Source organism: Dicentrarchus labrax, unplaced genomic scaffold, assembly GCF_905237075.1.
Source record: "Dicentrarchus labrax unplaced genomic scaffold, dlabrax2021, whole genome shotgun sequence".
Lineage (NCBI taxonomy): Eukaryota > Metazoa > Chordata > Actinopteri > Moronidae > Dicentrarchus > Dicentrarchus labrax.
In genome coordinates this window covers 7,976,475-8,040,179 of record NW_026136712.1, presented here as the reverse complement: position 1 = coordinate 8,040,179, position 63,705 = coordinate 7,976,475, and the positions used below count along the sequence as shown (strand labels likewise).

The following is a 63,705-nucleotide window of genomic DNA, read 5'->3' as shown; positions in this document are numbered from 1 at the left end:
TTTCTAATTTGATTTTGATGGTTTCTTCTGCACATCTACTGTCCATCTTTGGAGAGGGATCTAATTTTTCCCTGTTAAAAGGATTTTTTGGGTAGTGTTTTCCTACCCTGAAGGGTCTATGGACAGATGGTGTTGAATGTTGTGGGCTACAGATTGCAAAGCCCCCTGAGGCAAATGAGATTTTGGGTAAATGTAAATAAAATTTGACCTGACTTGAAAACTTTTCTGTAAAGTTACAACCACTCCTACAGCTGTTAGATAAATCTAGTGGAGTCAGAGGATGTTTGTCCTTCTGAAGTGTAGAGTAAAAATGTCTAACAAGTTTTGCAAACAGGAAATGCTTAAGTGCGGAGCCAATGGGTTTCAGTTTCCAAAAACTGCCCTCGGCTACGTACTGTAGCTGTTGAACTGATTCCTTTTTATTTTTGATTTATTTTCAAGAGTGGGCTGTCGGGGTCTGTTGGCCCTTGTTGAGCAATGAGCATGAATCTTTGGTCAGTTTCCAGGTTTCTCGGTCCAAATCAGACCAACTCTTTAAAAGAGCACATCACCGATTTAGACAGTTAAAAAAAAAAAATCAATTAAGCCAAATCCCAGATATCATCTTTTTCAATTCATTCTTCGTCCTTGTCAAAACCTGCAGCCTACATTACCCACAATGCAACAGTAACACAGACACTTTGGTGTGAGATTCTGGTGTTTTATGCTAAGCAGTGGCTAATGTAGCCTTTGACCTGCTAAACCTCAAGCAGAGATGAGGGCCAGGCTGCCGAGGGTTTGTAAGCTATATTAACTCCAGCGTCTTTATTTTTCATTTTCAGACTTGTAGTCTTCATCCTCAACCGACGCTGACTCACTCAGAGCAATTTATCCAATTTCATGCAGCTCCCTCTGGAGTCACAAACAGCTTTATACAACTTGCTTCACATTTGCAGTAGTACTCCTCAGCACCTGTAAACAGACGTTGACATGTGAAATCGGTGGAGTGCCCTTTAACTTGGACTCGACTCATCCGGTCCGGGCAGTCCCACAGTAGCAGCCTGGTTGTCTGAACCCGGAGCGAGTGTGCTCGACAAACGCCTCTTCTCCCCCACCTCCAGCAGGATCCTGGGTGGTCTGCTAGACTTGAAGACCGCCTTCATGTTTTATTTTGCTTCTTTTTATAGCCTAATCTCTCCAACTGTACTTAAAACAGCTAACCCCAAAACAACAAACAAGATCCTTTGCATCTTTGTTTTCTTTTTCTCTCCGTTAACTCTTTGGGGTGTGTGTGTCCACTCTGGCAGACGTTTAGTCAACAACGGGAAGTTTTGTAGATGCTATCTATAATGCTCTATAATGGCCATAAATTGTTTCCGTGTCTATGAAACAGGGGGATGTGTATTTTGAAGGGCTCTTAACGGGGCAATTGGAGGTCTCCCGTGAGGCGACAGAGGCCGGGAAAACAGCCTGAGGTCTGCCAGGCTCGCTGTGTGTGGCCCCGCTGGTGCAGGAGAGGCCTATAGGCGCTATATGGGTCGACGCAGAGACATTAAAGTAATTCCCTCTTTATTTCTGATAGGCTAATGAAGCAGCTAAAAGGTCAACGCTGTACTCAATTATAGGTACAGGCACAGTGGCTTCATAAAAAAGCTGTAGAGCATCCCGATGCTTGAAAAGATATCACTGGCCTCTGCGCAATTTATTTATTCCTTCTCTTTTAAAACAAAATTTTGGTTTTGACGTACAGGTAATATAAATCCCATGAGGGTGGGCGTAACCAAAGCTAAAGCTTCCACTGAGGACACTGATCAAAGGCTCTTTTAATTCTTTATTTTTATAATTTGTATTTTTAAACATATGTTGCGTTTCTTGTTGGGAACTTTACAGGTAATGTTACATACATCAAGGCTGCATAATACATTATATGCTTGTGCATATGTTTTAAATTTTTACACAATCCAAATAAAAAGATACAAAGAGACTTGGAGAAAGGAAGGGCCTGTTTGAGAGACTTTGAATTACAATTAAGAATTAAAGAAAGTAGTTTAGTTTAAAATGTCATTATGTCTTCACTTCTGTTGAGTTGTTTTTAGTTTTGTCACTTCATTTTCTGTCCTTTTAAAGAAATCTTTTATTCTTCTAATCTTTTGCTTGGTATCAGCTGAGATATCAACATGTCTCTGCATGTAGCAGACTTCCAATTATTACACTTTTCACACCATATTCAACAAAACCCTTATGTTCCAGTAATCATTTTCAGAAAATAATTGAATGTTCTCTTATAATATTTTCTACTCAACCAGTACTGCCAAGTATCCTTCCTTGCTACCAGAGGTGGAATTTAACTAAGTACATCTACCCTGGTACTGCTAAGATAAAATTTCATACAAAAAACTATGATTCTGCTTATTGAATATGAAGGGTTTTGTTTAAATCAACATCCTAATATAGTATAACATTCATAGTGGGCAGCACATTTTGCAAATGGTACTTATGTACATTTACTTAAGTAACATTATCAATGCAAGACCTTTACTTGTAATGGATATTTTTACTGTGTGGAATTCCTAGTTTTATATAACTTGAATGATCTGAATACTGAGTGCTATATAATCAGATTTATCTATTCCTTCTTTGCTTTATACACTCAACCACAAAGCAACATAACTGACTTCATTGAACAAGTAGCTCGCAAAGTGAGCTCATTCAGCTGTCGGATTGATTCATACAAAGCTGTAAATAGAACAGCAGGAGAGGCAGTGTAGAGGAGGAGAGGAGGAGGTCACTGTATCAGGTTGGTTTGAACTGAGATCTGATAAGCGCCTCATGGTTCACTCCCATGACGAGGCTTCCTCTGGCGTCCTGTCTGCGGCCGGCCGCAGTGATTACAGTCCTTAGTTCTCCTCTGGTCACTCTCTGTCCCTCTGATGGTTGTCTCAGACTCTGCTTCCTCCATTCATAGCCATGTCTGCCTGTGTGTGTGTGTGTGTGTGTGTGTGTGTGTGTGTGTACATGCATTTATGTAAACCAACCAAGTAGCTTTTCCGGGGGCTGTTCTGTGAGGAAAGGTTATCAAAACACAACAGTGCACTGGGAACTGTAAACATGCTTATGCACAGAGCTGGGGCTGAGAGCCATTTTCTTTTGCACTGTACTGTGCAGCCATCCTCAGTGCGGCCATTCACTGTCACATTACAGAGAGCTGCAGATAAGACCCCCAGAACAGGCCTGTGCCCACCAGGGTGTTCACTTTGGTCCAACCAGTCTGGCTCATGGGGGTCTTCTGGGTTTATCTCGATTGGAGCTAATAGCGCACTTAATGTTTTATTCATCCTATCAAGTTTTAGAAAACAAAGTTACACCTTCAGTAAAACTCCGACTGATCATTGTCAGATGGCAGGAATTCAGATTTTTAGGAGCTACAAGATCAGTTCCAACCTTTGTGAACATGATACAGCTACTGAAGTATATCTTGTTTTTCTTTGGCAAGCAATGATTTACAAAATCTAAAAAAGTGGATATTTTATTTAATAATATTATTTGCTGATTGACATTAAATGACTCTTTGAACACAACTTTTATAAGATTTTTTCTTGCTTTTACTACAGAGGTGTATGTCCTCTTACTGTGTTTTAATCTGTTGCTGGTTTTATTCTATTTCTATGTTTTTCCATTTTTAGTCTGCCCTTTTTCTGTACTATTGCATTACTGTATTACATTATGAATTATTGCCTATTCTTTTGTATTATTCCGTTATCGTGTATACGTGTACTTCTCTCAACTCCAGTTGTTTTTAAATGTGCTATATTAATAAACCAAAATTCTCCCTTTCACTTTCTTTCCAAGACTATTAGTGAGCTTTAAAAGTGGTTAGTGGTTTCCCCCATTTCAGTCTTTATGCTAAATTAGGCTAAACACGTCCTGCTTCCAGTCCCGAAATATCTGCAATATGTACTATATTTGTAAGGTTTTGTTTCATTTGTATTGTTTTTACAATTATTTATTTTTATTTATTGCCAGTTTTATGGAGCCTGTTATCAGGCGCATCACTTATGATCAGTCTTTTATTTATCAATGAATCAATTGTATTAAAATAATAGATTTTTTCCCCCAGTGGTTTGTCAGACTCTAGCTAATGTCCACTCATGCTCTGAATGTTGCTGTGGCAGTATGTCTTGTCTGTTGTGGTAGAAAGTAACTCAGCACATTTATTAAAGTACTAGGTGCTTTTACGTATTTACATTTTCTGCTACTTTATACTTTTTACTCTCATTCATAATAAAAAATGAATAGTTATAGATTAAACTATCTAACAGTAAATAAAAAGATTAAAGATGTGCTCCACCTCCACCTGCTGTAATGTAAAATGCTACTAATGTGTTAATATTCCAATCTGATATATATAATAATATAACTCTCTGAAAGGGGCTAGTCTGCCCAACAAGTACTTTTACTTTAATATTTTAATTTTCCTGTTAATACTTTTGTACTTCAAAACTAATCTCTTGAACTTTTACTAGTAACAAAGTATTTGTAAGGAGCGGTATTGCTACTTTTACTTGAGTAAAATATATAAATACTTTTTCCTCCACTGCTTGTTTGTCTCTTTTTTTAGTCACTTTCAATGCAACCAGTTCATATAAAGAGATATTTATTTGTTTATTCATTTAAATTTGCACAATGTACCATTTTGCTTTAATCCTGAGGGTGTTTACTTTATCAAAGGACCATGTGTGATTATTGGAAGCTTGAAATATCAATAAGTAGTAGAGGTTGAATAGAGGGAATTATTTCTAGTCCCCAGTTTAGGTTAAATAAGGTCACATTACTAACTGTAGTGTTCCTTTAAGGGGGTACTCCACTGATTTTAAATGGCAAAGTCAATCAACCAGGCACAGGAACAACTCTTGTAAGCTTGCAGTGGTGGTAATTTTCTGGAAAAGAAATGTCTTTTTTTTTTTGCTGTTATTGTGCACGTTCCACATTAAACAGCATCCACTTAGTATTTTCCTCTTTCCGGCTGGCTTCCTATCTTATGAAAAAAAATCTTGAAGAATCACTTAACTTTTACAACATTATGTCTATCTTCCCTGATGATTAAATATTAATAAAGTCTTAAATAATATTGAAACATGCATAATAAACAAATACACACAAAAGCAAAGAAAACATAGACTCACTATAATATTCTGCTTATTTTGTTTTATTGCACTTTTACCATGATGCAAAGAAATAAAAATAAAAAAATCCACAGAAACAATGAGTTGAATAAAAAAAAAAAAAAGAAGGATTTTCACTTTAAGAACACATCATCTAAAGGTTCTCCATGGATCCACCCATACGTCCATACACACTGTACTGACCTGACACAGGACTATGGAAACTTAAAGACTCTATAATAAAACCCTTATGGAACAGATGGAGTCAGCACACACATATATGTAGACCTCTGTATCATATCGATAGCTCGTACCTGGGAGGAGTTTAAACCTTTCCGCTATGAAACCAGACATTCAAGTATTTCTATCATTGCACAGGCACTAGATTTTCCTACTGTATATATTAACTTTCAGCCAGTGACTGAATCGTGGACACCAACAGTTAAGCTATCAGCTGTTGGTTACGAATGAAATATACATCCTGAAAAATAATCTCTCCACAACAGCAACATCTGGACATCAAATATATTACAAAGAAAACAATAATATAAAACTATTAGGATCACATTTGGCTTTTGGTACCATAAATCTAACCTCATATCTGTTGCACTGAAAGAAATAAAGACAGTAGTTAGATTAAATGTTGTAAACACAGGCGGAGACTTGCTCGTTTGAACCGTTTGAACCAATACTTTTGGCTGCTGTAAAACAATTTGAAAAGCGAGCTTGATTTTTGGAATAGGGAGAGATATGTAGAAGGTTAATTTTTACTGAGAGGCACGAACCTGGCAACTACTTTTGCACATGCTCAGTTTGCCCTCTTTTGGACAAATGAGGAAGTACACCACTGTGATGTAAATTCAATGGTTCATAACAGAAGAAATGACGTGTTACTGATTAGAATTTATTTCAAACAATAAATATGAATTTTAATAAATACTCTGTCAAGTACAAGTAACATTTATGGGCAAAATTAATGGACAAATCCAGGAGTAAACCTGCACTCCGATCAAATATCTCCATCTTGAATACAACTGATAGATGCTGAATCAGCTCAGCAGAAATCAAATTTTTAAAAAAAGACACTATGCAATAAAACACTTTTCAGCAAATCAATAAAACGTCATTTTGATCATTAAGACAACAGGAAGTCGACCTCCGCCTCCTCCTACTCCTCCACCGGGAACCCAAACACTTGCAATACCAACAATACGTATAAACACATAATTCAGTGAAGAGAGGGGAGGGGGCTGGGGGCTCAGGAGGTTCTTTACAAGTCCTCAGAATTCACTGAATTCAAAAAAAGGTCCTGAACAAGACAGAGAGAAGGCGTCTCTTGCAAGACTTTCATGGTTTGGTAGTGCTGCGGTGGGTCGGTGGGTGTTTGGGTCAGCTGTGGTGACACTATCCTACACTAGAGTCAGGGTTGGATATTTTTAAGGAGTCTGGGTGATGTTGGGAAAGGTTCAGTTTAGTCTGTGACCCAGCCCCAAATCCATCCAGAAGTCTTCGATATCACCTGCGTCTTGAGCGTCAGTACAGGGTCAAGTCATTGCACTGTTTGTCCAGTCCTATCCAGCAGGCTTCCACTTCCACACAGCTTATATTAACCTCAGGCAGGTGGGCTTCCCTGTGAGTTCAGCAAAACAAAAATCAAGCCCTCTGAGATATTCAGCACAGACGGAGCTCATCTGTGTTACAGGATGCCAGTTCAGTTTTAAGAGAAAGACTGGATCTCCCATCGCCAGGGATTCAGTCCTATCAAGCTGCCCCCCCCAGACAGCTACCTCCGTCGGGGGCCGGTGTGGGCGTGGTCTGTCCCTTGGTGCCCCTGGAGGTCATCCTCCACAACGTAACTGTAGCCCTCCTTTTCAATGCATTCTGATAGCACATTCAGGACCTGGTGACAATGAAACAGCACAAGAGAAAATAATTTATCGTTGAATGAATTAAAAAAAAGCTGTAGTTATTACGTTCCCCCCATTTCAGTGACTATAAACTGTTCCTTTAAAGATTTAAATAAATAAAAAGAGGGCACACTGTAGAAAAATGGGTATATAGCACTGACCTGGCGTAGTCGTCTGTCCATGGCGTCCAGGTGTGGCTGGATGAGGATGGGACTAAGGCGGTCCCTCACCAGGGATTCTGCCATGAGCATGGACAGCTTGTATTCTTCCTTAGCCAGCAGCTGCAGACGCAAGTGGGTTGACTTCCTTACCCTGCAGAAAGAGAGCAGCCAGGGGGGAGAAGAGTCAGTGTGACTTCATGCGGTTATACCCACATACTGTACGCATATAGTCAACAATACAAACACCCTTCTTATCAAGCTACGTAAAATCGAGAAGAAGAAGTCTTACCTGCAGCACTGGGTCAATGGCACCAGGATAGACATCTCATCATGGGAGTGCTTTCCAAAGCTAGGACCAAAGACAGAAGCATGGAAGGTTTTGAAGGTGATGAATCCTTTTCCTGTGCAATTTGCTGCTCGTCTGCTACTTTTATTGTTTCAAGTTTGGGATTAGTGTGATTACTATGCAGCAGTTTATATGGCAGTCTATTCCTCATCTGCATAATTGTATGCAGTTTCCTGCGCTTCATAAAAAATGTGCATATATTTGCAAATTTAATGAACTATTCCTGAAAAAGATGATTTTTCATGTATAGTACAAACTCAGATTTCAATGCTCAGAATTACACAGTGATTAACTGTACATGAACTCATCATGAGGACATATGAATTATATACTGTAATGTGCTAAAACCATGAAGAAGTCCCGAATTAACTATCTACAAACTGCTAACCCATTACAGTTAATGAGTTTTCCTATAATTATTAGTCATCCAAAATGTACACCAATAACCACTGGCATCATTCAGGAAATGCTTCTTTTTTAGTTTTACCATCTCTTTCTTTCACTCAATTTAAGCTTACTTTTTAAAATATCTTTTTTATATGACACCTGCTCATCATGTATTTGTTTTAGTAATTCTCTCACCCATTATTTGTTGTTTTCCGTATGGATGCACTAATGTACTACAGCTGAGTTTTTAATGACAAACAGTCTGACAATCTTGAAGTACAATGCAGAAGCCTACCCTCTGCCATTGTCCAGATGTATGATAAAGGTCTCATTTCCAAACTTTTCAAACGTCTCATAATGGTGGCGATCCATGTTTCCTGTGATGGAATACACAAGTACACAATGTGTATTAGTTAAGTACACAATTCATCCAAGAGTGAAATGGTGCTAAAATAATGTGTGTAATACACCTACTTAGCATATGTGAAATACTGTTACACGAAATGAATGTATGCATACAACAATGTTTTGTGCTTAGACCACGGTAGGATAGTGAAATCCTGGGTGATGACATTTGTTTGGGTGAATTAGCATTACCTTAGAAGCAGAAAACCTGTTTATGTTTGTGTTGTGTCAGACTCACCCATGAGGAAGTCAAAGACGGTCATGTCCATGATGTCCAGCAGTCGTGTCCCACTGTCATAAGGTGGAGTCTGTTTGACTTCCTCGCAGTAGTCCGGGTCCACCTCCCACCTGAGGAGTTCCAAATATCACACAAACAACATCTTTAATACATTTATGCATCTGCTCTTAAAAAATATCATAAAAATTTCTCCCCCCCCTTTATGTTTGTTCCAATTTATTCTTGAGATGACTTTTGGGACTATTTTAAAGTGTTTTCTTCCATGGCACGATTTATACAGTTAATTTTATTCTGTCTGGATGCCAGTCAGCTTTGACACATGGTTTACACACCACAGTCTGATATCTGAACCTACAGGACTCCACTGTGAGTGCAGCACTGTCTGAGAGCAGGATCAATCTCTTACTCTGCCTTCTTGCGTTTGTGGTAGGAGCGTCTCCACGGGTTCCTCCAGGTCTTGCGTTTGGCGAGGGCCAGGTCCGGGAGGAAGGCAGCCAGGGATCCTTCTATCTGGTCCGGTTTACCACACAGAGCATGCTCAGTGGAGCAGTAGTACGAACACTCTCCGTAGAAACACACGTTGTTGGCTGAGAAAAGGGAAAGAAGAACATTGTTGTGGACGCTTTATTAAGCCCCTTTTTTTTATTAACATATGAAAAGAGACTGTAAGGTGTATTCTATTTTGCTACTCCCTTTTGGATGGGAGTAGTAAACACCACATATATTTGACGATTAAAATGATCTGGGGACATTCAATGAGTTGCAATAATTGCTGAGACTGTCAGTAATTTTAATCCAGTAAAGATTTTCCATGTGTATAATATGTAAAATAAAGGTTGCATCGCTAATTAACTGCCATGCTTTGGCACAAGCTAAAGTCCCCTGATAATACTAATCCAATGCAAATGAATATCCCAGTGATTCAGGGCACAGAACTAGCTTTGCTCTACATTATGAGGAAGGAAAGAGTTTTTTGCGTCATGAAAAAACTGCCCTGATGGCAATTTTTTTTTTGCTTCATAAACTTAAATATTATTTGTATAACAGCGTGTCCCACAGTTTTGGGGCTCACACAACAGGTACTAAAAAGTAAATCTGTGCAGCATTTTTATTAATTCTGTGAATGTAGCAAAATCCATCTGATGGTATCTTGGTTAAAGTTTTTTCCTTCTAGATATGTCTCAAAAAAGCAATAACTCTGCACTTGTTCAGTGTGTACCTGGTGAAATGAAGAAGGTCCTCCAGAGCTTTTTGTCCCGCGTGACATCTCGGATCTCCTTCGTCATGTTGACAAGCCTGCCGGCCACAGGAGGGACACGACGAAAGTCCAGGATCCTACAGAACAGAGACACATAGGGGTTACATTATGCCTTCAGAATACACTTTTACGCCTCCTCAGGGGGGTGGGGGAGAACTGAAGGGGGGGGGGGGGGGGGCATGAATCAAAGGTACTGCATAAAGTTAAAACGTAAAGCCGTATGTGTTCTGACAACGGGAATGTAGTGATTGTAGCCAATGCGGTGAGCAGTTGCAGGAGTGGCTGTGACAAACTGCTCAAGGAAGCCACTAATGTACTTTAACTTTAATTGCCACAATTTGGGTCAAAAATCGCACTCCTTCTCAGAGTCATAATTCAGTCAAAGCTGAACACACAGACAGGACAAAGATTAGATTAGATCAGATGAGATTCAGCGTGATTTATATTTTCCTCTATCTCCAATGTCTGTCACAAATAAATGTCCATAAATCTACTCAATCCTTGTCCAGTATGCAAATTATACATGTGTGACTTAGAAACTTGAAGCCACCAGTGCACATACACTGAGAATGGACGAAGTACAAGAAATCTTGTCTCCAGCAGGAAAACTTCAGAAATAAACAAAATTTGCATATTCATAGATTCTGTAATTTTTAATAAGGTAGAAGGAGAAAAAGCCTTTTTAAGGATTTTAATGTTAGCTAATAGCTTTGGCATACTTCTAATGGTGCCAATTTACAAAAATGTAAATAAATATAGGATAAGAAAATAAGTACTGGAATATAGCAAGTTTGTTTCAAAATGAGACAAACCGTAGGTACACATTTCTAACAAAATCATGGTAGGTGTGAAACTAAATTACAGGAGCCATAAAAACAGAGTCATCTCTTGTTTTGAATTACTGGCTGACAATAACCCTGTAAATGTTGCTTCGCTTTTTTTGAGAGTGATGGAGAGTTTAATTTTTCTTCTAAATAACTGTATATGTACTGAACAACTGTCTGCAGAGAGCAGCACGAAGGATGAGGTGTTTGTAAATTAATGCGGAAAACAAACACCACCCCAGATGGGACTCGAACCCACAATCCCTGGCTTAGGAGGCCAGTGCCTTATCCATGAGGCCACTGGGGCAGACAACCATGTAAATTGTACTCATGTAATTTAACGTTACAGCCAGCTGGGGGCACTGTGGCATAAGTATTGACAATTATACCACATGGCGGTAAACCTCCCTGTGTGGTTTTTATGTGGCTATCATTCTACAGCAAACACATTTTTAACTTCCACACAGCCTACCGATGTAATATACTCCAAGATATATAACCTACATCTCTATTCCACCTCGTGATTTTGTGTCTTTGCATCATGTGCCAGGAAACCAGCGCCAGTGTCTGTGTGTATGTCTGTCAGATGAAGACAGAAAGGTTTAATAAAGCTGTCTTTCACTGAGAGATGGCGTGGCCGTCTCCCTATGTGCGTGTCACATGCCTATTTTATGCACGTGTAGCCCCTTGTTGTCAATACCAACAACATCAGCACAAGCTCTTTAAATATTGATACCCCTGACAACACCTAATGGCCGAGGCCTGGGGGCAGAGAGGCACAGGAAGAGAGAGTGATAGAGAGACATGGGTGGATTTGGTGGAGTAAGAGAGAGAGAGAGCTGTTAATCAAGAGCCTGTCTCACAAACGATGCCATCAAGGAGTGTGGTGGCGGGTGGAGTGAGACAGACGTACACAGTCATGTCTCTTTCCTCGGACACAGGATGAAGCACCGCGCAGCACCGTCTGGCCTGCTGGGCCCGGGCCTGCTGCCATGGTAAAAGGGAACAGCTACAGCGGACTTCAGATCTGTTCATCAATCACACGTTTGTCTCTCCATCCTCTTCCCTTTGATAAACCTCATTCCCACGGTGGCCATTTTAAACTTGTGTTGTATTCAGGGTGGGATTTAGGGACCCGCTGCGAGCTGTGCACAAACAGCAGGGTGGGAATCGTCATTTCACATATTCCCTGCAGAAAAATGTATAGGATACCAGCGGGTGTCATGAATTTAGAGCTATGTGGTTTAATATTTTAAGGTCATATCGCTCCTATGTCTTTTCATCTGCTCTCTCTTTCCCACCTTATGCAGAAATAGCAAGTGCACATCCCATTTAAATCTAATCACATAATTAATGATGCTTATAGCAGTGTAGCCTATATAAAAAAAGACATGTGGCTCTCTGTGTGTGTGTGTGTGTGTGTGTGTGTGCTGCTTTTAAAAAGAGCCTGTGTGTGTCTGTGGGCCCCCTGGGAGGCAGTGTAGCCTAAGTCTCTGCACCAGCAGCAGCAGCTCTGTAGCCAGGCTCTAATTTAGAACAGACAAAATAAGGGAAAAAAATAAAGTGCTGCTTTTGGCAAAGCCTGCCTGGCTTATATTTAGAATGGGCACAGGGCCTTTCATGCCTTTGGTTTCCTCCTCTTCCCCTTAACCAACACATATGCAGGGAGTGTGTGAGCGTATTTTCATGTGTGTGTGTGTCTGTACAGAGGACCAGATGTGTAGCAGACTGGTGAAGAAAGCTGCTGCTAATGCAATTGCTGCTGAACTGTGTCATTGTGCCTGAAGGAAAAGCAGATTCAACATCCCTCTTACCCACCACGGCCCCCCTCGTGTGTGCATTGTGTGTATGTGAATGGACGTGTGTGTGACCTCAGTATCATCTTGTATCACCAGCATTCGCACAACAACACAATCCCCCTGCTCATAATAACATACAGCCACAGTGACGTCAGCTGGACTTTAATAGCAGCAACGCCGCCGCTGAAACTCATCGCTGTCTCTCGTCCATCAGAGAGCCTCATGAGGTTTTTTCGTTTCATTAAAGTCTCTCCAGCAAGCCGGCCGTAAAGTGTTAACCTTGTAAAGGCGGTGAAGTCAGAGAGCGTGGTGGTTAGCTGAGCAAGGAGGCTGCAGTCATTGTTCAGTCAGATGCTAGCTGCGGGAGGGCGGCATTCATTCTCTATGACTCATGGCCTCTCGGAGCTCACAGGCTTTACTGTACGGGACCTGAATCGCACCGCTTGCTGTGTTTGAAAAAAAAAACAAAGGCGAGTTTCTGAAGGAATCAGAAAGTAAAAAGGAGAAGCAAATGTACCAATAAGTGTACGCCTGATATAGATATACATGGAGCTGTATTGCTGTATATGTGGGGGGACCTTGCAAACACGTCTCTTAAAAGCTTTACTGTAAAACAGAAGAGTCCAGATCTTTCCCTTCAGGTATGGTATTCTGCAGGATTTTGTTCCCTCCCAGGTGGTTAATGAGCTGACACGAGGAGAAGCAAATTAGCAATCAGGGAGGACCAAAACCTGCAGGACGTTGGCCCTCGAGGATGGAAAGAAGTACTTGGGCTTGAAGGACAGATTCAACAGCATCAGCTGTTTTTCCTTGTTTTAGTTGAAAATCTTCATAGCATAGGGGCCATTTTTGGACCAGACATCCACTGCTACCCCTGAGGGTACTGTAAGCACCTGGCTTCGACAAGGAGGAATAATGCGTGGAACAAATACTCGGTATCTCTGGTTTGTGTGTTTTGTGGCTCAGTCAGCGGTTTTACTTGCACACACTTAAAAAGATATTACTAGGCATCTGAAATTATTACAAAAATCTGTATATCTTCTTTGCTGCCCCTTCAACTACCCTGCCTGTGCTTAAAAATGCCCCTGTGTAGCGAGAAGTCTGCTTTACAGGGTGGAACCAAAATAACACATGCACCACACACACAAGCACACACCCCTGAGACTGGCTTATGTCGACCTACTTGTCCAGATGAAAGGCAGCGATCTCGGCGTTGTGTCTTTCAAAATCTGAGAAATAGAAGAAGTCTGGTGGGGTCTCCTGCTCCCGGGTCTGCCTGCAGAGACACAAGGAAAAATGATTAGAGGTCAGGTATAACTGACATGCAAAGCCAAGGTTTTGACAGTCAGCAATATGCAAAGGGCTCAGTGTTAACCTGAAAATGCAGCATATTAAAAAACTGGAGCTATTATTTTCTTGATTCATGGTTCTGTCTGAATGTCTGGAGCAAAAAAAAAAACACCTATCACAAGATCCCAGAGGTCCTGTAATAATTTGTTTGTTGGGAAAAAGCCAAAGATATTCAATTTGCTTTCATAAAAGACTAAGAAAACCAGAAAATGTTCACTTTAAGAAGTTGGAAAGAGTACATTTCTCTACTTTTGCTTGACCAATAATTTAAAATTATTTTCTTTTGCTTTCTGTCAGTTGATCTCCAATTGTTTCATCGTAAACTTGCATAAAAAATGTTGCTATGGAGTTTACAAAACAAGATGGCACACTAACAGAAGTTTAAAGTATTTGTTGAGTGTACTGCACATTGATATTGGTATCTGGGATTCAAGTCAATCTTCAACACAACTTGACATTTCCGAAGATGTCTCACTCCAGAGGTGCCCATTCAGTGATAAAAAACACTTCACTTCACACCTGTGTACCCAAGACTGCGAACAGCATTTGTGAGCAATAACCAAGGCACAATAAACTAGTGTCCTTGCCTCACAAGAAAGCCCTTGACAGAGCTACTGTGGGTGTTTTGTGGGGCAACAAGAAACGGGGGACAATTGAAGGTCAGAGACTTCCTCCTGAAGCATCCACTCCTGTTCTCGATCTGTACCTATTTCTGTCCAGCTTTGATCCTTCCCCAAAAAAGTGCTTTCCACACACATTTTGCCTTAAAGCTCTTACTGGAGGGAAAAGAGGCTCTTAAAGGCTTAAATCCCAGAGCTGATGGAACACGGGCCAGGATGGGGCAGGACAGACAGGACGGCCGGGGTAAAAAAAGGCGAAGTCAAAGGAAGTGGAGGTGAAAAGACTCCCAGAGAAGGTGCTGGGTATAAAAAATATGTTAATGTCTTTGAGGACAGCGGTGCGGTCCATCATCAAATTGGAATCTTTCTACAGAGGAGCTGCATATATGAGTTATTATTTCCTTTTATGCACGCTGCCTTCTCTTTGCTTCTTTATTGACAACAGTAAATACTTTCCAGGAAGGCAGCTGAGTGTAATGATTTGGACTGCAGCCTCTGCCATTTCTGCTTCAGCTAGCTGAGGGAGGATGAGAAGAATGGAAACTATCTTGGCAACTTCTCTTTCTCTCCTTCTCTCTCTATTCCCTCCGGATGCCTCTCTCTGTTTATTTCGCTCAAAATCCTCTATCTCACCTCCTCTGCTTCTCCGCTCTCCCTCGCGCAGAACAGTTTTCTCTGCTTTTTTCCCCTCCGCGTCCAACGGCTTAATACTTTATATCTGTCTGCCTCTCTCTCGCTCTCCGTTTCCATCCATCGCTCCCTTCCTCAGCTGGCTGGCTGATTGTAACTCCACAGCTGCGTGGCTGACATATGCACCAGTCATTAACTAACCCAACATGGAGCCCAGAAACACAGTCATCCACTAAAAATTCCTCTATTTCCTCCTCTCTTTATCGCTCTTGTTCTGTCTCGCTCTCATCTCTCTCCATCCTCTATCTTCCTGCAAGCGTTTGACAGGCTGCTACATGCAGATCGGTGGCTGAGTTTGACCAAAGTAAACAGAAAATCATTATGTGGTACGTTTTGTGTTAAAATAGCTCTGAACACTGTCATGAGCTTATCAGAAAAGTATTTAGCTCCCCTTTTCACAGCAGTCTGCTAAGATCAGCATCAGAATTTAACATATGCAGTCTGTCATGGTAGCCTATTCCTCCTCTACATTCCCAGTGTCCTCACTCTCTTCTCCTCTCTCCTGCTCATCTCTCACTTCTCTGCCACTAAAGGCAGAGTGCCGTCTGTTGATGGTATCGCTCTCTTCTTCTGGATAGCCTTGCTTCAGGGACACAGCTCTCGCTCTACATCAAGGAAAAATGATACTGACTTTGAAAGCAAGAGCGCAGTGTCTATTTACACCAGTGCTGCTCAGCCCCGCAACAGGACAATATCATTCAGTCCAGCATATGAGGCGGCTACAACTGTTTTATCGATGGGGACAGTTTTGCTAAGTCAGGCCCTGGATTTATTTCTCGCCAAATGTCAGGAAAATTAGTCCTGGGTGAATAAATCAGTGATGGTTTTCAAAGACTATAATAAATAAAGTTTGGGATAAACTTGTGATATGCAAGTGAAGTGAGTGTGAAGTGGAAGGCTTAAAACTGGTATCCACTGAAATCATTTGGTGGAACGGCATGAAAGGCTAAAAACAGCCTGTTTAAGAAGCTCTCCACTCTTGATTGAGAAATATTGATTTGTTTTTTTTTTGTCCAGTTGATTGGTCGATGGCAACTTTGAAGGAACTGGTCGACAGAGTGAGAGGAGTAGATTGATACCACTCTGATGCCTGTATGCATTTAGGAAGAAACCATCAGTAGGCGGTTAGCTTAGCTTAGGAAACAGCTAGCCTGACTGTCCAAAGGGAACAAATTTGCCTACCAGCGCATCTAAAGATCACTAATTAAATGTTTATGTCATGTATGTATGTCTATTAGTGAATTTTTATGTTTAATGTTATGTTCTATCTTGTTTGTTTATTTTACTATCCTAAAAAGCATGATAATTAATATATGATATATTTTTTTCAGTGAACATGTTAAGTGCATTACATTAAATGAACAAAAATAGACCACTTTAAAATGTAGTTTTGTTTGCCAGGCTAACCTTGTTTCCACTCTTTATGCTAAGCTAACTGCAGGCAGTAGCTTCAGCTTTAACAGACAGATACAAGAGTGGTATCGATCTTCTCAAGAATGCGAATAAATATATGTAATGAATGTATTTTATTTTTGAACAGATTCCCTGACACATTTTAGTCCCTGAAAATCAGAACTTTCATTGCATTTGCATTCTTATGTAAACCCTCCCTTGGCATCTGATCAAGATTTCCAGCACTGACTGACATGATATTGTATCGTAAAATAAAGATAATATATTCACAAGATAAAAACTTGCAGTTGCATACAAGTAGCACAGACAAAATGTCTGGTAGTGGAGTTCTAACTTGTTAGTATTTCATTACCGTGCTGACAGTATAGGAGTCGTGGTTATTTCCTGGAGTATAAGTATAAGCAAACAGTCTAGTGCAATGATTCATGGTCATTCAGCCTTAAAGAAATCCACAAGCATACTTCACACAGTCCTACTACATTTCTGTCTCTATAGGGGACGACACCACAATAAGCTGCTTTATTCATGCTTCTGCTCGTAAGCTCCAATGTGCACCAAAGAAAACCACAACTCGACGAGGTGCACATGTTTTGTGTCACTGCTTTGCAATGGGTTTGTGAATGCTAATATGAGTGAGCGGCATGTGAATACAAGCATGTGTTTGCATTTGAGACTAATTTCTCTGCCTGTGGCCCGGCTTGAGATGTGGCTGCACTGATGCTCTCCTCTCACTGAATGCCAGCCAGGAAGCAGGAAGGCTGGATAATTACCGTGATCCACATCCAATTCAAATGTCAATAAAGTTATTTAGAGCATGGCATGATGCCCCTTCCACCCCCATCCCCCACCCCCCGCTGACCGGGAGAGAGGAAGAAGTAAAGAAAGGAGAAGAGATAAACTGTGACAAAGGCAGTGGAGTTTAATGGGGAGAATAACCAGGGACAGAGTAGAGGACAAACTACAATAGATGTCTCTCAACTAACAAATATGCAGCTGTTACACGTTACGTAACATTATGTTTGAATCCTCTAACAGCAGCACCTGTGTTCGGGCAACTCTGAGCGTGTTCTGATCAAGCAAACCATTAGGGGCATGTTGTCTCGAGGAAGCTGTGCCGTCAACGTAAGGCAGAGGAAACATACATAAATGTATGACCACATAATAAAGTCTATAAATGTTTGAGTACACAGTATGCACTGTGCTCGGAGAAAACAGAGGGGAGGGCAGAGATGTTGGTTGCTTAAGAGCCATTCGTCCCTTTCACTGTACACTGCCTGGTTGAGCTTAACCTTTAAAATATTTACAAATCCACAGTGGATTTATGCTGAATGATAAGTAGATATCTTGCACCAAGCATTTCTTCAGAAAGGGATAGTTGAACTGCCAAATGCTGCTCTGTAAGGGCAGACAGAAAGAAAGTATTTTTTAAGTAGGATTTGGTGCCGCAACTACAGCTGCACAACAACGGCGCCATCAGATCCTTTATCACTTGCAGCAGGTGAGACGTACTGAGCTGAGCATGCCCAGTGTGACCCTGGCCTTGCTGTAAACACATAGTTTACACTGGGTGGCCAGACAGTTACTTGGCTCCGCTCCCCGCTCAGGAGGGGCCCTAGCAGCAAGTGGGGCAGCAGAGGTCTAGCAGCAAACACACAGCAGTGTGAGAATATAAAGGTAAACGAGAGCACTGCATCTGGAAAATCTACCTGTGCATACAGTTGACCTCTACAACACCAGCAGGAGAGACAGAGGAAGGAGGGGGGAAAAAAGGAGGAGGCATTTCCTTTTGCCCTGTTATTGACATCAAGTTGGAAAAAAGGTATTTTGCCTCGAGCTGCAAATAAAAATACACTCATCAGATTCACTAATAAATAAAATTCTGGTGTTGGTCCCTTTCTTGCCTTTGGCGATGAGTTTAAAGTGAAAGGCATACTCCTACACAGCAAAGCTGAACACTGGCTGTGTTGTCCCTTTGGTAAAAAACCATCACAGACCAACCAGCATGGTAAACCTGGAGCATGAATCTGCTGTGTTCAGGATTTCTGGGTATCAAAGTTCAGTTACGCCAGCAATTTAGTATTGCTTTTCCACAAAGCTGGGAGGTCTTAAAGAGACAAACAGATTAAATAAATAAATAAATGAAAAAGAAATGGTAAAAATTGAAGGTAGAGAGTCGTATCATCATGTTACATATACTTAACAACATGTACAAAATGTTACTTTAATTGAACACTACTTGTTTCCATTTCCAAGATACCCGTGTTGCATCTCGGTGACTACAAGTTATTCATTATGAATCCAAAAGTTGTGACAGCTCAGCATTATGCATGAAGCATTTCATTGTGAATTCCTTCCACACAACTGAACGCACAGTAGGCTCTCTTTTCTGTCTTTTCAAGTTTTTCAGGTCCAACCTGCTCTCTTTTGAACAATCCTTCTCCAGTATCCATCTCCTGTATTCTGATTTATCTGAGACTGACTTAAATCATGGAAACATCATAAAAATGTTGTTTCCTTTGACTTTACAATAAGAGTGAATATCTTATCCAAGGTAATGTAAAATACCCAAAGTATCACCGTGTCACAGTGCATCTTGGCATAGCATGGGGAGAGGCTGTTTTATGTAGTTTCAAAGTCAAACTGCCAATTGATCACCATAAGCCTACAGTGATGGTTGTAGGCCACAGCGTAGAGGGGAAGCAGAGCCGAGGAGTAAAAAGATATGCTGTAAAATATGAAAGGACAAGGGCATCTTCCAGCCCCAGTGGGTTCCCACCAAAGGGCTGACTCCACACACTTGTCACACATCATCCGTCAAACCCCACGAGCACGGTGAAGTGAGAGCCCGCCCGCCCACCCACACACACACACACACACACACACACACACACACACACACACACACACTTACACACTCGTACGCATCTATATACCCGTATAAATATTGGCTCATACTGTAGTGTACGTGCACACAGACATACACAGAGAGAGCGTTTTTTTAAACCTCAAAAGGGGGGTGTTGAGCTGCAAGGACGCAGGTAAGCTTTAATGCATAAGAGGGTAAGATAGTGAATCCCATCTACGGGTCAACAAAAAAACAAAAAACAAGCATCACCACCACAGGGAGACTGGAGATGAGAGGAGGCGGTACATTGGTTTATCTCAAGCATAACGCATTTGGAGACTGACCTTTTGAGCAGTGACATTTGATAAATTGAGAAAAAATCTTTTCAGCAGCAAATGAGACAGGCTTACCTGCGCGTTTGCATCTGGCGATATGTGTTATGTGTTTACTGGTGTTGCTGCTATAACCCCTCCGCTGTAATCTTATGTAAGGATGTGGCGCACAAATGGGAAGCTGTGACAGGTTATTTTGTATGAGTGAGAGCTCTGTAGGTGGTACACGGAGATGACATTTTGTGTTTGAGTGGGAGAAGACATACAGAGAAAGAAAGGAAGGAAGGAGAGCACAGGGAGCACATGGAACAAAGAAAAAAAGAAGCTTAGACGGAAGGGAGAAAAGAGAGAAATAAATGAGGAAGGAAGGGAGGAACAAAGGTAAGAAAGACAGAAGGAAGGAAGGAAGCAAAGAAAGAAGAAAAGACGAAGAAGAACGATGGATAGAAGGATAGAAAGATGGAAAGAAAGAGGCTGAATGAAGGAAAGAAAAACATAAGGAAGCAAGGAAGAAAAAAGAAGAAAAGAAGATGAAAGTAGGAAGGAAATACAGAAAGAAAAAAGGAAAAATGAAGGAAAGACAAAGAAAATTGAAAAAGGGAAAGAAGTGGAAGGAAACAAAGACGGAAAGATGCAACAGAAGGAAGATGAAGGAAGAAAAGAAAACGACGGTGTAGAAGCCTTACATTTCATATCGTCAAGTTGTTTCTTTAAAGTTGGATGTCAGCCAGTTCTGTTATCTGCTGTGATACAACTGAAGTGTTTTATTTACTCCTTTAAATTGATTATTACAAAGTCATTCTTCATTACAAGTCTCAGTAATCCTCCACCAGTGAACACAATAGAGAGTCTAAGTGACCCATGAGGGATGACTGTTGTTTCAAAGGCTTTTTTCTGCACTGACAGTCAGAACATTTGAAAGGAAAAAACCCTGAACACTTGAAATGAAAGCAGTCGAATATGAAAAACAGCAGCCGATTTCGATCTTAAAATATCAGCATCGGCCTTCAAAACCCCACAAAGTCGTAGTGTGTACAGGCATAATGAGTCAGGTAGTAAAAATTTCACTCAAGGATTTTTAACTAGCACACCACAAACACCCAAGGGCTCTCTAAACAACCTTCACACCGTGATCCAGGTGTGTGTGTGTGTGTGTGTGTGTGTGTGTGTGTGTGTGTGTTTGTGTCATGTCTTTGTGTGTGGTTTGGGCTGTGTGTCGCAGTTTTCTAAGTGTGATGGCTGTCATAGCTCCCCAGGCACTGCAGTGCTCTTCATCCTCCTCCCTCCTCCTCCTCCTCCTTCCCTCCGTTACTCCCTTACTCCCTTCAGATCCCAGGCCTGACATACAGAGAGACAGCTGTTTCCTTCCAGCAAAGCTTGCTCTCTCACTCTCTCTCTCTCTCTCTCTCTCTCTCTGTCTCTCTCTCTTCGACACATTGACACAAACACACACACACACACACACACACACACACACACACACACACACACACAGGTAAGTGCGTACACACACACATTTGGGAGAGATAGATTAGGATAGGCACACAGAAGGAGCAGGAGAGAGCCACAAATAGGCATATATAGGCCACACAGAAAAAAAGACTCACGCACACACTGGCAAGTGATGAAAGTATAGAAAGCGAGCGTACTGACAGCTCGGATAGCACACACACACACACACACACACGCTCACTGCAAAAAAAACAAAATACACACCGTTTCAGCACGCCTCCTATCGAGAAATTAGCTATTCTCCATGGAAAGCAGCTATGTATTCATGTTAAATGCACCCTCCTTCTGAGACCAATTCATAGACATAACCATGATTCACATAAATCAGAATGGGTATGAATAAAGAAAATGTCAATATAATGAATTATGCAATAGAGATGATTTTTAAAGAAACTGCATCCTGTTTCAAGTTTAGCTTCCGAGTCCTCGGGGGGGATGGGGGCAGCACCATGTAAACGTTGCCATCCTGAATAAATAGCCATCTCCTTCACCACACAACAGATTGTTTTTTTTTTTGTTGTTTTTTTTTGTTGTTTTTTTTTTCAATCTGGAGACACTTCAAAGAGGCCTGTGCTTTAGCAAAGAATAGTCCTAAATGGAAATCACTGAGCAAAACACAGCTATTAGAGGTTTAACGCGTGGCAAGACACCATGAAGAGTATTGGCTGTGAGAAGGAGGAGGAGGAGGAGGAGAAGGAGGAGGAAAGACGCTGGAAGAACGATGTTCAACTAGATTGTTATTGAGAAGCTTTCTAGATGACGGCAAGAGGCAAGGGACAAATAGGTGAAACGTGTGTGCCATTAAGTCTCCATGCATTCTCTTTGCATTAATCCTTTATGGAGAAGCATGCATACACAATAATATCCCAGGCGCTACAATGTTCCACCCGGCTTCCTGCTGCCTGAGCTGTTGTCATGTCATCCTGTAAATATCCTGAACAGATAAACAGGCCATAAAGATGAAGCCATCATCTCAACATAATCTCAGACAGATATACCGCCGCCTCTGACAGCAGGATGCATCCTCCCAACTGTACACATCCTAATACAGCACCGCCTCTCATCTCTGTACCTCTATCTGCCTTACTGTCTCTGTGAGTCTTTCTTTATAAGAGCTGTACTACCTCTGGCTGTCAGCTTCTCTCCCCATCTGGATGTACTGCTCAGAGAAAATAGAATCATCCCAGGCCTGATGCTTTTTACTTTTCTTTTTTTTTTTAGGGGGTGGGGTCTTGTTTTTTGTGGTTGACTGGGCAAACACACACACGGCAGCTCTTCAGACGACGCTTCCAGGAGTCATCCTGCCACTGCTGGAATATTCCTAGGAAATATCCAATCACTTTTTATTTCGTTCAAATGCATCAAAGACGGCTGGAAATCAGGAAGGGCTCCAAGTTAATTAAATTGCCTTGGATTAAAAATTGAGCTTGGGAACACAATTAGGCACTGCAAAAAGCCTGATGCCATTCCTCCACCTTCGAAGGTGGAGTGGAAGGGGTTGGACAGAATGAGACGGGGATAGATGGATGTCTGGTGGCCTCAGAGTTAAGCGTGGAGCAGCAAAAATGGATGGAAAAAGCATAGGTTATGGAAGATAGATGCTATAAAATGCTGAATATTTAAAAAAATCTCTTAACAGAAATGTAAACATGCATCATTGAATTCCCATATAAGCCATATAAGAGGACAACTGAACTGTTCTTCTAATCTCCATTTCTAAAGCAGAGGTGGATTACACATGCGTGTGTCTCAGTGAGTGGGAAGGGGAGATGATGAATTTCCCCGTATGGCATAAAAGATGATCCTTAATCTGCGCCATTCATTCAGTTTTCAAACGTACGACATCAATGAAGCGGTGCCACCATCAGTCGGCTCACACAGAGCTGCTCACAGCATATGGGGCTGCATATTGACCAAATAATCACATTATGCTTCACAATTATAGTGCTTTCTAAATATGTATTGTGATACTGGGGTACAACTTTCAGGACTTAAATTGCGTCAAGGGAGAAGGAGAAAATACAGTACTTGTGGTTTGAATGAAGGGATTTATTCAAGAGATTTGTATTTATTTTATTTTGTATTGTGTATTATTTTGAAGGTGAAAGGTTCTGTAGTGCAGGCGAAACCATTCCCTCAAATGAAACAGCAACTACTCTACTTCTTCTGAAAGAAAAAAGCAACTTCACTATTCTGAATGATTAAAATAAGGTGTTATTAGCCCTAGCATCTATCTAAAGTAGATTTTAAGTGTAACTGCACACCTCTACTAGAAGCACATTCATGGCCATTTGTAAAAGTTTATATCAGTGTTGTAGATGAGCTAGCAGCTTATCCTCCAGTATGCGTTAATGCTCTTTTTTATATAAATATCATGACATGAAGCAGTTGATTTTAGGGCCGATTCTATGTCACCATCGGCCTTGCAAGGTTCAGGGTGATTTAAAACAGTAGATGGCACGTTAAGCCATTTTCAACCCATGAACTGCCATCAATTTGGTAAGAATGTCAATATTAACACCATAATTGATGTGTTTCATCACAGTATTGTTAAATAATTAGATTTACAGCTAAAAAAAAACATGCTTATGTGTGGAGTACCTCTTTAAACCAAGCTGAGAGTCTACAGCCATGCTAGCAGCTCTGTAAGGCTGTGCTGAATTGCTTTGAGCTAAATGCTAACATCAGCAGCCTAACATGTTCAGAATCATAATGCTAACATGTTGATGTATTATTTAAGTTACATTTTTGCAAATTAGCACTAATTAGCAACGTTCTGGACCAAAGTCTGGGTCAAAGTCCTATCAGATGAGGCTGCAAACCAAATGTAACCAAAATGAAAAAGTTAATGTGATTCACTTTTTATGCAATTTGTAACAATAACCACCAACCAACATTTCCTGAACGTTCCTAAATGAAATTATACTACAGTTGCAGCTGCAATAATAACAATTACAGATGACTGATTTTTATAGCAGTTGAAAAGGAAGTAGGCCTACAGACTTTTCTTTAATGCAGACCTTTGGTTAAACAAGCTTTTTCTCTGAGGCAGAAACAGTTCAACCTCAATGGTGGAGAGAAAGCAGCTACTGTATTATTATGAAGCCCCGCTCTCTTGATGAATGCTAGCCATTTTTGATCAGAGTTATTTATTTGCCATTCAAGCTTGCCAGCTAGCAATCTGTGGCTTTGGCTCTGCCTATTTAGGTTCAACTCAAGCACAGAGATTATATCTGTTGCCCTCTGCCTTTGAGTGTATTTAGATTCACTTCTGACCTGCTTCTGTAACATCCACACATGTCGTACTTTTTAGTGGTAAATAACAAAAGAGCATCAAACTGTAGCAACACACAACAAACAGTTTAAGATAGATGACGAATGCATCATCACACTCAATTATCCATATCTGTAATTGCTGCATATTCGACTTCATTGGAAGTGCTTCAAGTGCCAGTTTGTAAAAAAAAGCCTCCATTCAGAATGAGAATCTCCACTGGATGATTAGGGGACAGGCTCGGCTAAGACTGATTGCTGTGGCCTTTCCAGAGCTATTCTGGCTCTGCTGAGTGTGTGCCTTCCACTCAACATTGATCTATCGACCCACAGTCCAGTAAAACCTCGCTCAGACCAAAAGGTGAATCTCATTTCTAAACACACACACACTCACGTACACAACAACAGCCGAGCCCATTCATACACACACTCAAACACACAGACACAGACTAACAAGCATGTTGATTTTTGATGACAAGATTGATGTAGCCTCTCTGAATTCTCCCTGCGTCAACAATAGCCAGCCACTCTTGCTCTCCGGTGTGCATGAGTGTGTGTGTGTGTGTGTGTGTGTGTGGTCGTGAGCCATTGAACACACTTTGTAGGCTTTGTGACAGCGTTGCAATCAGCGTAGTGTAATTGGAATTGAGCAGCTCATCCATGTAACTGTAGGTAGGGTTAGGAAAACGATTGCTATTGTCGGCTATAATGAGACGCAGGTTGCCGCCTCTGGGTTAAAGGTTATTTATAGAAGACATCACCATATTCATGGAAAGCAAGCTACTGTAAAGATGACCAAAATGCACTGCTAGCAAAAAAACATTTAATAATTTTCAGTGTGTGTGATTCCCTACAAGACACTTTTTGATGCTTGGTATGCTCTATCAAAATGTATTTCTAAATAATTCCTTGTTAAGTACACTTATTATGGCATTTTAAGATGAATAATTGAAGAGGGATTCTCATTAAGAGGCATCATCTCTAGAAAAGAGAGAAATACGTTTCAGACCTTGCTGAAAGCTTTATTTTGTGTAACTCTCTGTTCAACACTCAACTGCAATTTTCTCCATCATCTCTGTGCTTTCCTCTCCAGTGTGCAGCAACAAAAGCTTATGGCCCCGGCCTCTATGTAACTACACAGAGGCCTGCTCCTTTACAACGCTGTCATGTCCGCTCTTTCTCTCACTTTATGACTGCATTTCACCTTCTCTTTTTCTCTCTCTCTCTCTCTCTCTCTCTCTCTCTCTCTCTCTCACTCCTCCCCCCACAGGGCAGTCAACTGTGCAGAAGGAAAGCGTGCTTTTACAGCTCTGTTTACAGTGCACACGTGTCAGGAGCACAGGTCTTCACTGTACAGTTAGAGCGGCCAGGTCACATCATTTTGGTCATGGCTTTTCTCTTTTGCTCAGTTTTCTGTGTGTTTTCTGAAGCTGCTTCTACTAGGTCCTTCTGACATGCTATGAATTGCAAATGAATGTTCAAATCGTGATCAATCTAGATCATCTTTAGTTTGCTGGTTATTGTGCAATAATGTCAAAGTTCACTGCCGTGCAGTTTGACTGTCAGCTTATAGCTTGCACACTAGACAAACTGCATCCAAGTGTCATTCATATTTTAGGATTATAGCTAATTTTTGTGTTCGGGGATTTTAAAACATGACAATTATTATGTCTTTTACAGCAAGAAGTGAAATTAAAATGACACTTAAAAGTTTTAACCCTGTGTCCTTGTGTGAATTGTTTACTTATCTCTCGTTATATGCCAAATATATATATATAAAATCCCTCTATTTTCTTGTAAAAAGAGAGTAGAAGACAATAAAATACTTTTGAACTCTTCTTTTGAAAATCCACAACTGTAACACAATTGATGAAGGTGGGGTGGAGGCCAACAGTCTTTCATAGCCCCGTATCTCACTGCAGCTCTGCACAGCTCCGTATTCACCAGGTCACGCCCACTTGTAAGCAGTCCAGTCATATCAACGGAACACGATTTAAATCATCAGGACTTGATTTAAAGGTCCAGTGTGTGACATTTAGGAGTATCTATTGTCAGAAAGTATAAAATTCATAGGTATGTTTTCATTCGTGTATAATCTGAACCTAAATCAAAGAATCATTATGTTTTCGTTACCTAAGAATGAGCTGTTTTAATCTACTGACGCTGTCTTCTATGGACACAGCCCGTTCTCATTCCCAGGTCATCAAATACAGTATCTACTCTACCTGAGAAGCTACTTTGGTCAGCATATCACGAATGAAAAGCAAATAAAAAACGGAGCTCAAACAATTAGTTTCAACTTATTACACAAGTGAAAACAGGCATTTGCTGGTTCCAGCTTGTTAAATGTGAGAATTTGTTGCATTTTTTTATCTTATATTATAGTAAACTTGATATCTTTGGGTTTTAGACAAAACAAGACATTTGAAGACGTCACGTTGGGTTATAGGAACTTGTGAGGGGGAACTAACTACTACTTTTTGATGCTTAATATTTATAGTATTATATAAATTAATTAATCGAGAAAATAAGTCCTATTAGAATTTCCACAGACTTTCTCTATGGTGCTTGGTTTGCATGAAATATAATATAATATTGTTTAATACAAACACAGCAGACAACAGGAGAAACTCTCCAACATAAACAGAGAAGTGCCTGAGATGAAACCCAACCAATTGGCTTTTTTTTAATTTTACCCTCCCTGAACAACATTTACTGCTAATTATCAGCTCTGCCCTCCTTAGCTTCTGCTCTTAGCACTCGAAGCACGTAGCAACACATCCATCCGCTCACTTCTCAGGCCATTCTTCTCTGGTCCTATCTCCCTCTCCCGCTGCACACTCAGCCTTCATCTGCCTGTAACCAAAACAGCACAGGAGGAGACCGTGGTGTCGCCGGGGCCTGATGGGACAGCGTGTGTTCTGGCGCTTTTCATTATTCATGCCCGACCCTCCTTTTCCCCGCACTTTCTCTTCTTCCTTCTCTCAATCCCCTCATCCGCCCTTTTGCTCTCACAGCGTGCAGTGGATTTATTAGAAGGTATTACCAAGAAGGCCCAGTGTTACTGTGCTTACATCCTGACGGTGGACACAATGCAGGAAGGAGAGCAAAGGAGAGGAGGTGGATCAGACATGGGAGGGAGAAACCTAAGAGGTAACTAGGGCTGGGCGATAAATTGATTTTATTGATTAATTCAAATTTGTAGTTAAACACGATTTATTTTTAGTTAAAATCGTTTTTCTCTTGAACTTCCACAACACTGGCGCTCCCTTTGGGCTCCCGTAGGTCAGAGTGCGCTGACCCCTCCCCCCGACTCTTCACAGATAAACACAACATGGCAGCAAGCCAGGATGAGCTCGTCCCCAAAAAAGGCACAGTGTCGTTGGTTGTTTGGAACTGGTTTGGTTTTATGATGTCCGACAACGAACAAACCACGACCCACTGCAAAGTTTGTTTGAAAGCTGTTGCAACCAAAGGTAGCAGTACGACCAATTTATTCCAGCACCTCAAGCAGAGGCATGCAGCAGAGGGGGAGAAATGTTGCTCTCTGCGAGATATACAGGACCGCAGCCCACAAACACCTGCTAAAAAACAGTCTACAAAAAAATCGATTAAAATCGTAAATCGGATTTGGTGTGAAAAAATTGGAGATTTTATTTTTAAGCCATGTCGCCCAGCCCTAGAGGTAACACAACAGGAAATGTGTTCTTTAAAATGCATTTTTTATCATCTGTGCCTGCAACACACGATTATGTTTTAATGATGCTGTGTGCCTTCACTGAGTGTTGGCCTGTTCTGCCTTCTCTTATCCCCTCTGATACTCAATCCGTCCTCCCATCCAACCTTAAATACATGTGTGACTGAAGGGTGGAGCCCACAAACGCAGACATTGACACATTTTCGCACCACACATGACATGACATACACATGTTGCTGACAGAGCTGACTTTTCTAAATCTAGGCAGAACATTAATGATGACCCAGTCAGAATATCTCCAAGCCAGAGACTGTTCAATCCAGATTATGGCTCTCTGTTTGACACAGCTTAATGGCACAAACACACACTGCAGACAGGCACAGGCAATATTAATCTTCCTTTGAGAGAGTGGCCCAGTCTCACACACAAATACGCACACACATTTCCTGAGGCATCAGAGCCACGGATGTGCAAGAGAATTTGCATATATGTCTCTAGGTTTGCTAAATATGTGTATGCAAGTGCCTATTAGTGACACACACACATACACACACATACACACACACTTAAGATGCTATACTGTGCCATTTGTGGCATCAGAAACAGAGCATGAAAGCCCCGGCAAAGACACAGGCGTCTCCTAAGCTCATCAAGCGCCTCTCAGAGCTGATAGACTGCGGCTTACTGTACCAGCAGCAGTAGCTGCTAGAGGCCACACTACAGAGAACAAAGCCACGGCTCTCAGAAACATCACACAGGCCAGCGCCATCCAAACCCCAGAAGAACCTCTCCATCACGCTGCTCATTGTGCAGCAGACTTATCAGGCCATTCCTGAATAGGACGCGCTAATAGAATTATGAGGAGAGGGTGAAAGAAGAAGAGAAAGGCTGCAATGTTTCTGTTGAGAGCGGATTCTTTTCCAGAGGAGGCGAGACGGTCTCGTGGACATATGTTGTAGCCATTGTGCAGACTCCAAGTCAATAAGGCTGGGGCTGACACTAAATGAACTCCCAGGCACAGAGTAAGAGCTCCCATGGGAGTCCACGATCCACATCTGTGATTGGGGAGCGGGCAAGAGAGAAAGAGAGGAAGAGATGTGAACTGCAGGCAATGCTATTTCCAGTGAGGTTTAGATGCTGAGTGAGCAGGTGGAAAAGTAGAATTTAAAATCGTACACACACAGGCCACCAGCTGTCTTCCACACACACACACACACACACACACACACACACACACACACACACACAAACACACAGTGATGCTTGTGAGGAGAGTGTGTTTCCCCAGGAGAGAGGCTGAGGCCAGAGCAGTCTGACTATCTGGAAACAGCTGGACACGCCAATGGACACTGGTACACAGCACACAACCTCACACCGGGGTCCATCAGATCAGCAGCATGACACAATGTAGTTTAATAGTTTATAACGCTCTAGGGTCCTGTCTCACGTTATTAACTTTGTCGTAAAGTGCTTAAGGTCATTTAAAAGGCATTTGCACAGCGTACATGGCTTCAAAATGCCTGTTTCTTAAATGGTTTTCGATTCAAAACACTGATTAAGAAATCCCATCATAAAAATGTAGGTGCAAAAAGATCACTTGTGTTATTGCCATCTGAGTTTGGGTAATAAAATGAGAATTCACTTATACTGCTCATCACCAAATGACTGCTGGCAAGAAAATTAGAGTCACGCTCAAAAGGAAAAACTCTCTTCACAGCATGTTCGGACATCTTTGCCGAGCCCAGCTTCCCCCTCTACAAAGTGCTTGCTTGCTGCTATTTAGAAGACAGCTCTGTGTTTTGCTCTCGCTTCTCAGCGCTCAGGACCCAGCATCAATGATTTGGGCAAATAAGGCAAATTACTGCATCTCAATTAAAAGAGGACAGCGTGTTCTTCTCAATTGCAGCCATCATTTATGGCTGATAAAATTGGAATATTTTCATACACAAATTAAGTCTGGTGCAATTCTAAAATATGCTATTTAATTTACTCCAAAATGGATTGAGTGAAACCATTTGAATATAAATGTAGTCCTTTAAATTAAATCTGTTTCGGTTTTTCTGTTGTTAAAAAGCACCTTGGTCGTTTATTTGTACCTCTATGTGTGTCTGTGCAGGCAGGGACAGCACAGGTTGCTTTTATATTACTCAGGTTGACATAAAAATGGCTCCACTGGGCACGCACTACCATTGTGAACTGGATGGATAACAACATGTCTGCACTGTGAGCACATGATCAGGTTTTATATGACACACCAATGCCCTTGGGGACATGCATATGGCAAATTGGAAATTTGGTTATCCAAACGTATAATGGAGCCAGAGCTTCTCTGGAGGCAAAGCTAATCTCATTGGCTGAGATTAACCTCAGTGGGCAGAGCCAATGTACCACAGTTGTTGACTTGATAAATTACATTGCAAATTGCAGAAAAGAAAGAGCTCTCATCGGAAAAAGCAAATGAAATTTGCAAGTAGTACTTTCTTTTCATTCATTCATGACATGGTATTTATGTAGGGCTGCCACTAATGATTGTTGTTGCTTATTGTGGTCTATAAAACATCAGAAATTGACATTGAAAATGACCAACACAATATTCCTTTGTCCAACCAAAAGTCCAACCAATGGTCCAAAATGCAAAATCATTCAATTTACTACAATGTAAGACCAAGAAAAGCAATATATTCTCACATTTGAGAGACAGGAACCATTAAATATTTGCCTTTTTTTGCTTGAAAATGACTTATATGATTGAAAATGAATTTTCATTGATTAATCAACTAACTGTGCACCTCTGCATCAAGGATTTTAGAGGGTCAACTGACTGACATACTGGTACAAAGAACATGTTGAGTTATCTAGTGTGACAAGTCTTAGCTAGCTTTAAGAACCAGTTTAGTATGACTAAACTGAATTATTTAATACTTCCTGTACCGTGTGTCTTGTGTTGTCTACGTCACTTACATATGAACAAAGGTGCACAATGGAAACTCTGTCAAACGTTCTTTTCACTTGACCGGTCTCTCCAGCTTTGTAATATTACACCATGTTTTAGAACAGATTGTATGACTAGCTGCCACACCCAATGTGTCTACAAGCATGTGCAGATTTATGTAATGCATCTCAGCTGCTGAAGTATCTAGTCCCAACAGCAGACAAAGCAAACAACAGCACAGTGAACCCTCTGACTTTAGAGTGCGGATGAAGAGCAGAGATGAGAGCGAAGAGCCTGTAACCAATCATGATTCAGATATACGGATGAGAGGTGTGCGCTTTGAGGTTTGTGGGTGTGGATGAATAATGTACGTGTGCCCCCCAGAGCATTTCTGTGTGCTCCAAATGGCCTGGCTACATGTAGATGCCATCAGATTGCCTCTGATTGGGGCTGAAGTCATCTCTCTCCTCCTTGTCTTTCATGTTGGCTACATTAGTGACAGGAGAGTAATCAAAGCTGCCATTAATGCTGGCCATTTCCTCTGCCCTTGTCCTGCAGGCCCACAGGGCAGGACTATACTTCCACTGGACTGGAGTACAGTACGGGGGGGGATAGATGGCTAAAACCACCCGGCTAATGGATTTTCCTCATTTCCTGTCGCTTTGGACTCAAAAGAAAGAAAAACAAATGACAAAAATGCTGTTGATGGAAGAAGAAGTGATTTGTTAAGCACGCTCATTAAGAGACTTTTAATTATCATAAACTTAAATCAGAAATCTTTAATGCAGCAGCCCATCTCTTTTTTTATGTGCTGTATTAAACCTTTTAGGCTTCCCTCTTTCATGTTTCTATCATAAATGGATGACAAATATCAGGTAGCAGAGGCCAATTAACTTTTTCTGTTCTTTAGTATTAAGAAAAACAAAACCTTAATAAATATGCTTATTTGCTTCCTTAAAGATTTAAAATTCCTAAAATGTTGAACAAGTCCTTTAAAATGTTTAACAACAGCTGCATTATTATACATATTCCTATTTTCTACAAATACTCTCGTATTATAATACTATAGTGAAAAATTCACCGACCTGATTGTGGGAAGTATAACATGTCAAGTACGTGACTATGTTTAACCTATATATAAATGTCATTAGGGTGGGATGAAAGGACTTATTCCCCATATTCGCCTGTAGTGCCTCGCCTCATTCAGACTGGCTGACAATGAGGATGGAGTGGAGCTGAATTAGTAGATAAACCATTCATACATCCGTTAGCAACGTCCCATTAAATCCAGTTGAAGTGGCCCATTCTGCCAGGCAGCGCTTCATCCTGTCTGCCTCCCACGTTGTCTATATCTCTCGCCCTCTCTCTCTCTCTGAGTCATACAGCACACTACAAACCATACCAAGATGCTTTTTTTTTATTCTTAATCTTGTGGCTGCTGTGCACAATTTCATTTAACTGTGCCTCAACTTGTGAGATTTACTTTAATCAACCCTGGCTTAAAATTACCCACCATCCACCACTGCCAGTCTGTGGCATGAAACCTACAGTAGGCCTTGTCCCGGTGCTCTGAACATGGGCTGCAAACTATGTGAGTAATTAGTAATGTAAACCCCACCAAATTCTTTCGTGTCTGGATGGAAATTTATTGCAGAGACAATTAGTCTAATTATACTGTTTGCTGCCTGGCTAAGAAGGCGGAGGCATGCCACTGTAACAGGATCCAACTTGTGTGCTTCTGTGTGTCTCACATGTTATTGCAAAAGCACAAACACAGAGATTGTGTAAAAATGTGCACCGATGTGATTTAGCAACGTGCTCTGGTAGGCGACTAGCGTGTCTGATTTATGACACACACAAATCTCTGTGGATCACAGTTCACACCTCATAGCTAAAGTAATACACACACGACGAGAACAGAGGAGAGGAGCATTTAAGCTGGTGTTCTTGTGTCGTTTCTGGAGGAAACCACTGAGGGGCAGCGAGGGACTCGGGAGTCTCAGAGCTACGAACATCTTGAGAGAGAACACTGACTGACAAGCGATAAACCCCAAAAAGTGGGGTAGCAGCAGGGAGACAGAGGCGGTAAAAGAAAGAAATAATAAAAGCTGGATGGTGAAAGAAAAAAAACATGAATCAGCAGGACACAAATCAAGGGATTTGGGAACACTTTGGTAAAAAGCAGCGAATGAGAGAGAGAGGGAAGACAGGCATCAAGGTCTGGTGAGCTGTGAGTGACTACAGCCAGGGCCTGTGGTGTCCTGAAAATCCCAGGGCTGTGTCTGGTAAATTGGTGGGTGGGGTACACGGTGGCTGTTGATAAGCAGATAGAAAACAGGGCTCAGTGCCTATAAATACACTATAAATACACATAGGGAAACCCTGGAGCCATGGGACTAGCATGGCAAGGGCACAGAGGGAGGGAGAGGAGGTTCCAAGCTGGAGAGTGCTGCTGCAAAAATATTCAGTGGAAAACAGCAAGCAGTGGAGATGGAAGAGGGATGGATAGAGGTAGAAATAAGAGGAAGAAGAGAAACAAAAACACAGAGTACAAATCAGATGGAATGAGTAAGGTATCCAAGAGATTTAACAACAAAATATACAAGCAACAAACTTCACCAGATCTCACTTACACCATGAGTCAGTTCTTCTGTTACGTAAGACCAGCAAACGAAGGGAAAGGGCGCATCTTAGTCCTCTAACCTCAGAGGAACCAACCTCTTTTTTATTTCACCACCATTATAACCCCACAAACACAAGAGGAAGCCGAATGGATGGATGCTGCTGGAAAGTACAATCCAAAACTGACCTTGTTAAGCATTTATAAGGACTGTCTGGGAGGCTTTATGAGCGGGGAAAAACAAGTTTTGTGAGAGGAGGAGCAATAAAGGACAGATTCATATTTTCCAGGGATGTGAGGGCAGCACGAATAAGTAGAAGAAAAGAAACTCACAATATAGGATGGAAAGGGACAGCGCAAAGTGAGCCTGTTTCTCCCAGCTGAATCACTCATATCATATCAGGAGAAAATGAGAGGACAAAGGTGTCGTTGGAAGGGAGTGAGAGCCGCGCTCTGCTCTCGCTTTCTATTCTCTCAAGACCAGAGATTGAGAGGTGTGGCTGGAGGAAATAGGAGTGATGGTGAAAAGGAGTGACGGGGAAAGAAAAGGGACAGAGAAAAACAGGAAATGGCCTAGGGAGGGTTACAAAAGAAGCAGAGAGGTGAACAAGGAAGTAAAACAATAAAGAAAAAGAATGAGGATGAGAAGAAAAGGAAGACTAAAGTTGCTGATTAAACAAGTAGATAAGACCATGGGTAATATAAGATCATGTTTTACCATACCAAAGATACTACTTCACATTCACATTCCTTTAAGTCTGTTTTAAAAACAATATCTGCATGCTCATATAACATTAATCCGGTCCATACCAGCAATGAAGAGACGCCTTACTAACACAAAGAGATGGTGGAAGAAATCCATAATACTGGCTTTGTGTAAAGATTCAGTTCAGCTGGAGCCATTGTGAGGCCTCAGCAGATAAAACTGAACCGAAAAGCTGTGAACCAATCCTTTAAAGTCCCCCTCCACTCAAAAATCTGTTTTTCTTCTTGTTCATATAGTTGGATGTTTGAGCTTCACTGTGCAGAATGATGTATGAGTAGAGTTTGACACTAGAAGGATGTTTTTACATTCATCTGCTGAAAGTGGAAGGTTTCTCTGTGCTCACTGAAAATCTAATTTTAAGGGGCGGGGCCTACGAGCATGATTAGTGACATCACAAAAAATGTGGAAGTCAACCCTGGTCTAGTATGCAACTCATACAACTTTGATGTAGAAACTTGAAGCCACCAGTGCAACAAACACTGAGAATGGAGGCAAACTATTTGTATATATACGTCTGGAGGGGATCTTTAAACAAGTCGGACTGTTCCACAAATGTTTCTAAGGTTTTTCATATCTACAAACAGGAGGTTCAGTTAAGCAGATCAGTGGCGTGCAGTTTTGTGTATCTCTTAGAGAAGAGACTGTGCAACTAAAGAGGGGGAAAAACGTGGCAGCCAACTGGCCATTGAGACACAAACTGCCGTTTAGTTCCTTGTGTGCTGTCACGCATTTTCCAACAAGAGAACCAAGTAGTAAATCCTCGTGTAACATGCCAGTTTCTCTTCTGCCTTGGGAAAAACTGGCTTGAAATGCAGCTAGCAACAGTTCCTAATGATGTACACACCATGCATGCACATTAATCTGCAGCTCTTCCATTACTGCACTGCAGAATAAAGGAGTGAATATTGGCTGAGAGCTCAAACAAACTGCTTTTAATGTCTCCTTACACGGAGGGACAGATGTGAAAGCCCCTCTTCAGACTGACTAATAAATTATGAGTTGTACTCTTTATATTTAGCAGAGGGAGTGTTTTGGATAGTGAACGCTGCATGTTTAAGTAGTCTGCCTGCTTGAGTTGTTCGTGAACAGTGAATTAGGGGAGGACATGTGGAATTAGAGGTGAAAGCAGCGCCCTGTTCCAGACGCGGGGCTTTGATTTTACCGGATCATTACTTTGAATGACGAGACCGCCACGCCCCCCTCTGAAGTTAGCTCGTGCTTGGACAAGAACTCAGACTCCAAAGCTCATATTTGAATAAGCACTGGACAAACACCATAAATACCCCCCCTTCTCTCCTCCTACCCCAACGCTGCACTGAGTTAACTGAACACACAGCATCACAGTTGGTAGGAAAGCGCTCCCTCTCGCAGCACACTAATCCGTGCCATTTTGCCAAGCTGCTTTCTCCTTGCCGGTCCTAACAATGCTGAAGTCACTTTTCCTCCCTCACTCTCTTTTTTTGCGAACAACAACAAATCATAATCCTTTGGTGAGCCCGACCATATGGTCTTTTCTTTATCCTTTCTTTATCCACACCCCACTGACATTAATAATCTGTAGGACTGGGGAGATGGTATTGGGCCAAAAACACTCCCAACATTCAAATAATCCTACTGTCATTTTTTGTACTTCTTTTAGCTGAAACTGGCATTCTCATTAAAGAGGATGTTTTAAAGATCATTGATATGCCATTATTGTAGTGTAAGTGATAAGGAAATCATTATGCTCCAGGATTCTACACAATTAACTGAGCAACATTTAAAACTACCGCAGTCAGTTTTTATTATTTTTTATAATAAGCCCTGAAAAACCCACTGTACACTACTTGCCAAGTACCAAGTGGCAAACAACTAGCTAGAGAATGCAGTTGAGCATTTAACAGCTAATGACCCACATATTTCCCTCAGGGGTTGGTGGAGACAAAAAAAGAAGTTAAAAGAAGCGAGAATATATTACTTAAAGGTCCAGTGTGTATGATTTAGCGGCATCTAGTGTTGTAATTGCAGATTACTATGCCCTCGCCTCACCCTCCCCTTCAGGCATGTAGGAGAAACTACGGTGCCCACAAAACCCGCAAAAAACGTGAAAGACCCTAACGAGAGCCAGTGTTTTGTCCATTCTGGGCTACTGTAGAAACATGGTGGTTCAACATGGCGAACTCTGTAGAAGAGTACCCGCACCCTCTGTAGATAAAAACGGCTCATTCTAAGGTAACAAAAACACATTGATCCTTATTTTCAGGTCACTATACACAAATGAAAACATATCTATGAATATTTTATTCCACATCTGCCAATAGATCCTCTTAAACTTTACACACTGGACCTTTAAATTGATCAGGTAGCCAGAAATATGACTCTACATTAAACTTTATATCGCTATATCTCTAAGCTCTATATCTGTTTGAGAATAAGTTCTCCATATGAACTGAAAAGATGACTGTGTTTACAGATTGTTTATCTAGTCATACTATGTTATAGGCTAGCCAGTTAGCTTTGTTCAGGAGTTTTCAAAGTCTGACTGAGGTATGAGGAAATATGCTTTTTTTTAACGCAATGTAGATTAAATTTGTAGGGTGGCGGAAAACAAAACTTAAAATGAAGATTAAGTTGCTTCTCCTTGTCTGCTGCTACTTTAAAAACAGTCTGGGCACATAAAAAGTATCAATAATCTCTCTTCGAATCTGTTAGAACTTCAGGCAGACAGTATTCATAATGAAAAAACTAAAAACACACATATTATGTTCTTCAGAGTCAAATTACTTTGTAACTGATGAGAAGATGATGCCGTATTTTTGTCATTTCTGTCACAATGGTTGCAACTTAAGTCAATGTATAATCTGTTATTTGATATTTTTGTTTCAGCAATAAGAACATTTGCATTTTGTGCCAATAAAGCACCCATAAACTGTAATGAAACTAAATTGTTATACACAGTTAAAATCAAAGTGTGCCAATAAGAAATAGGCAACTGAGTCTGAGTATATTATTGTGCCGCTTAAGCAGCACATCCCAAGTGAAACAAATTACATGCTGTCATCACTTTTAAATTATGTTCATTTCCAAGACAACCGAGACTGACTGGTACAGTACAGTCCATGCAACTTCTTCCATCCTGTTTCATGTGAAGCAGCAATTCATGTTGGGACTTGGATGTTATGGATGACTTTTTAATCTTCCCATCTGAGGTTGGTTGCATCACTTGTTTTGACTATGTAACCTCCTTCTTTTCCTCTGAAGAGGACATCAGTGGTAGAGCTTGGGGGGGGATATGCAGATATTGAATTGTAAGCAAAGACTACTTTAATCAAGCTCATACAGTATGTAGCAGTGTGAAACAGATGTTGTTTAATCCGCATCTATACCACCGCCAGAGCGCTGACAGCTGTGGTTCACACAACCTTTTTCCCACCATAACTTTAGTCGCCGCTCTGCTGTTTGCTAATTATGTATCACAACATGCCCTCAGAATGCCACGCTCCTGAACGCCTCCCTCAGAGGGCCACTCTTCGGGGGGAAAGAGAAAGCCTAATTAGACCAAGTGTCCATCTGCTGAAAGGGAGAGGTGGAGGGTGAGTTGAAGAAATGAGATAAATGCAGTAAAAAAAAACGTGACGCCCAAAAGACCTTGTGGCGCTATAATTAAACCTGACAATCAGGAATGTTGGAGAGCGACGGGTGAACATGGTATTTTACCTCCTGCTTCATTACAGTCTAATGATCCCCCTAAGGTGTTTTCCCTGACACTAACTACAGCTTATAAAAGGGATCAGTTTCTGCCACCGGGACAGTGCGAAGAGAGGGAAGCTTTAATGGGCAGTGAAGGTGAGGACAGAGAGCAGGAAGGATGATCACAGGAGAAACCTTGAGCTATGCAGACCAGAATGAAGCTCCACTCTACTATAAAATGCTGGATACTTCTGTAAAACTAGAGTCGTCTCGCCCCGTGGCAGGATAACAGATACTGTGTGTTTTATATGAACCACAGAGCACGGCTGTTTCTTGGGGCCATCGCAGCTCTCAGATCAAAAAAAATAACCAAGCTTTTGGTTCAATTTTTAGTAGGTATGTTTGCCTGATTCAGAACTTCTCTCTTTAACTGATGATTCAAAGTACATTCTCCCCTCTATAATTAATGACACTGATGGCACTTTTATCCACAACACATTTGGAGCAGTTTCATCAAACTCTGGGAGAGTTTACAAGTCTATTTGGCCAGAACATTCAGGTTCAAATAACCCACCCAACACAGGTGCAAATTCTTCTTCCAAGAGAAGTCTGGTGCTGTTTCTGAAGTGAAAATCCATCTAGGCCAACTCCAGGAAACAACCCAAAAATGCAAAGTTTGAATAGTACACAATGACGGATGTTGACATCTGATAGCCAGCGACTGAGCAAAACAAACTGCAGTCCGGAGTGATGCTCACGCTCAGTTATGTCTTCACATGCTCTTAAGTGGTATAAACAGCTGAGAAAGTAAATGAGTCCACGACTCTTGGCTAAAGTTAAAAGGACACAAGTTTTAGATTTATTTAGATTCACTCCGCTGCCAAAATCTCTAACCTCGTAAGATGACAGGTTTCCAAAACTCTGTCCAGTAAACGAGTGAGTATGTGTGACTTTTGTTTATAAGTCCTGGTTTTCTTATAATCATGCAGCCTGAGACTAAATAAACCAAATACAGAAATGTAATAAGATTGGCCCAAAATCAGCATGTGGTGTGATCACGCCATTAAAAGTGTAAAGAACAACAATTTAAGCTTTACATATTTGTTTAATGAGGTTCATGTTTATCCTCATGAATATTCAAAATACTGTTTCCACTTAACTCAAGTATGCGATACCAAATACAGGACACATGACACCGTCCTTTTCTCTCTTTGTTCACTGATTCACGGAAAGACATAAAAGGCTCATTTCCAGTCATGAAACTGCCTCCATGCCTCTGCTTTCAGCATCTGGTCCTCAATAAGAATGGCAGCGTGGAGGGCCCGGGCCCAGGCCAGATGAATCAATGTCTGCCGCGATTGTCACATCAGCCGTTGAGGTGTACTGTGTCCAGACAGAGAGTAAATCCTGTCTTTGAGTGACAGCTTCTTCAAAGCAAAGAGACAAGATGACAGATGGTATCAAAGCCTGCATTCCCACAGAAACACAGAGCTGGATCAGGTTCTCTGAAATGTTCATGGGTGAGTAATTAAGCTTCTTTTTTATTATTTCTAAGAAACAATGAGTGAGTTTATCAGGGATGAACTGCGATTATGGCGGGCCAGGAACAACTTGCCTCTGAGACTGCGGAGAAATGGCAGCAGAGCACGCATTTAAAATGCATATATGCGTGTGCCTGAGTCTGTGCAGCTCTGTTGGTTGCTCAGGCACATAGACACAAACGTGTACACACGTGCGCACACAGATGGCAGAGGAATTTAGTCGAGGCTTTGATATGCAGATTGGATGCTGGCTTGTCATTTCTGCTGGCTGCAACACTGTGTTATCGTTCCTTCAGCACAACATTAGAGCTGATAACATTTACCTGAAGGGGGCAGTTGACTGATAATATCGTCAAGACATTTCTGCTCCTGGAAGGCCTGCGTGGAATTTGCCATAACAGTATCACTGCAGAGTGGTGCTCATATGCACAGGCACGCACATGAGTATAAGCACACACACACACACACACACACACACACACACACACACACACACACACACACACACACACACACAGATCAGCACACTAAGACAAAGAAATATGACCACTTTCTGTCTCCTAGGCAACTACAGTATGAATACTGTGACAGTTTGGAACGCTGTATGTCCAAAGTCATCAGATGTGGCAGTAAGACCGTGAAACTCTCACACACACACATCTCAATTGCAGCGACAGTGGTGCAGAGTGAGGAAGTCGTGAGAAGACTGGATGCTGAGTTTTATAGAAAGTGCAGGAAAAGAGTGTAAAACAGAAGAAAGGGAGTGGATGTTAGCATTTTAACAGACACGTCAAACTTAACGATTATGCTAATCAACTACACTGATTAAAACTGGCACTGTGTGTTAGAATACATTACCGGGGAAAACATCACTGGTTTAATAATATCTACATTGTACATAAATCATGATGGCTGATTACTGTAGATGGCAGAATGCCAACCGTACATTAACAGATTATTACAGTGGGTTACTTGCTCATGTGGAGCTTTTTTTCCCATCCCCACTAGACCATAGATTAGTTGCATAAGCTTCTGCTACTGAGTGCTCATAGCATGTTTTTCTAAAGTACAGTTGGCCATAGTTCTGCACTGCTTATTGTCCATTACCATGCCAACTTCAGCCCCATATTAGGGGTTTGTTTTCAGCGTGGGCCAGTTTACCTTTTAATTACAGGGTATTTCATAGCTGCAGCCTGCACCTGCTTGGTAAATAGGTCCTCAACCACTTTTATATCAGAACATAAAATTCAATTAACGCTGTAAACTAGAGGGTGATATTCTTGTCCAATGGAAAATATGTTCCCCATGTACAAGAAAAGTGGTTAATTTCATAGTCAGTGTGATATGGGTTAAAAAACGTTTCCATGTGTGCCAATCTTTGACCAATATGTACTGAAACACATACAATCTATCTATAAAACTGTTTTTATACAAAAAGGGGAACAATCCTGTTAGGGGCTTTAACCATCTGGTTGAATAAAAAGCGATGATTTATTGGAACCAGACCACTGAATAACACAGTCTGCATCAATGCCCTTTGGCACTACCTTGTACAATATTGATCATTTCAGTTGTGTTACTTTCTATCGAAATTGCACAGAATAAAAATGAGCTGGTTCATTTTTCAGCACATTTCCAAAGATGTGAATCTGGCAAAATGGGACCTTCGTCTAACTCTACCTTTTCTTTTTCTTATTTCTGACATGGAAGCCATGCAGGTGTATTAGCCTGCTATCCAATATATTTCTTTAGATATATTTAAGGCTCTGTAGCATCCAGGTGGGTAATACCACTTTTGTTTCATCAGTTTTCCTCCATCTCTTGATATGTGCTAAGAACAGACTAATACAGGGGAAAACACAGTGTGTCTGTGCTCGACATGATCCCTGTGCACCAATGGCCTGCAGTGTGTCACAGTCTCTCCAGGGAAGACAGTAAGGGGGTCAGACTACTAAGCCTGAGGGCTTTATCTGATCATATGTACTACTGCACTCTGGAAAATCTGTTCAGTTTCTGCAAATTTGATCTACAATAGATAGATAGATAGATAGATAGATAGATATAGATAGATAGATAGATAGATAGATATTCCTTTATTTGTCCCACAATGGGGAAATTCCAAATTCCAGTCAATACATGTGATGACTGGTGTGTGTGTGTGTGTGTGTGTGTGTGTGTGTGTGTGTCTGTGTGTGTGTGTGTGTGTCTGTGTGTCTGTGTTTTTACTGTACTTTTTCCTTTCAAACCGAGCACTTGAACACACATTTCTTCGGTTACTCCCAGAATTTTAGCTATAAACACTTTAATTTCTGCTTGAGCACAAACTGCAAAGCGCACAATAATACCCTAGTGAAACAATTATAACATAGGGGGAACAGTCAAAACATTAAGCAGGGAGCAGTGCAGAGCCTTAAGTGCTGCTAAATCACACATCTCACAGTGGCTGTAATTTTAGATTAATTATTCAACTGTTTTCTCTAGCAACAGAACTGGTGGTACAGCAGAAATGAATAGAACAGAGATATTTCCTGAGGTCAGCCAGTACGTTTACAAGTGATTATAATACTCTGCTATTATTCATGATCCCCAAGTGTTTCGTTTTAAGATGCGGAGCATGTGCACGCTGTTATTGCATTTACAGTCCAGGTAGACTCATATTCTGATTATGAGAAACTTGAATGGGATAGTTGGGAGACACAAAGATATAGAAGTGCAGTTAATTCTTTTTCATTATATTCAGTGTTTACTTATCTATATGGGGATAATTGTGATTGTAATTTGAGTATGCATAAAAATTGCTTATATCAGATATAACCTTTACTTGAATTTAAAGTGTGTAATGCATGCAAATACATTCACAGTGGATTTCACTGCCTATTGTGTGCCACAAGCTTGTGCAGTATATATCCAATTATTCTTGTGATGTTTAAATGCGTGGTTCAAAGCATCATTTCAAGATGTGGTCCAGCAGTTTGTGGGTTAACATGGTACTTTCTACCCCTCCATTCACACACACACACACACACACACACACACACACACACACCCCAACAGCTCTTTGCGTTGCCACTGTGCTGCTGTGAATTTCCTCTATTTCCAAACAGAGCTGCACTCATCATCTGTGTTCTGAATGACTTGTCCTGAGGCTGTTCATCCCTCTATTTCCTGACTCAAAGTCAGAGCACAGGCACAGAAGACCTTGTGAATACAGTACAGTAAACAAGTGCACATGCAGACACGCTGACAAACAACCAAACTGACAAATATATAGGAAAAATGAGGGGCAAAAACAAAGGTTGGTCCACAGAGAAGTCAGTTTGTTTGACACGCTTTTGTTCTGCAACGTACAGGAACAATCGTTGAATTGTCCTGTCTTTTATCAGGCTTTCAGTGTTCAGTCTTTGCCTAGTTCGAGGACAAATCTGGGCAGCTATCAGCTTTAAGCAAGGATAATAAGGGTTTTTGTTGAGACTTGCCCTCCCCATCTTCAGACAAAGCTCCCTCAATCTTTTTCTTTCACCTCCCACGGCTGATGCAGCTTGATGATACAACATTAACTCTTATAAGCAGCCAATGTTCCACTAATATTTCACATTTAACACAGACATTTCCTCCAGGCTGTTATTTGTGCTGCTGTCAATATGTTATTGACACAAACAAGGTGACATTATGTGGCTCCCGTCTCTTGTCTCTCCGACCTGTCAAGCTAAAATTACTCATGGAGGCACAGATATAGATCGCTCGACGGGGAGGAGCAGCAGAAAAGAGCAGATATCTCTTCTAGAATACTCAGATTGATTTGCGTATGACTGAGCCAACAGTCGGCTGATTGACAAGCGATACAATTAAGTGGAAGCAGGAAGGAACGGAAGACCATCATTATATCAATCATCAGTCCCTTCCCCGCCTTCCTTTGTCGATCATCTGCGCTCATGATCTAATGAGCTTTGTGTGCTCTGAGGCAAATTTTAAATGTAAATATTACAATCATGTCTTCCTGAGAGAGAGACAAGAAGAAAGACAAAAAAAAAAAAAATATAAAAATAAAAGACTAGTTTTCACTGTCAGTGTTCTCTACCCAGACACTCAGGTTCAAAGTACTATAAAGTACAACGGTACAGCTGGGACACAAACACACCGTACGGCACACGGTCTATTTCGGTACACAGAGGTACTTGTAACAGAGGTCGCTTGTGGTCCTTAAGATATTACATGCATGCATTTGTATTGCACTAAAAGGTACATTGACATTTCTGACAGCAAAAGGCACATTATATGTATTAGTATTATTTGAACTTGAAGGTAAGCTTTTGAAGGTACAAAATGTTTTGTTGCTGGAGCTTTCCTCCCAAAGGGACGGTACCTTTTCAAATTCTTTTTCAAACATTTTTTTATACAGCACTACAGAGTGCCGCCATCGGCTACCAGTCCAGTGTAGTCATTTCCTCATAGCTGCTGGTCACAACGGTCATAATTGGTGACAATTTCAGCAACATAGCAATTAAACAATACTTACAGTATGCTCAATCAAATAGCTGAGAAAAGTGTCAAATAATTATGCACTTACAGCAATATTAAACCACATGAGCAGAAGGACTTTGCCTAGTTTAACCTGTCAGGCAACAAAGCAGTTGCCATAGCCCTGTGATTTGGGAAGGTTGATGGGGACACACAAAGGCTCACAGGAAAGGCTGGGAACACCACTCAGCTCACAAGAATTAAACACACCATACAAGAATTAAATGAAAAACATCGCCATTTTCTGACTGGTGTGTCCCTCAAGGATAGCACAGCTAGCATAGCTACAGCATAGCGGGACCTTAAGAGTAAACAACTGGTGAAATTGGGACTATTTTGTTCTTGTTCCACCAGCATTGTTTTCCATTTGAGGTAGAAATCTCAGGTTAAGTCCCTGTACCGTGTCTTCTGAAGGTTTCTAATGTTTTGTGTTTATGTTTAGTTTTTCTTTTTTTTTTTGTTTGTTTTCTGCGTGCGCTGTCTTGTCTATCATTATCACATGCACTGATTTAAAGATTTCTAACTTTAATGCCATTTTAATGGTTGCCTGAACTATAAATGCCCATCAAGGGACTGGCATTGTAAATTAGCTCATGCACGCATGCAACTGTCTGTACTTCTCCATTACAAATAAACAAAAAAACCCTAAAACTAATCTACTCTGTATATTTTGAAAAATCTACATGTTTTCACCGACATATGTTAAGTAGACACTCCCAACATGACAGCGTAAACTGTTTGTTTACGAGAACAAAAGCAGAAATTATGGAAATTGGGGTTATTTCAGTCCCGGCCACAGGCATAACAGGATGCGGAGGATGACGGAGATGATAATTGAGCTTAGTCATCAAACTCAGCTTTAGTCAGGTTACAATGCAGTTGTTGTGACAGAGAGTACAACTATGATGATTTCATCTGTCTACGCAACACAAGGGCTGGGCCTCAGCTGGGAGATTTAGTGCCATCCCTTGAAGCCTCTGTGATCTCCCAAGATCTGTAGTCTTAACAAATAACAAAAAACAAGCCTCTTGTTAGATTAGACTAGTTAAGAGTGGGTTTATTCCATGTCTGGAAAACTGGACCGCAGACAGCAGTTGAGTGGGCTGATTCATCAATGTTACATCATAGTGGACAGGTACTGTAGGCCAAACCCCGCCACGACAAAACAAAAGCACTGACCGTAGTATTTGATCACTCTCTCTCTCTGAGGAAAAACCAAAAGAAGAAAAGAGAATACCTAAAGGATCGATACGGCAAGCCTGTTAATGGATTTCTTCATCTGTGCCGTTCATTAAAGAACGTGCGAGGGAGAGAAACAAGCGGCACACAGAGCAGCAGAGATGGAGAAAGAATGATGGGAGAATACTAAGAATGAGAAAGAGACAGAAGGGCCGATAAACAGAGGGAGCAGAGCACAGAGAGAGAGTGCAGGTTTCCGCAGATATGGATGGTTGGAGGGTCGATCGTTACCCAGACACTGCATGCATGCCTGCCTGCCTGCCTGCCTTCGCTGCCTGATTGCCTGGCACACATTTGCATTAGAGTTGAGAGGAGCCGAGCAGAAGAGCACAGCCGGAGAAGTCTTTGATCTCTCAGCCTCTGTCTCTTTGATGCACCATGTGGAAACACACCAGCAGATTTGGGAACTCGGAGATGATGTTGGGTGTTAAGTGGATGTGCGTATGTGTGTGTGTGTGTGTGTGTGTGTGTGTGTGTGTGTGTGCACGCGGATGGATGTTGGCATGTGTGCAAGTGCGATCTCTGCAAGGGAAATGATGTATATCGGGGAAATGACAAAATGTGCAAATCTGTCAAGACCTTGATTGCAGTTCAAATGAGCACACACACACACACACACACACACACACACACACACACACACACACACACGCATGCCAGCATGGGTTGCCCTATTTTGTTAAAGTCAAGTGCATTCAAGCAGGAGGGAATGAAAAAAAGCCCCCCTTCACTCTTCAGGATTATCAAACATCACGGCGGCTCTGACAACCACAACTGTCAAGCAACAGATTTGCATCCAACCCCACCACCCCGCGCTTTTCTCGGAAAATGTCATTTCACATTCCCGTCTGGGTTAAAATTTGAGGCAGTGCACCGAGATAATCTGTGGATTTTCACTCTGTGCATGTATCGACAACTATCCCTGCCCATGTCTCTCTCTCTCTCTTCTTTACCCCCATCTCCTCCTGTTCTTGCCCCCTCACCTCTCCTCCCTCCTCTCTCTGGCGCTCCACACCTCTCCGCTCCCCTCCCTTCCCTCCTCTCACCTCAGTCTCATCTCTCCTCTTCCTCTGCCTGTCAGAATGATTTCAGGCTTGTTGCGTCTGGCCTGACTTAGTGTGGTACGATTGAAGCAGTAATTACTACAGTCTCTGAATAGCTTTTCCTCCCACGGAAAACCTCGCTACCTATCATCCACAGGCTTAACCCCGCTCTCCACGCTGACATGTAGGGGCCAGACAACAGTTTTTTTTGTGTAGAAAACCATTAACCCACAATTAAATTACAATCACCATAACAAAGGACGGGTGACATTTAAATCCACCAATCGAGGAGGGATTAGGAGCAAAGAGCACTTCTCTTGGGATGCGTTATCGTCTAAATATGACAGTGTGCATAAAGGAATTGTGAATTAATCAAATATTACACAGTATCTACCAGTGGGGCAGTGTTGGTTAGACTTATCTCCTTTACAAGTTAAGCCAAAGTGTATTACAGGGTGTGCAGAGGTAAGCTTAGCTTCAAAAGGAGAGGAAAGTGTTGCTTTCGCTCCTCTGCACCTTTTTATGTGAGATGTTAATGATACGCTGTATTTCACTGGTTCTCGTATCACAATTGGAAAAGGATTCAGAAAAAGATGAGGCAAAGAACTGAGGCTTGGCGGTTGGATCACAAAGCTCCCAGTAATTATGTCTGGCACCATTATAGAAAGAAAAATAATGACAAAATATGTAGCCTTGGGGTTAGCAAGAGTGGTAAACCAAAAATACATACCATAAATTCAGCTGTTAAATCATCACATTGGACTAAACAATAACACAAACAAAAACTGGTGCTTTTGATCTTTTTCAGCTGCGTTTTACATTTATTTCAGGATCTAATATGGGAATAATTCAGCTCTATAATGGCTTTTTCAGGCGACTACACTTGGGAAAAACTTAAAAAGACAACAAGAGTCTAGTCATGCAACTCTGTGAGGCTGTACTCAGGCAGCGGTTCTTTGAGATGGAGCTCATTTTAATCATGCTAACATGATCCCACTGACAATGCTGACATGCGGATGTTTAGTGGGTATATTTACCATATTCACCATCTTAGTTTAACGTGTTAGCATGCTAATAGATGCTAATTAGCACTGAATACAAAGTACAGCTGAGGCTAATGAGAATGTCATTAGTTTTGCAGATATTTGGTCTGGAACAAAAGTAATGCACAAATTAAGATTCTGACATAATAATGGTGCTAGATAAATGTCAGGGGATCACTGAAGGTTATTACTCAACCTGAAGGGGACATTAATGTGTGTACCAGATTTCATAGTAATCACAATCTATAGATACTGAGACATTTAACTCAAAACCACAAATGTCAACCTCATGGTGGCGCATATGAAAAGGCAGTTCAAGGCAAAGTCATTAGGATTCATCCTCTGGGCACCATAGATATATGTATCAAATCCCATAGCAATCCATCCAATAGTTGTGGAGATATTTCAGTCTGGACCAAAGGGGTCGACTGACCGACTGACCAAAAGACCAACATTGGCATCCCTAGAGCCACACCGCCAGCATAAGGCGAAAAAGTTCCTGTACACATATCACATGTTGACAACAAGACAGTGACATTTAGCTCAATAGATGGTTTGAGATTACGAAAACACAGAAAACTGATCCGATGAATCCGTCATAAAACGACACAGCCAGTGACGCCTGAGGGCAGAGGTTCCAACACGGCCACTGAAAGATGTGCTGTGTCACCTGACAGCCCTATGAGGTGAAATGCCTACTCAACATTTGGCTCTGACACAGCAGAATGATGTCGGCCTTCAATCGAATATCAAGGTTGTGCTGAAATGAAAGCAATTTGATATAGCCAGAGAGGAGAATGAGGAAATGAGATTGATGTTGTGAGGAGAATGAGTAGGTGGTGGGATGCGAAAAGGAAGTCAGTCGAGGTAGAAAGCTGCACAGTTGCTGTTTTATGCTGAAATGGCACTCAAGCTTTAACATGATATGAAAGAGATTGCTTTTTCTTAAAGAGAGTGGACCCGACACTGAACAGTAGAGGAAGAGAGATGAGAGGGCAGTTTACCGAAAGGGCCGAACACATACGACACGTAAAATACATTTCTGCTGAAGATCAAACTTACTTCATGGGTTTGAAGAGAGCCTGGCCGTAGTTCTGGAAAGTCATGATGAGCTTGAGCTGAGTTCCTCCAGACTTCATTGCTGTTGAAGTGAAAGAGACAACATTGCTATTAACAATACATTAACTTAAGACAACTATAAAGATTTTACCAAATAAATGAGCTGTGTGGGCTTACAGTCTTTTGTGCTCTGACACAAATTGACCCACGAGAGTTTAGCTTTAGTTACACAAACAGCTGACCCATTTAACTGAGAGATATTAGCTTACAGTGTTAGCTAGCTATCTAGCATAGCTGTGCTTCAAAATTCAAACTAGCCAAAGTATATTACTATATAATACTATTTTTAGGAAAGCTAATTAAGTCGGCTGCTGACTGTAACATCATATTGAATATCTCATTTAAAAAAATTGATTTTACCAGTGTTTAGTACTTTAGTTTAGTAGTTAGTGGTAAAATAAATTGAGGGACTTTGTATTTGACAGAACTGTAGCTTTTAGCTTTTAGCTTTTAGCTTTCTTCACCTCAAGAGCAGCTCTGCTCGGAGAATGAAACTGATTAAGAAAAATGTACTTAACTACAGTCTGCAATAAATTAACAAGATGATACACACATTAGGCAGCAGACAATAACTGTAAAAAGTCAGAAAACAGTTCTGAAACCTCAATGTAATGTTTTTAAATTGTTGGTTTTGTCCAACCAGCAGTCCAAAATCGAAAATAAATCCAATTTCACAATATAAATCAGAGAAACGCTGCAAATGCTCACCCTTTAATGAGCTTTAAAAAGGTTAATGTTTGACGATTTTGTTTACTAAATGATTAATTATTACTGTTGCTCCATCTATTTCTTGAAAATGCTCCCTTGAACTTTAGAGTCCAAGCAGTGGATTCAGTAACACTCCTAATTTCAACTGTTGTACTGAAAACATTTCTGCCTCAAATATACAAAAGAGCAATTCCAGGGGAAAAAAACTGCTAAGGCTCCATGGCTTCATCTAAATTAACTACTGAGAACAGATGTATCCTGCATACAACTGAGGGTGTAGTAGGTTGTTATAGGCCAAGTTCTCTACAATTAAACTAAATTAAATAAGACCAAAAATCAGCTATTCACAAACACTTTACTCACACAAACACATCAGCTATCCACTGTTCAGAGATAAGACTATGTCCATATAGGCATGATAAAATGGGACACTGTTCAGAGATAAGACTATGTCCATATAGGCATGATAAAATGGGACTATTTTAATACAAATGTAATATTGACTGATTTTACATTTTAGAGACATGTCATTGTACACCTGTAGCCTGAAACATTAATTTCCTCTGCCATGTTGAAGAACACCATTTTGTATGTAAGCTTGCATATGTGCGTGGATGTGTGTTTGTGCGCCTTTGTGTGTGTGTGTGCTTTGAGTGCCGATGTCACAGTGTTTGTTTGATGGGAAGGCAGCATGAGGGGGTGAAGGACAGCCAGTGCTCGCCCGACGCTCTCTGTTCCTCCGCTGTTTACTCTCTCTGTGTATTCTCTGGAGGGTCCATCTCTCTCTCTCTGTCTCTTTGTGTTTCTATTCATCCTCCTATCCTTCATGTTTTCTCCCTTTTTGTACATGATAATGCAGTCTAAAGGCACTTGTGGGACTGGGCTCAGTGCTGGGGAGAGGACTATACGGAGCTAGAATACAACAAAATTCGCAAAAGCCACTGAGCCCGTTCCTTTTCTTCAACTGATCGATTGAAAGCAGTGTTTTGGTGGCCCTTTGCCAAAGAACAACCTTCTCAATCAATGTTCTCATTTATTTTTACATATGGGAATCATGAGGACAAGCTAAACGTTTACAGAGAAAAGATTTACAAGTGGAAAGATCAATGTCAGTCTCACCTCACCTCACCTGCTGCTCTGTGAAGTTGCGTGTTGGAGACATTTTAAATAAAGGCAAATCTAACTGTAATTACTAGGAACTCATGTATGCAGAGCAACTGTATTTAGCGCTTCATTTCAACCTCCGCACACAGTAAGCAAAGTGTATTTGTCGAGACTTAATGTTGCAAGAATGTTTACCTCTCCTTTTTTTGAGCTGCAGCCATCAAAGTCACAGACTTTTACTATCATCTGTAATAACATTTATCATATCTGCTGCTTTTGCACGATATGTTTTCATTGATGAACGCTGCTCAAAAGAGGTTACGGCATATAATACATCCAAGCACTCCTATCCTTAAGTTTAGATAATAACCGACTACTATTGGCTCCTATTGGTATTCTGCCCCAGGCCTGTGTTAAGGCTCTGTAATTACTGAGCCACCATGTATTTAGCTGGCTAGAGACGCTGAGAACTGCTTCCTCTATCCACCCAGCCTGAGAGACAGAAAGCAAAAGGGAGAAAATCAGAGAAAATCAGAGAACATCTGGAGTAGAAAGACATAAAGGAATGAAAGAAATTGTTCCTTTAGTGACCAGACAGGGGTGCTGGTTTTATAAACAGTTAATCCAAGATAAGCATTTAATCTTTGCTATAGGCCAGTTACAGTTTTGTCATTGGCAGATGAACCTAAAATCTGCAATCAGTTTTTACAGCGAGCGCAAGATGGGCGACCTTGAGTCGACAAGCACTCTTGGAATGTGGGAGCTGGACCGAGCCAAAAAGAAAGACAATCCCCCCCAAAAAGGGAAGAAAAAAAGCAGAAATAGATTCCATATAACCGCCCCAGCATGGATTATCGCCTCTGTCAGGTATCCGCTTGCACTTGCAGCAAAGGCTTTGCGGCTTTCTGTAGAAAGCTACATTTACGCTGCACTTGTCAATCACATAAAAAGCCACAGCATTTGATTTGAATCAAACTGGGATGTGTGGCTGACTGATTTGCATCGAGACCAGGTGTTCTCTCAGGCTTCATGTATTCTACTCTGACGCTTTATGGGGAGACATGAGAGAAGAGATTGTGCTGTTTTATTATTCTCTCAGCCTTGTAAGGCACGCATGTGCAGGCTGATCAGATTCAGCGCTGTCGTACGATAGCCTGCAGCTGACTTCCATCTCCGTGCATACTTTTGTGTGTGTTCACATCGTCAGGGCCTGTGGCAGCGGGGGGAAGCACAATTGTCCATCGCTTAGGAGCACCTCCCTTCACTCTTAACCGGTAGACTCAGTTACATTAGGCACGAGGCATGCCTAATGTAACATGAGGCACACATTCCCCTTTGGCTTACTGTTAAGACTGACACTCATTGTTTCCAGATTGGGCTCTTTTCCACCCAGCTGGGCTACTTTTTATTTGACTGGGCGGATAAAATTTGGGCTACTTTTACAGATACAGTCCAATCAGCCTGTTCTCTTCATATGGTACTATGATTCATACTGACATGGCACTGATCACCAACATTTCAGCTTCACTTTTCCTTTTTATTTTTATCAGTTGCAAAGTCATAGCTCTGTGAAGCCTTGTAAAAGCTTATGTCTGTTCGTATATGTGTCATATAAAATATAACATTATGCACGTGGAGATTGTTTTTAATTGCTCTAACAAAGGTTTTGGGTTCACCTAAGGTCCCAAATTCCTTTCTGGCACCACAGAACAAAGCCAATAATGTCCGTTCTTGGTATGTTACATTGTTATTAAGATCAAATGTTTACTGTTGTCTAGATGCAGGTATTTGGGACCACGATTTGTGTGTTATTCAATGAACAGATATATGTAAATATCATCAGATACTCTGATTGGGCTACTTAGCGTCAGTCAATCTGGCAACAGAGCTGACTATGTTTTCTCAAACAGGAGACCCATTAAACTGAACTTTGACCTCTGTACAGCACACAGAGACACCTAGCCAAAAATGGCACAGGTTTAATCAATGAGCACAACCAATATCTGTGTCCATCAGCTGGTGGCCTGTCAAAGGGTCCTTGATCAAGACACTGGACTACTTAATAGCTTGATTATTATTGGTCGCCGATGACGTGGTGTTGGTACTAGAAAGGTGGGTAAACCATTCATCCTCCAGCTAGTGACGTATGGCAATATGAACACAAATCTGATCCCCATTAAACCTCATCAAACCTTTAAAAAAAAATGAATGTCATGGTGACTTGTGTGAGCCTAAAAGAAGAGCAAATTGTTTCCTGCTAACATCAGTTTGGTGTCTTCAGACCAAAGTATAATTCTGACCCTTCATCTCCGCACTCCTCCTGGCTGCTGCTGCCCTCCCTCTGCTTTCTTATGACTCACCGACGCTGGTGATCCTCTGGGTAACCAGGTCCTTCAGGAGAGCATCGATGACAGGGTTGTGCCTGGAGTACAGTTCATATCGATTAATCCCAATGTGGAAGCGGAGCCAGTTAGGGTAGGAATCGGCTGCCAGCTCTCCTGTTGGGCTGAACTCATCCATGTTGCCTTCAGTATTCCTGCGTGAGAGGAGGGGGGGGGATAGAGAGACAGAGGATTGTCAGGTTTTCATGTGAAGAGTGACAGGTGTTGTGCAACAGCCCAGATGCAGAGTTACATTAATGTGATTGCACGGAACTAAACTATAAGCCCTTTAATGTGATCTTTAGACAAATTATAAAATGTTTATTTAGAGCTTTAAAGCACTTTACCATGCCTGGTCCTCTGCTGCTTTGGGGTCAAATCTGATGTCCGTGTTGACGTTGAACAGCGTGTCCTCGTCTGTCAGTGGTGGCACGGATCTTTTATACAAGGGATGCTCGTAGAGAGCCGACAACCTTGAACCCTTAACCGGCATGTTCTTGGTCACCGAAGCGTCCTGGATGAACTGCCTCTTACGTTGCCCGAGATGTTCGAGCCTCCTGAACGCCTGCGTCTTGTCGCCTGTAACCGGGATCCTCTCCAGGGAGTGGGAGGAAACGTTTGAGCTGGGCTCGTTGCTGAAGTCCTGGAGGATCCGCAGGGTGTGCTTGTTAGGCCAGCCCTGCTTCCCCCAGCTCTGAGGCTCCTCGCTCGGCGTGTGGGAGCAGGAACAGCCGCTGTTGCTGTGCCTCTCCAGCTTTGGTAACAAGTCTATCATTATGTGCATCGAGCATGCAATAAGGAACACCATGAGGATCAAAAACCGGAATTTGCGCAGGAGGATCATCTTCATGGTCTCCCTTTTGAGCAGATGTGAGTATTTACTGCAAATGATGAGCACGCAGATGAACAAGCTGACTACATCGCTGATGATGTTTATTAGACTGGACGCCAATCTAATGAAATATACATTAAACACGTAGGACCCATCTTCACTTGCCGTCTTGAGTAAAGGATTCAGTGTTCAGCCTTTTGTATTTTCAACATCAGAGTCCTGCTTTATTCGCGCGGGGTGTCCAGGCGAGATTTCGGAAGCGCTAAATCATCCGCAAGCGTCCAGGTAAAGCAGGTCGAGTCGGCTCAGACCAGCGGTCGATTTGCGCAAGCCACATCCTCTTCACGCCGCCGCTCTCCCCTTCTCCTGCCGACCACCAGATACCTCAGAAGGAATACAGAGCGGCAGACGAGTTAGTAGGATCCACAAGCAGCCGTGACACGCGGGGGGAAATGATCCGTTAAATGTGTGTGTCCAAGAGGTTCGAGTGCGCGCATCGGTCTCACCATCCAACCTCGATCCTGTGCGGGGAAGAGCGGCCGCGGATCAGCTGGGACCCGGAAAAATAAACACGGGAAGTGCAGCACTTCACATTTAAATGTTATTTGGGGGGAAAGTCCCCGAAAAGTAGTCGACGCGTGTGCTCTCATCCACTTCGGCGATCCAGGGTGCGTAATTCTGTCACATCGAGTCCCGAGTAATCACCCCGGGAATGCACTGCACAGGTAACAGGAGACGGGAATCCTCCCGCAGGACCGGGCAACCTCTAGGAGTACAGCGGGATAAGAGAATGCACCTCTTGTAGCATGTGTGAATCTGGGTGGGTGTGTTAAATATGATGATGAAGCCAAGACTAGATCCAGCCTTTGCGCAGCGTCACTGTGCGCAGATTGGCTGAGGGAGAAAGAGAGAGAGAGACAGAGAGAGAGAGAGAGTGAGAGAGACACTGCGACCATGTGCAGCATATAACTGCTCGTCTGTATTCCACTTGGAATAAATCCTCCCTGCACATCCCGGCTGCGCAAGAAGAGGGCGTCTTCCCCCTGGCCAATATTCAGCAGCAAAGCGGGCTTCTTTCTGTCTGAAATTCATCTGCTGGAATCCCTCTGAATGTCTCCTCCGAGACGGCAGTCAATCCATCGATGATACATTAGACAGGCCTATTAGACCGCTCATCAGTCTGAGGATCCACTTCCATCCTGCACTGCTGCCACTCAGCCGCAATCACATCTTCAATAATGTTGAAAGGCTGCATGAAATGAAAACCACTAAGCACCTTTCAACGCTGCGCTTTTTTTTTTTTTTTTTGGGGGAAAAAGGAACTTACGCAGCAGAAGAGAAATATAAACTGACTCCACGACCTCTAACCTATAGGACACCACATGGTGCACAGTATATCTCCAGAATGCAGTCGGCGCACTAATGTTTCTTTTTTACGGCTAATTGGCACAGCATTATGACTGCATCCATGCTTCCCAGTGGCTGTAAACAGGCAGGAGAGACAGGGTAATAAACTGCTTGCATTTTATAGTATGGCATATATGCATGAGTAACTGATCATGCTGTCTGTGATTACCTCCCTAGATTAGTTTATAATTAAAAAGAGCGCAGGGAGGGAGGGAGAGAGGTGGCAGTGGCTGTTGTACTAACACAGACAGACTCATAAGAGAGAAGAGTGGAGATGGCTTAAGATAGGCTCTATGGGAGGATTTACCCAGTGGAACAAAACATTAGCTGTGAATGTTAATGAAGTCGATATAGAGGTAAAATTAAAACAGCAGCATAGAGATCTTTGCTAATCTGAAACTCTGAAGTGTGTGTGTGTGTGTGTGTGTGTGTGTGGTACAGTGAGCAGGGGAGCTGATTGGTTTATTCCAGAAAGAAGCATCAGGTGTCAGGTGACTAACAATTGCTTCAGGAAACCACCACATTGTCTATTGTGTTAGACACAGAGGAAAGCTTGTTGTATTTCCATTTTAGGAAGTATTCCCCCACTTGCCTAAATTACTGTGTAATGGAGGGTTTACATACATAAGATACACTGACCGCTGACATTTTGGGGCCCTTTAACAGTGACTAATTCCCAACAAAGCAAAAAGGTCCATCAGATCGCCTCCTCTGGTGTTTGATGTCAGTGATAGCGCGAGAGCGGAGGACAAAGTGATGCTTGTTGCCTGTCCAAATCTCACGCCAGCCACTGTAGCCTGTGGCCTACTAGCCCGAGGTGAAACAAGCACAGATGAATGTGTATTGATGTCGGTCAGACATGGATCACAGCAGTCGATGGGTCAATGGTTACTCACAAGGCCTGTCTTGTGCAATTGTAGCTGAGGAGTCAACAGACGGACTGCTTGATCCTCTCGCTACCTTGCTGCTGGGCTGATACATCAACAGATTTTATTTTTTTACTCTAACTCTAATATATTGTGCTGTCAAATGGAATTAGTGCATCAGATCTGGTAATACAAGTGGACTGTTGTGAGATGACAATTTGCAACTTCCAACTAATAATCTCACCATTAATTAGAAATGCAAGCTATCATGAGTGCAATAAAGCAACACATCCATGCACAAAAGGTTCAACAAACAACAAAGTTCACCCTTTGTCTGCAGCATTCATATTTTCTGTGACCAAGCTTCTTCCGACAGAGCTCCTTCTGATCACAATCTGTGACATAACAGGCTGATTGAGAAACACCATCCTCTAATATCCCATGTGACGACAGTGTTAAAAGCACCCAGACCTTGCACAGACAAGATCAGGAGGAGGGGGAGGAGGAGGGGGAGGGCAGGGCATCCTAACAGATAGCTGACTACAGCACAGGTTGTAAATACACAAGATTTATGTCCTCCATGCCGCACAGTGTCTATAGCACAGGGGATAGCAAGATAGCACTATCTGTGTTCCTATCTGCGCTATCACAGTGACGGGTGAGCTTTACCACTGTACAAAGTCTGCCAAATGGATTCAGCTCAAGAGGTGATTCAAGTCAAAATGAAAAATGACATTTTTATTTTGTTATGACATAGTTCTATTTAGTGTAAAATTAATTACAGTTTCTTTTTTGAAGTTCTGTATCAAAAAACCATAATAATTAATTATTTTACTGGGTTTTTAAATATTTAGTGGTGATTTCATGTGCCAATAATTGACAGGTTTGGTTCCATCCCAGTGGCAAAGAATCAGGAAGTTGTGCCAGCTCAATGCATTTTTAACCGCTCTATCCCTTGCTGGATTTTTTCTTGAACTTTAACTTTAACTTCCTGTTGTCAGGAGTGAATTGAATGCAAATGCATTGTAATAACAGCATGCAGTTATCATGCTAGGTTTAGTTGTTAAATGGATGGTTACAATTACTGTAAGACTTATGCAGCATTTTCAACCATTGGGTAAATTGTAAGGCGTTGTAAGAAATGCACATGAAGTTAAAATGAAATGTGAAAGTCACCCTGAAGGAAAAAAAATGCTGACAGTTGTTTATTATTGTAAGAAAAGAAAGTGAGGGCCGGTTGGACGGTGTGCTGAGGCATGGACCTCTCTGCTTCACATCCCTCCACAGTTTCTGCCATTCATACATCCCTCTGTATTTCCAGCGCTCCATATGTATTGTCTGAGTAAATTCATTTGTCTGAATTTGCCCTTGGCGTGACCAGGGCTGAGTGGGGAACAAGACTAATTTCCATCCCTGAGCAGCACCGCACTCACTGCATCTGATATGGCACATTTGAATGGATATTACAGATAACAATGCCCTCTGTTGGCCCCAATAAGCCTCACGCCGCTCTCCGTCTTCTCAACCCTCCTCCTCCTCCTCCTCTTCTTTCAGCCCCTCCTCACCATTTACAGTTGCTCAGTTCCGAAGCCAGGTGTGTAAACACAGACACATTTAAACTGTCATGATTATCACAATCACAGGAGACCTGGTGACATTTTGAAATCATCAGACTTGTTCCTGAATTGCTCCCGCCCAAAGCGGCTCTTCTTTTATTTTCACTGCGTGGCTCTTCTTGATACTGTTTGTATCCTTTTGTTACTGCTTTTCATTTATTTCCCTTATAATGTTTGAATGAACAACGCGCCTTTTGTTTACACAATCATTACTTGTGAGTGTCAGCACAAAGCAAGGTTGACATTCTGCTTGATTGCGTATTAGGGAGTGTAAGAGAGACGTGTGTTCTCTCAGTGATCATTACTTTGTTCTTACTTACAGAAGGATGGAAGTTGTTGATAAAAAATAATTGGCATCTCAGTGAGAAGAAATGTAATATTCATACAGAATTCATTGTTCCTCAAGATGATGCCCGAGGGTTTAAACATTTTGGCAGCTCTTTACAGATCAGTAGCTCAACAGCAGTATTAGTGTACCTATAAAATATACAACGTATTCCTTCATGAATAAACAGTAAATTAAAGTGGGCTGTTTTGCTCTCATTAGTATAATCACAATCACTGAGTTGACAACGAACACTACCTGTAGCCCAAATTTTATGCCAGTACAATAATAATGGCAGACAATTTCAATTTCATCTCACTAGTTGAGCCCCCTCCCAGAAACTTCTGCCCGGACAACCCTTTTCCTGGTTCGTTGTGGGTTCAATTCCAAGGCTGGTCGGGGGAAGTTTTTGGCAGATTTTCTGAGGGTCCAATCAAACTCCACTTTCTCCTTTGAATTTCTGAGTCAATGGATTGGATGGTTTGTTCTTTTTCACAAGTCCACATTGCTTACTTTGTTTCTCTGCCGGTGTGGTTGTTTTTTTTTTTTTTTGGGGTTTTTTTTTTTTTTTTTTTTTTTTTTTTTTTTTAGGACTTTTTTTTTTTTTTTTTTGTGGGTTTTTTTTTTTTTTTTTTTTTTTTTGTGTGGGGGGGGGGGTATTTTTTTTTTTGTTAAGGGTTTTCCACTTTTTTCCCCTTTTTTTTTTTTTACTTTTTTTTTTTTCCCTTTTTTTTTTTCTTCCTTTTTCCTTTTTTTGGCGGGGGGGAAAGGGGGTGGAAAAAGAAGAGATCCCTTGTCTTGACTTTAAAGCTCTGGGAGAGCTGGCCTGCATGCATGACTTGAGGTTCCATCATATGAGTTCTTAATTAAGTTTATCTTCTTGGCGGGAATCCACAGTGACCCATTAGTCCTTGCTGCAGCGGTCATAGGTTCGAGTCTGACCTGTGGCCCTTTACTGCGCGTCATCCCCTCTCCCTCTCCCATTCCTGTCCATCTTGAGATTTCCTATAAAAAATATATGACCGAATAAAATAAAGTAAAAAGATCCAGCCTTTGCAGAGTGAAAGTCTACAGTGCAACCATGAAGCTCTATTAGGCTGTACTTAGGCATAGCAGTGCTTTTTGAGCAAGAAACAATGACAATGCTAACATGCTGATGCTAAGCGGGTGTAATACTTGCCACCATCTTAGTTTAGCATGTTAGCATGCTTACATTTGCTAATTAGCAAAAAACCCAAAGTGCAGCTGAACACCTAGCTGTTATTTGTCTGTAAGTGTTGGACAAATAGAAGTTTAGACTAGATGATGGCCCTGGATGAAAAATGAAGGCATCAACAGAGTGTTTAATCTCCATCTTTAGAGGGGTATAAATACGTGTACCAAATTTAACATAAATTCATCAGTCCATCCCATAGTTACTGACAAATTTCACACAAAAAACACAATGTGCACCTCATAGTGCATGTAAAGGAAAACTCAGAGGCTCATCAAAGTAGTAGGATTCATCCCCTGGGGGGTCTCAAATGTCTACAAAATCTAGTGCCAATTGATCAAGTTTCATAGGATAAAGTGAAAATTTTGTCCTGCTGGTGGCGCTAGAGGAAAAGTCAACAGATCATCAAAGTCCATAGGATTCATCCTCTGGGGACCCTAAATGTCTGTATAACATTTTATGGCAATTGCTCCAACAGTTGTTGAGATATTTCAGTCTGGATCAAAGCAGTGGACCAACCAACCAACATAGTCATTCCTACAGCCATGCTACCAGCTGGCTAAAAGCTAGCATGACTAATTCAAATTGAGGGCACAGTTCCTAAGAGTTTGACTTCCAGTTCGAACCTGAATAAAAGGCAGGTACAATAATTTCCTCATTTCAGTCACATCAGCCACCATGAAGTTGTTTACTGATCTAACCCCAGAGGGAATGAAAGAGGAACCAGAAAGAATAAAGGAATGAAAACAGAAGCAGGTCCTGTGCACTAAAGCTGCCTACATTATACCACATATCTAGAAAGGAGGAAAAGGAAGGATGCATGTTCCCTCGCAAATCAGGACTCTTAAGTGGTGATACAGGCTCCCCAGGGTCATCTCTTCAAACATCTTAAAAGCCCAGACTGTCTGTGGCTATAATAAGATGTTATTGAGAAGAGTTGTCCTGACCCTGTCTGCCTCCCTCTGCTATCAGACTGTGGGACTGACTCTCCTTGCTGCTCCACCTTGGGGTTATTTTTAAGTCTGTTTGGGAGGCACATGGTCAGCACTATACTTACCCAGGTATATGTCTTGTTTGGCTTGTGTGTGTTAGTGTGTTAGTGAGTTCAAACCCTGAGTGTGCTGTGGAGAGAGAGAGAGAGAGAGAGAGAGAGAGAGAGAGAGAGAGAGAGAGAGAGAGAGAGAGAGAGACGAGCACTGTGCAAATTAGTGTTTGGGGTTTGTGCAGGAGTGTGTGTGTGTATGCCTGTGGGTGGATACCTGGGTCACTAGGTACAGTGATCAGTGGGTTTTGGGGCAGCTGCATCCAACCAGAGGCCCTTGCTGTGTTTGTCCTGCTGGCTGCCCTGTAATCCTATAATTAGAGGTTGGGTGGACCACTTTAATGAAGGCTGGCTTGGATGGATGAGTGTTCCTGTTTGGATCATTTCGGTAGAAGCGTGTGTTTATTTTAGAGTGTGGCTCTGTTGACCGCCAGGCCTCCCCAGCATGGCGTTTGCTGTTCAGGTCCCGATATAGCACCATCCCTGATCCTCGAAAAATAACAGTCATCTGAGGTAAATTTGTTTGTTAACTTTCACTCTGATCGCCTGAGATGCCCCCCCTCCGACCTGCAGGCACACCTTTGGAAATATGCTGCATCATGAAGAGACCTGGGTATTTTAAAGGACTAATTTAACATTTAGGGGAATATGCCTATCTTGCTTAGAGTTAGATCAGAAGATTGATACCACACTCATGTCTATAAAGAAAATATGAAGCTAACACCAGCAGCTTTCTTGCTTGGCTTAACATAAAGACTAGACTGCCACTGTACAAAGATAACAAAGTTGTACATTGTATGTGTTATGTACATGTACAGAATAAACAAACAAGATATATAATGTGTTCATTACAGAGCTTTGGGGATGATGGTAGGCAGTCTCGTCTCTTGGCTGCAGTTTCCTATGTAACGCACAGACATGAGGGTGCATTGTTTTTCACATCTTTCTCACTGAATACAGTTTGCGGAGTTGGTTGGACAAAACAAGCAATTTGAAAACGTCATCTTAGGTTTTATCAACATGTAATGGGCAATTTTCATTATATATTTTTTTTAATTTTTCATACATGCAGATTAATCTATAAAGAACATAGTGAATAGTTGCGGCCCAACTTTCAGTAGCTAATTTGACCGAGAAAGTTGAACTTAATTGAAGCTGCTTTAACCAAAAGTATTTTCTACATTAAATTTTACTACTTCGAGTTACACTGTTCTCATTTTCATTTTTAATGAGGAGTTTCTTACTTTTAACTAAGCAGACTTTTGCACCAGTTCTACTCAGTTTAATTAGAAATGTAATTTAAAGTTTAGCAAATGATCAGTATTGCTGCATTTCATTTTTAGGATATGATACTTTTTACTCTCACTCTTATGTCTGTACCTTTCTGAACATTATTTTTCCACATGCCCACATATTCAATTTCATGCAAATATTTGAATTAATCACTGTAACCACAATTTGAGTCAAAAAACATTCTTATCTTGTGACATGCTCCTTTTGCTAAACAAATTTTTTGCTCCCTCTACGCTTTTACGTGGCCCCTTTTACAGATACCATCTCACAAAATCAACATTTATATTAGAACATTTTATGGGTTTAGTGGAGACCGCCCTCACAAGTAGAGGGTGTGCTGCAAGAGCAAAGCCTCATGTTGGGACCTGAAAAAGATATTAACATCCTGATGGCTTGAAAACACTGAAATCTCACTATTAATCCAGCTGTCTGCTCGCTACAGACATGTTTGGGTTGCTAAATGCACTGGGAGTAGAGGAATCGCTCTGCAGTAAATCTCAACAGTTATGACAGCCAAGCTAAAATAGAGCTAAATGGAGACAGATCCTGAAGTCGTTAAGTAATAATGAGAGAGAAAAAGAGATATCTCCAAGATTTGAGTCAGGGCCAACACCATTAGGAGAATGATATATGAACCTATTCCATCCTGGGTACTCATAGTGGACAATGCACACACACACACACACACACACACACACACACACACACACACACACACACACGTGCCCTCACACTAACTAACTTGCCTATACCAGCGGTTCTCTGGAGCTCACCTAGGAGCTCACACACACACACACACACACACACACACACACCCGTCTCCTCACTGCTGACTTTGCAACTCGTGCCTCCCCCTTCTTAGTTTGTCTCCACCTCTTTATCTTTTTCTTCTTCTCTTTTCAAAACACTCCCAACTGTACACCTGTCACCGGGCCCCTCTCCCCTCATTATGTTCTGATTTCTTCTTTTTTCTTTTTCCTCATATTATCTCATTCCTGCTTTCCTCTTCCCTTTGCTCATCTCCTCACTGCTGCCGTGGCACATCAACAAAGTCCCATCACTGTCAGCCAGAAACACACAAAATGTCTCCATAAACATGAGGTTTGTGAGAGGACGCGGGCTCTACTTGGCAACGCTGTTCAGTGTGTTGCTCGTGTGTGTGTGCTCTCACATACATATGACTGTGTGGGAGGATAACCAGTCACGGTGACACACTGAAAGAGACACTTGTCTTTGTTTTTCTGCTGGAGGTTCAAGTCTGGCTTTAGACTCGCACACAGTGTGGAGCCACAAAGCCACAAAACTGCAGTTAGGGGGATTTCAGTGGATAAAGTGTATTTTGAGGATATTGTTTCAGCGAGTTATTGTGTTTCTGGGTCATAAAGTCATACAAAACACTTAACAAAATGTTATATTGTAGCCCATTTTATTATCCGTTTTATACGTCTGTTCAACAAAACGGCCACTACATGATCAATGACGAATTGATTAACAGTGCACCATTCATTCAGGGGTTTGTCCTACTGCCAACATTTTTATCTGAGTACTTGCTGGCTTGCAGTTGTGTCAAGATAAACTTTGTGGTAGAGTACCTTGTTGCAGGAAACTCCAGTATGTGAGTAAAGGGAGAATTAACTTCTTTGTTACAGGAATTCACAAGGCCACTAGACGAGTAGTTTGTACAGTACGTGGGGAATGATTTAGCAGCAAATGTGACCCCAGTCCAGCAATCAGGTGTAAAGCTGCCCATATAGTCTACTCCATCAGAACAGCTTGTCGGATTGTGGCGGTGGACTGTCTGACCATTTTGTAACTTGCCTCAACAGTCAATCTGGCATCCACACAGCAGATGGTATAAACTTCTCCCTTTTTTGTTCTGTTTCTGTCACTGTTTATGTAAACAATTGAGTGCATCACCGTGAATGTCTTCCAGGACAGACTGAAAATGTGCGCCATTATCGCCATATTGCAAATGTGCAGACTGAGTCATCCACGGTTTTTGTTGTTGATGTCTCATCTCGGCCAAATAGGTTACATTTTTACATGTTGATTATTTTTGCCTGTTAACTAAGACTGAGAGTCTACAGCGATGCTAGTCTACTAACATGGTCAAAATGACAATGCTAACATGCAAATGTTGGCATGGTATAATATTTACAATGTGAACGATCTTAGTTCAACATCTTAGTGTCCAAATATTTGCTAATTAGCATTGAACAAATGTTAAACA

The 63,705-nt window shown here is 41.6% G+C and overlaps 1 protein-coding gene and 1 non-coding gene across 2 annotated transcripts; both read right to left on the bottom strand.

Moving 5' to 3' along the window:
• Nucleotides 1-5,169: 5,169 nt before the first annotated feature.
• fam20cb (FAM20C golgi associated secretory pathway kinase b) lies at nucleotides 5,170-54,546 on the bottom strand. The gene is made up of 11 exons (XM_051417786.1): nucleotides 53,229-54,546; nucleotides 52,861-53,036; nucleotides 48,632-48,710; nucleotides 13,650-13,742; nucleotides 9,805-9,920; nucleotides 8,992-9,172; nucleotides 8,586-8,695; nucleotides 8,238-8,319; nucleotides 7,499-7,558; nucleotides 7,210-7,360; nucleotides 5,170-7,041 (listed from the first exon to the last, which is right to left on the bottom strand). Exons 1-11 carry the CDS (start codon nucleotides 53,729-53,731, stop codon nucleotides 6,925-6,927), a joined length of 1,668 nt encoding a protein of 555 aa, XP_051273746.1. The 5' UTR covers nucleotides 53,732-54,546; the 3' UTR covers nucleotides 5,170-6,924.
• Nucleotides 10,902-10,974, bottom strand: trnar-ccu (transfer RNA arginine (anticodon CCU)). The gene has a single exon. It is a non-coding gene; the product is annotated as a tRNA-Arg (tRNA).
• Nucleotides 54,547-63,705: the final 9,159 nt, after the last annotated feature.

Bases quoted from the DNA above. Each gene is read 5' to 3' on its own strand.
- fam20cb (XM_051417786.1), bottom strand. From the start codon at position 53,731: ATGAAGATGATCCTCCTGCGCAAATTCCGGTTTTTGATCCTCATGGTG. The intron at 8,320-8,585 runs GTGAGTCTGACA...ATTCCATCACAG, and splicing joins CGTCTTTGACTTCCTCATGG to GAAACATGGATCGCCACCAT. The intron at 7,042-7,209 runs GTCAGTGCTATA...CATTGTCACCAG, and splicing joins TGGACAGACGACTACGCCAG to GTCCTGAATGTGCTATCAGA.